General features: G+C 40.9%; 2 protein-coding genes across 2 annotated transcripts in view; both read right to left on the minus strand.

The window, feature by feature from the left end:
• Positions 1-6,015: 6,015 nt before the first annotated feature.
• Positions 6,016-54,108, minus strand: LOC106568953 (CREB-regulated transcription coactivator 1-like). Its single transcript, XM_045693921.1, is given in 14 exon segments — positions 6,016-20,404; positions 23,095-23,263; positions 23,618-23,701; positions 29,067-29,255; positions 29,517-29,608; positions 29,863-29,998; positions 30,000-30,117; positions 33,621-33,655; positions 35,389-35,474; positions 47,394-47,482; positions 47,609-47,670; positions 47,947-48,075; positions 49,504-49,620; positions 53,867-54,108. Coding segments are annotated over 14 exon segments (1,641 nt in total). The 5' UTR covers positions 53,993-54,108; the 3' UTR covers positions 6,016-20,195.
• A 17,413-nt stretch (positions 54,109-71,521) lies between these two features.
• Positions 71,522-72,089, minus strand: part of gdf15 (Growth differentiation factor-15) — a 3,976-nt gene continuing 3,408 nt past the window's right edge. Inside the window, exon 2 of the mRNA XM_014139936.2 lies at positions 71,522-72,089. This exon is cut by the window's right edge and continues 902 nt beyond it. The gene's annotated coding sequence lies outside the window, so the exon portion shown is untranslated.

Here is a 72,089-nt window from a genome sequence, read left to right on the forward strand (position 1 = left end):
AAAAAGGGATAACTTTAATGTTTCACTATTTTAATTTTCCTTAGGAGCCTCCACTGTCATTTGACGTCTATGTTTTGTCCGGTCTGGACCAGCCTTGATTTGGCCCAAACATAGACGTCTATAAACAACTCCCTTGTGTCCTCCTCCCAGAGTGCTAAGAACCTTGGCGTGATCCTGGACAACACCCTGTCGTTCTCCACTAACATCAAGGCGGTGACCCGATCCTGTAGGTTCATGCTCTACAACATTCGCAGAGTACGACCCTGCCTCACACAGGAAGCGGCGCAGGTCCTAATCCAGGCACTTGTCATCTCCCGTCTGGATTACTGCAACTCGCTGTTGGCTGGGCTCCCTGCCTGTGCCATTAAACCCCTACAACTCATCCAGAACGCCGCAGCCCGTCTGGTGTTCAACCTTCCCAAGTTCTCTCACGTCACCCCGCTCCTCCGCTCTCTCCACTGGCTTCCAGTATCCGCTACAAGACCATGGTGATTGCCTACGGAGCTGTGAAGGGAACGGCACCTCCATACCTTCAGGCTCTGATCAGGCCCTACACCCAAACAAGGGCACTGCGTTCATCCACCTCTGGCCTGCTGGCCCCCCTACCTCTGAGGAAGCACAGTTCCCGCTCAGCCCAGTCAAAACTGTTCGCTGCTCTGGCACCCCAATGGTGGAACAAGCTCCCTCACCTCCATACCGAGCTTTCGCTTGCCTTCAGCACACAGGCACTGTTAGGGCGAGTGACTCTGAACTTACAATGGCTAGCCCGAAGTTGTTAATTTTTTTTCCTTGTACATTTTGCCTCGTGACTCCTGCATGATTTGTTGACTATGAACTTTCTTGTTTACTCTAGCGTGGGACAGACTGTTTGTTCCCACACTTGGGACTCTGACTCTCTATTGGTTACACTGACTTTTGGCCCCCCATCCTATTCTAACCACCTCTCGCCGGCTTTGTATTCCTGTTACCTGACAAAATTGCTGTAAAATATGATCCTGTTGCCACCTAATGCACATTCAAATGTCATAAATCAACACTGCAGAGCTCTCCCTGTCCCTGTCCAATCCAGATGTGTTAGTCATTACTGAGATGTAGTTCAGAAAGAGTATTTTGAATACTGATGTTAACCTTTCTGGCTATTACCTTTTTCGGCAAGACAGAACTTCCAAAGTTGGGGGAGTGGCAATCTTTACCAAGGGTCACCTTCAGTGCTCGGTTGTCGCCACCAAGTCTGTCCCCAAACAATTTGATTCGCTGTTTTTTTAAGCATTAAACTTTCAAATAGCTCTTTGTTGACTGTTGTGGGGTGCTATTGTCCTCCATCAGCACCGGCCTGTACCCTACCTGCCCTAAGCTCTCTTCTGGCCCCTTACACTAAGTCTGAATTTGTCCTGCTAGGTGACCTAAACTGGGACATGCTTAAACCACCTGACCAAGTCCTAAAGCAATGGGAATCCCTAAATCTTTCTCAGATTATTACCAATCCCGCAAGGTATGACTCCAAACACCCAGAAAAAAGGCTACTCTTCTCGATGTTATCCTCACAAATAATCCTGATGGGTACCAGTCTGGTGTTTTCTGTAATGACCTTAGTGATCACTGTTTTACAGTCTGTGTTCGTAATGGCTGCTCAGTGACACGTCCTGTCCTGATTTGTCATAGATGCTTGCTAAAAAACTTTAATGGCAAGCCTTCCTTCATGACCTGGCCTCTGTAAATTGGTATAGAATCAGCTTGATCCCTTCTGTCGAAGAAGCTTGGACCTTCTTTTTTGATATTGTTAACAAACACGCCCCCATCAAGAAAATGAGAATTTAAAACAGGTTCAGCCCCTGGTTCGACCATGATTTGCAGAGTTACTCCACCTCAATAATCCCTGCCCCGCTACAAAGTTTCTCCCTGCAGGCAGTTACTGAGTCCGAGGTGCTAAATGAGCTCCTTAAACTTGACCCCAAAAATCCATCTGGCTCAGATGGTGTAGACCGTTTCTTCTTTAAGGTTGCTGCCCCTATAATCGCCAAGTCTATCTCTGACCTTTTAAACTGTCTCTCCTCTCTGGGGAGGTTCCCATTACTTGGAAGGCAGCTACGGTTGGTTTTTTATTTAAAGGGGGAGATCAAGCTGATCCTAACTGTTATAGGCCTATTTCTATTTTGCCCTGTTTATCAAAAGTGTTGGAAAAACTGACTGGCTTTCTTGATGTCTATAGTATTCTCTCTGGTATGCAATCTGGTTTCCGCTCAGGTTATGGATGTGTCACTGCAACCTTAAAGGTCCTAAATGATGTCACCATTGCCCTTGATTCTACCCAATGTTGCGCTGCTATTTTTATGGACTTGGCCAAAGCTTTTGATACGGTAGACCATTCCATTCTTGTGGGCCAGCTAAGGAGTATTGGTGTCTCTGAGGGGTCTTTGGCCTGGTTTGCTAATTACCTCTCTCAAAGAGTGCAGTGTATAAAGTCAGAACATCTGCTGTCTCAGCTACTGTCTGTCACCAAGGTTGTACCCCAAGGCTTGATCCTAGGCCCCATGCTCTTCTCAATTTATATCAACAACATAGCTCAGGCAGTAGGAAGCTCTCTCATCCATTTATATGCAGATGATACAGTCTTATACTCAACTGGCCCCTCCCCGGATTTTGTGTTAAACGCTCTAGAACAAAGCTTTCTTAGTGTCCAACAAGCTTTCTCTGCCCTTAACCTTGTTCTGAACACCTCCAAAACAAAGGTCATGTGGTTTGGTAAGAAGAATGCCCCTCTCCCCACAGGTGTGATTACTACCTCTGAGGGTTTAGAGTTTGAGGTAGTCCCTTCCTACAAGTACTTGGGAGTATGGCTAGATGGTGCACTGTCCTTCTCTCAGCACATATCAAAGCTGCAGGCTAAATTTAAATCTAGACTTGTTTTCCTCTATCATAATCGTTCCTCTTTTACTCCAGCTGCCAAACTAACCCTTATTCAGATGACCATCCTACCCATGCTAGATTATGTAGACGTAATTTATAGATCGGCAGGTAAGGGTGCTCTGGAGTGGCTAGATGTTCTTTACCATTCAGCCATCAGATTTGCCACCAATGCTCCTTATAGGACACATCACTGCACTCTATACTCCTCTGTAAACTTGTCATCTCTGTATACTTGTCGCAAGACCCACTGGTTGTTGCTTATTTATAAAACCCTCTTACTTACCCCCTATCTGAGATATCTACTGCAGCCCTCATCCTCCACATACAACACCCGTTCTGCCAGTCACATTCTGTTAAAGGTCCCCAAAGCACACACATCCCTGTGTCGCTCGTCTTTTCAGTTCAAACTGGACTGTTATCTCAATCTCTTCATTCAAAGACTCAATCATGGACACTCTTACTGATAGTTGTGGCTGCTTTGCGTGATGTATTGTTGTCACTACCTTCTTGCCCTTTGTGCTTTTGTCTGTGCCCAACAATGTTTGTACCCTGTTTTGTGCTGCTACCATGTTGTTGTCATGTTGTGTTGCTTCCATGCTGTGTTGTCATGTGCTGCTGACATATGTTGTCGTCTTAAGTCTCTCTTTATGTAGTGTCTCTCTTGTCGTGATGTGTGTTTTGTCCTATATTTTTTTTACATTTATTTTTAATCCCAGCCCCCATCCCACGCAGGAGGCCTTTTGCCTTTTGGTAGGCCGTCATTGTAAATAAGAATTTGTTCTTAACTGACTTGCCTAGTTAAATAAAGATGAAATAAATAGAAATAATGTGTAACAAAATGCTGTAAAAATAAACATGCACTCTCAAAAGATATGTGGTTAGGTCTATGCAGGGAACTTGCTGACATGGAGAGAATTACATTGACAGCATAGGTACGAATGTTTGTTCTTTTTCTGTGGCTTTATCCAATTGTATTCTTATTCACTCTTGAAATATTTTCTCTATACAGCCATGTACCCTTGACAAAAAACGAGCTCCGATTGGGAAAATGTTATTTCAATGGTCATTCAACTCTTTCTAGAGCGCCGACTTTCTGACCTGAAGATCACTGACCGAATGATTCAACCTCGTTCCCCCCGAGTTCCCAGTTGCCTTCATGATGCGTTCAAGACAACTGGGAATTCAGAAAAACACGAGGTAAAATATTGACGTTAGTGGTCTTCAGGTCAGAGCTCTAGAAAGGAGGCCGGAGTTGGATGATTGTTCAAAAAAATTATAATTCTGGTCGGAGCTCATTTTTTCCCCTGAGTTCCCAGTTGTCTTGAAAACACTGAAGTCGTAAGTCTGAGTTTTGAAGCGCCATATAGCCCCAACACAAATAGAAAAATTGTTTGGCATTTCCAGTCACCACCAAATATGGTGATGAGGAAGCCCAGTGTTGAGCAGTGGGAGAAGCTGGAGAAAGAGGGATTTTGGTAGACATTCTGCACATTTTCTCATCAATTAAACATTTGATCTCAATACAGTTCTGTTTCAAAAAACTAGAATATGTTACAAACAGGGTGGACTAATGTGTAGACTTTACAAGTTTTTTAAAATTACGTTGTTTAAGAGTGCATAGCCACAGGAAGTAGGCATGCAGCACCCCCTTAAAAATCATTAAAAAAATAACAAATACAAAAATTGTGAAAATAGATTTTCTTCACAAAAGTAGTACACTGGTGGGGCCTCCCGAGTGGCGCAGTGGTCTAGCTGTCCCATCGCGCATTAGCGACTTATGGTAGGCCCGGGCGCAATGCACGAGCTTCATAATGGGCTTGTTCAACATTGCAGGCGACTGCAATGTTGTAGATCAGCCGACTGACTGATCTACAAAGAACCTTGTATCATAAATAACTATTCATTATTGTTTGTAGATCAGTCAGTCACAATTTATCCATGATGCATTGCGGTTTTGACATGGCCAGTACCTTAGTTAGCTACACCGAAGATGATCTATTATATTGAGAAGATAGTTGAGTGACCGATCTAACAATGGAAATACATGTCCTCTAAGATGGAAGGCAGGCTGGCAGAGGCGAGATCAGGCGGGACCATTCTAGCCAATGAGAGGGCAGGTACGTGCATGAACAACAGGCACAACAAAGTCGTTTTTCTCAATGTCGCCGTAACATTTGTAATGAAATGTATATTCATCAAATATGCTTCACGTAATTCGACTCTCTCTCCAGTGGCGGTTCTAGACCATTTCAACTGGGTGGGCCAAGCTGGGGCCAGTTGTACTGTTAGAGGGGCCAGTTACATTAGACGTTATTGTTGTCATATCGTTTTCTTCACTGCATTGCAGTCATTAGCAGGCAAAAGACCATGTTCATCATCATTCGTGTTCCGCATTGCCACTGGCTAATAACGGATGTAAAAAAAAAACGATAGCAAAAATTTGTAAAAATTATTTCCTACTCCACAGTTAGGGGGGCCACAAGGGGGTCTAAAATTGTCACAGGGGCACTGCCCCCCCCTGGCCCCCTCCCAGAACCGCCCCTGTCTCTCTCATAGACCTCCATACAAAAAGAGGGCTTATCTCACATGGACAGATTTTGGGTGGAGTAAATCCTCTCGCTTCGCCTCTTCCTCACTGGCTACACACACCTGGGTGGAAGGCACCAACAATGTTTTCAATCAAATTTGCTTACAATAACCTACAGACCCTGGCTCGATTCCAGGCTGCATCACAACAGATTGGGAGTCCAATATGGTGGCGCACAATTGGCCCAGCGTCGTTAGGGTTTGGCCGGGGTAGGCCGTCATTGTAAATAATGGTTTGTTCTTAACTGACTTGCCTAATAAACAAAAATACCAGGAGAATAAGGTTCTTTCCAGTGACACCTGGGAAACTCCCAACACTGCAGATAAGAGACAAATGACTAAATGCAGTCTTTCTACAAAAAGTTGATAAGTGGTTATCGTATAAGACCTGAATGTGACTGTTTCAGTAACCATTTCTATACATCTTACTGTGTGTGAACATGTTTCACAGCTTCTATACCTATTATGCCCAGCAGATGGAGACATTATACAACAATGAAACAACGAGCCAACAACATTCAATGGGTCTGTCACATTGATATGCTTCAATTTTTTATTTAATGTCATTTCATTTACAAATAGTAATGCAAAGATACTAAGACAGAAGCCTTCACACAAGAAAAATACATTAGGTACGATTTGAGTAGAAGCTTAACATCCGTTATCAGTTACTTATCACATAATATAGCCAACTTGGATTTTTTGGTCTGCTTTCTCCCTTTTTATATAAAAGCACAATTTAGAGAACAAGAGTTGATCCATTCATTTCAAAGGGCCAGCTCAACAAAAGTACAGGATTGCCAAACTGCTGCTGAATGCTAGGATTTGCATATTTGATGAGCATAACTGTGTCCTGTTGCTGCGAGTACAGAAGGTGTAGTATCCAGACATTGCAGTGCAACGTTCAAGTAATCGTACTCGAAAGGAAAAATACATTATATTACAATTTAGCTGCCGTTGTATGAAGAAAGGACCACTAGAGTGGGTCATCTCCCATTAAATGCACATAGAGGATTTGAAGTTGTCTTTTTGTGGGAACTATTGAATGATCAAACAATTACGGTCTGTCTGATTCGTTTACCCTTTTCACATGTAGTGCCTCTAACCAATTAAACATTTATATTCTGATATAGATCTGCATTTTATCCTACTGGAGATGAAGGAAAAAGGAAACCGCACACTCCTCTTGATAGCATCACTGATCTTTAATAAGCTTACGTATCGGCCTTCGTCAGAGCTTACTGGAGATGCTTTTGGTGAGCAGGTTTTAGTCACACGGTCAAATTATATATTATATATATATATATATTTTTAACCTTTATTTAACTAGGCAAGTCAGTTGAGAACAAATTCTTATTTACAATGAAGGCCTACCCCGGCCAAACCCGGACGACGCTGGGCCAATTGTGCGCCGCCCTGTGGGACTCACGGCTGGATGTGATACAACCTGGATTCAAACCAGGGACTGTAGTGACACCTCTTGCACTGAGATGCAGTGCCTTAGATTGCTGCTCCACTCGAGAGCCCAAGGTAACCTATTCAGAGCGAAATACTTGCTTAAAGCAAAACATATCACATTAAGCCTTTTTGAGTCATTAGTGGTTATTTTGTCATTCATTACCATGGAGAAAGAGTTACTAAGTGCTTCCGCTAGGATTATTTTCAGCAGCAGTGGCAACATGATCAGGGGAGGTTGGTGGGATTTATTTTTTTAAGGCCCTATACTTGGCCACAGAGATAAAATTGCCACTTTAAAGCTAATTTACTGCAATTCTACACATTTTACCATGACTTATGCCATGTTCTTATGTTTGAGTCACTCAGATAGTATAACAAAATGAATGGGGACCCCATGCCATGCCATTTTTGGAATTTTAGATTCTTCCTGACTGTCTAGCTTTTATTTTGGTGTTAGTTCTCAAAGATGATCTCATTTAAAAATATATAGCTTCATGACCTTTTCTATATACTTTATATCTGGTTTTGGTCATTTAAGTTTACACTGAAAACATTTTAACATCCCGAAAAAAGTAAAAAATGTTGGCGTGGCGGCAACGATTTAGCAGCAGCGGCCAGCCACTGTTATTTGAATGTAGGATAAACACTGAGTTACCTCAAGGTATCAAGCAGGAAATGTCAGTCACATGTCAATCTTTATGTGGTAGGTTATGCAGCAAGAAACAAACTGTTAAGATAAAGCAAATTGTGGTTTCCTCATAAATATTCTCATTTTCTAAATGTAAACAATTCATAGACAAGTGCACTGTTTTAAGTTGATGTAATTCTCAAATCTAACAAAACTAAAACAAAAATTTGGAGATAAAGTGGGAAACTGGAGTATTTTAACTCTAAACCTTTGACAGAAACACATTTTAGTAAACAGATAAACAAAGTGCTCTAAATAAGTGCATTACTTGAACATTAAACAAGAGTTAAAGGGATGATTTATGAACTTCGGTTTCCTTAACGGTTCACCCTTTGCTAGAACTTTGCATGTAAAAAAACAACAATAGTATGATAACTAATCTGACAACAAGGAATGAAGGTAAAATAGCAACTCACACATCTAATGGCTTATAGCAGCATTTCCCCAAATCAGTCCTGGGGACCCCAAAGTGTGCACGTTTCTTTTTTTTGTCGTAGCACTACACAGCTGATTCAAATAATTAAAGCTTGATGATTAGTTAATTTGAATCAGCTGTGTAGTGCTAGGGCAAAAACCAAAACGTGCACGCCTTTGGGGTCCCGAGGACCGAGTTTGGGAAACGCTGGTTCATAGCCTGTGAGAGAAAGCAACGGCTGACTTTTCCATTCACTCAAAACAACTTAGCACATAGCCATCACTTACACACTCACTCTCTGTAAAAGGGAACATACAAATCACATTTCTAAATGTTAAAATTATTGGAAGTATATACAACTTTATATATCTTGTAAAAACTGGTAAATACAGTTGTTATTTGCTCTATCTTTTGCAACTATTTTGCCTGGATCTCTGTCGGTTTCAGAATTGGACAGCTCCATTGTCACAGTCATGACGTAAGGGAAGCTGTCAATAGCCAGGCAGTTAAAACTTTGAGATGGCCATGTTTGGCTATGTAATACCTGTCTGGTGTCAAAAGGGAAGCTAATGGGTTTACAGTATCTTGTGTGGGTGGCAAGGGTCCAGTTTATATTCCCCAAAATTCATCCTTATTTATATCAATTACATGAACGTACACACAAAAGAAACATCAAAACTTGCTCCATTATTTGTAAACGGTTGCTTCTGTAAACGTTTGAGTGTAAACCATTAGAATAGCAGAATATTAGTGCAAAAATGGTGGCAGTAATAATAGACGTATCAAATCAGTCAGATTTACTACATAAACACAGAAAACATTGTTTTAAAGAAAAGACAACTTATTGTAAAAACACAGGGAGCAATTTGGAGTTTGGATCAGTCTGAAAAACTTTCGATTAACCGATACTTCTAAGTCAGAAAGACAGAACAGAAGTACAGAGCCACAATGACAGTGCAGCACATTACTCTCAGTGCATATAACAACAATTTTCACTTTTGACATCATATCACAAAAACATTAATACTGAAAAGCAATATAAACAGCCAGTCTAAGCACTCGGCAAAAATAATAAACTTCAGTGGGCATCATCTCTAGCTCATAAGCACATATAAGATCAAATGTATAAGTACGTACCAACAAATTGCATCTACATATGCATAAAAGGCTGATAACAAAAATCTGTTGCTTTTGGATTGACAATTCAGTTTGTGTGTGAGGCCTTGCCACTGTTCGAATCAAAAACAAAGACAATTGACCAAACAAGGAAAACATAACATTAAACCACATTTAAACAAAGGTCTATTCCACTTTTCTTCCTTAGTCAACAATTAATATTTTGCATGAAAAAAGAAAACATAAAACCATGCCTAACTAGAAAAGTACATTTCCTGAAGAAAATGTGGTGTGCATGCTATTTTATGCAATTGTATATAGTTATAGTTGATCTAAGTTCTAAAGAATTGTAATTTATATACATTTGCATAAAATAAAATCACCAACAGTAACTCTTAAACCATGTGAAAGTTGATTTAGTACCTCTAGCTTTAATGATTGAGTTACTGTTGGCGATTTATTTTATGCAAATGTGTGCAAATGTATATAATTCAAGTATAAATAATATCACAAATATTTTTAAAAGCTATATAAGTCTTCACATTTGGAAATTGGTTTCGTCTTAATAGCTTAAGTTGTTTAAGTACTAGAGTGAGCGGAAGAAATCAAATAATGATGAGTATGTAAAAGAAAGAAAAAAAAAAAGTGTCACAAAACAGAACAAAACAAAAGTAAAAACCAAGTGCTAAACATCAGAAGACTACATTGAATTCAGAACCACTCCGGCAGTCAAAACAGTTCTCATTTTCAGATCTATAACCAATAATGTTTTGCATGCTTGACACTGAACTCCCTTGTATCTATGGTAAATGGTGATGCTGCATGTATTAACTGTGAACATAGCGAAATATGCTGGAACAAGGGGATTCACTAACATATGAGACAAGCATTTAGTTAAACCTTTCAAATAACACAAACTCCAAGATAGCACAAAGGCACCATAATTTGTGTACACTCACAATGCATTATGCTTTCTGCTACTGTATGAGCTGCACATTAAAGAAGCGTTAAAAAAGTTTAGTATAATTTCAGCCAGTAGTTTAGAAAGTAGTGCTCACAAGCCAAAACGGGTCACCGAAAATTGTGCACAATGATATGTTACGTCCTGCAAAAAGAAAAGAAAACCAAAACCAGGGTTTGAAAGGATTCCCTAATTTCTCCACAGGTCACCCCATTTTGGTATAATCACACCACTAGTGGTATTTCTTTCAGGTGAATTTACACACCTGGTTCTGTAGCTAGCAAATTACAGTTAAATAGTGTATATTCTATGATAATAATGGGGGTTGTTTATATACTCTTTGCACAACAAGATGACTGTTCTTACTCCTGTCCATGACAAATTGTAATATTAAAGTGTGATTTACCACAGCACTCCTTAATGCATCAATTGTGGTACATCCAATGGCTTCCCTATTTCATGCTTACTTCTCCCTGCATGAATTATACTCATAGCTATGTAGCTTGAAACATGTCCAGCTGTATCTGTTGTGCAGTGAGAAATCTAACTTCTATCCAAAAATACAAAGTTTATAAAAATCACCTCTTTCATATAGACAATACACATATGCTTTTAAAAAATATGTTCGTTTTTTTTTTTTTAACAAGAAGGCAAGTTTGACCGAATACAGGGGGAAACAAGTCCAGTGCACATAACAGTCGCTCAGAGGGGTGAAACAAATACCAGGGTTCAATGCTCTAAAAATTGTAAGTAAAGTGCAAAAAAAAAAAATTACAAAAAAAAAATCTGGATAATGTCATGGCTACATCCAAGGGAATTACTCACAAGAAAAGCTCACTTGACATTGACTACTAACAGGTAATCTGTATAGCCGACATCTACAACAACACTGAAATTCTGACACTATACATCCAGAAAAGCTGGTGGGCAAACTGATGGACTTTTCCAATGACAATGAGTGGAAAACAATTGACACGTACACACACACACACACAAATATTCAATATGAGAGACATTAACAGTACTGAACCAAACTCCAAATCGCATGCCACGTCCCTTGGATTTTGAAGTGAAACACCTAGAGTATGACGTAAGGGTGTCATCAAAAACAATGTGGTCGACGCTGAGGTTTATATGAAGATGTTGAGATTATGATAGTACTCTATGGCGATGTGATGAAATACATTCTGGTGGCAGAAAGGCTGTTCTAATAGAGGCAGTTGAATCATAAAATCACACTTCAGCAGTAAAAATAATCAACCTCAGACACATCCATGGGAGTCACATATAGGGGTTAATGTTCTTATATATGCAGCGTAATCCTCAAGTTTCTTTTGTCATGCTTTTTTGTTACAGTTTCTGCCAAAGCCAACGTGCAGAATATATCATTTGCATTCTCATCTGTGAAGTGTAAGAACCAAACAAAAATGTTCAACAAAAAGTAGCGAATGAAACATGTCAACATGCTTATTTTCTTTGCTGAAAAAGCTATCAATATGGTACCGTACAATTCAGCATGGTAGGTACTTAGTTTAGTTTAGGTACTTAGTTATGCCTATTAGATTGCTAATAACTCGGCCTTCAATCAATTCATTTGTTCTGCATAGATACCATAAGCAAAATCCAATTTAAAAAAAGACAACTAATTGAAACAAAACATCAATTACCAGGGAGCGAAACATAAGGTTACTTAGCGTAATCACGGTTCTAGGATAAGATGAGTGAGGTCACTCCGTATGTATGGGTACGTCTCCGTTGGTCGTAGTCGATAAGGAACTCCTATCACACAACATCTGTCGTAGACAGACAGGAGCGACAGCCAATAGACCCCGCTCCTTTATAAGGCGCTGTCGCTCCCTCCTGCCTCACTTGTACAAGTATTCGTTCTTCCATACGCAGATTGTGTGAAGGGCAACGAGCTAAGTGACCTCAGTCATTATCATAGAACCAGGGTTAATTAACTTCAAATTCTATTTCAAATAATCGTTCGAACACTCAGTATGGGATTTAGCCAACTCCTGTAAGGCTCGTACACTCTCCAGATAGTCTAGACAGAATCAACTCTCAGATGTGCTGACTCGAAGCACACGTGCCGGTGAGATCGGAATAATATCCCATAAATATCTCTGAACAGAGATACCTTCTTAAACCAGGCCCGTGAAGCAGCCACACCTCTCGTGGAATGAGCTCTGAAGCCCTCTAGAGGTAGTCAACCCTTGCTATTATATGCCTTATAATAGCCTCCACTTATCCAAAGGATAAATCCCTGGTCGAGGAAATGGGTCTCCCTACATTAGGGAAGTCTTCAAGGCTCTCATCCTGTCCATGTAGAAGCACAAAATATGTGGAGCACAAGCAGTGGAAACAATGTTCCTCCACGGAGGAATAAGTGGTGGGTGAAAGCCAACGGCTCTAAAGAGAGGTGATAGAAGCCCTACTAATCTTTAAGCACAAAAAAGGATTTATGTTGAAATAACCGTGGATAACCCCAGGGCAAGGAACAAGCACTAGTGGTGAAACTGACAGTGCGTGCAGCTCACTCACCCGCTTTTGTGGATATAATGGCTAAGTAAAGCGGTATTAAATGAGAGAAACTCATTTCCACGCTTTCCAGCGGCTGTGAAAATTACTCTCAAGCACCCTAGATGTTCTAGGGTGGGACTATCTACTTGGTCACTGGGCGTAGGCGAAGTCCGCTTGCCTACAGCTGCTGTACTGGAAACCAAGTGAGACCGGCAGGGACCAAAACAGGGCCATAGGGCTGGAGATGTTGGGGCGTGTATCGCAATCCCTCCTTAGTGCACACTGCTAGAGGGAGGCTCCCCTCGTCATATTGCCCCAGCACCCATGTATTCCATCTGGTGACAGCCAGGCCTACCAACAGTGAGGAGGCTAGACGTCTGAATCAGTCTCGGTTTCAAGAGTGCAATACAGAGGAACAGAGCAGGACGATCTGCCACCGAGGCATAACCCTTAGGAAACACATGCATGTTGTGTTCCAATGGTGCCTTGGTCACCATCCCATATCTAGCACCAATGTAATGAACTGCAAGACATGGAGGCCAGCCCGGGTCAGTGGTGTGGGATGTGCATGATGCCCAATGGTGCTATGGCTTTAGCTAGCAGCAATGGTGAAGAGTGCCTGCTGTCTCTAACAGTCTGGGAACCAGTCTGCTAGACGAAGATGGCGAACGTGCCCTAGTGGTTGCGAGTCGTCAATGCCGTCAAATCCCTCTATAGTAGGATAGAAATGACGTTGCAGGACAGTTAACTAAGTGGATGGAGAACTTTAGTGACCAGCCCAAGGGGTTTGTACCTGCCTACTATAACCCTCTCTCTCCATCGCTCGCGAGCTCTCTATGAAAGATGCAAGTGTTTGTGTTCTCGGAAGTACAGCAACTAATCAGTCTCCTCTGTTCCAAAAATTACTGAATCGAATCTCGACACTCAGAAATGGGAGTCGACACTCAAGGAGTCATAGAATCAATTATTCTAGAGTCGACTCTCCACCACTACATCATCGTCGCCATCAACAGTTGGAAAAATGTCAGAGAAAGACAAGCGACAGCAACCAAGTCCTGTATGGCAATACCTTGAGAAGATAAATGAGAACGAGTACATGAGTTCAAGGATGAGGCGGTGAGGTGGAATAGCACTGCAGGCTTAAAAGATAGCTGTCCGGGGCCTAGTCCGACAGCACCTGCCCTCCTCCTCCCTTTTCAAGAACCAAGAAGTAAATACACTATGTTCCCTGGCTCTAATAAAGGATGTAGCAATAGAGACGAATTCCCGAAAGCCACCGAAAACCGAAGACATCGGGGCTGATGCCTGCCGTTCCTAAGCAACCCTATACATCACCCGGGGGAGACTGTGCATGTGCAACAACCTTTCCCAGCCAGTAGGGGTGCATGCTATAGGTGCCGAGACCCTCGTTCGCCTGAGGCAAGGATGCCCTCTAGCAGTGCAAACGAGGTGTCACCTCTTTCATTATAATAAATTAGCTCTGTGCCGTTGGCGAGGCACTTGGATGTAACAGAAAAAGGTTATAAAAGAGATATAGTGCACGGGGATGGAGCTTGATGGCAACTGGTGTACTGCCGTCCTGCTCCTGTCTGACCTAAGCAGTACGGCGAGAGAGAAAACACATCGTCTTCTGGCCCTGGCTGGAACAACTTAGCCGGGGGGAGAGCTATGAATGGGGCGGCACTCGGGGGGGCGAGGTGCGGATCCCAAGCCTATCACTGTTAACGAGGCCAAAGATAAGCCCCTGTGTAGTAGATGGGTAGAACAAACATAGTAGCATTTCTCTCATACCACAGGGTGGGGAGAGAAGTCTACACTGAACTGGAGAGAGGGTAGGGCAGGGAGCACCTAGTGTGTCTACACGGGTGCGAACAAAATAGATTCACTGGCCATCCTGGCCACCAGGGGGCTTTAGGAGGGCAGAATTGTGCTGTGACTGCATCGAAGGACTTAACCGCCAGGCTTGCTCTGTTTCTGGGGCTTCGCCTGTGTATGGACAGTCGGCTGCGTAGTCAGGGACCTGAGTTCCTTATGGCTTATCCGTTGTCCCCTTCTAAACATCCCCACGTGGCTTTTTGATGCAGGACCCAGAGGGCTGCCACGTGGGCCGAGTTGGCGGGGGTTACAGAAGTTTGGGGGCCCGCTTTCCTACGGGTACTGCATGTTGAGTAATGAGTGGGCCCCCTCCCTCCTCCCTATGCGTGGGTACGAAACGATGGGTTGCTGCATACAGGATAGGGCTCTAAAAAAGCAGAGAAACCCCTCCTTCGTTATGCAAGAACTCATCTTCTGCCTAAGAGGGGGCAGGGCCGGACATATGTGAGCTGTGCCCCGTTTTTCTCTGCTGCTGGCCTCTAGGCCGTCCCCACTGGCAGCGTTAAAGAGCGTCATTCTTTAAGGACCATAATCACCTTAGACCCACTACAATTTGCATACCACCCCAACAGATCCAATCGCCATTGCACAAGCTCATCACTAAGCTCAAAGTCCTGGGTCTGAAACCCTCCCTGTGCAACTGGGTCCTAGTCTTCCCGACGGGCCGACCCCAGGTGGTGAAGGTAGGCAACAACCCCTCCGCTACACGGGGGCCCCACAGAGGTACGTGCTCACCCATGACTGCGTGTCCACGCACGTCTCCAACTCAATCATTAAGTTTGCTGACAACACAAAAGTGGTAGACCTGATAGACAGCCTACAGGGAGGAGGTGACAACCCTGGCAGAGTGGTGCCAGGAAAATAACCTATCCTTCACTCAATAAAACAAAAGGAGCTGATCATGGACTAAAGGAGACAGCACGCCCCCATCCACATCAACAGGGCCGCAGTGGAGAGGGTCAAAAGCTTCAAGTTCCTCTGTGCGCACATTACTGAGGACCTAAAATGGTCCCTTAACACCGACAGCGTGGTGAAGAAGATGCAACAGAGCCTCTCCAACCTCAGGAGGCGGAATAAATTTGTCTTGGCCCCTGATACCCTCACAAACCTCTACAGATGCACCATCGAGAGCATTCTGTCGGGCTGTATCACCCCATGGTACAACTACACCATCCGCAGTCGAAGGACTCTCCAGAGGGTAGTACGGTCATCCCAACGCATCCTCAGGGGCACACTGCCTGCCCTCCAGGACATCTACAGCACACATTGTCACAGGAAGACCAAGATCATCAAGGACCTCAGCCACCCGAGCCACAGCCTGTTCACTGCGCTACCATCTAGAAGGCCGAGACAGTACAGGTGCATCAAAGCTGGGACAGGCCATCTGACTGTTAAAACAGTCATCACTAGCCTTAGGTCACTAGCCGGCTTCCACCCGCTACTCTACCCGGCACCTTAGAGACTGCTGCTCTATGTACATAGAGTTATTGAACACTATTTTACCACTGTATATGTATCTACTGTATTTGTTATGAATTCCCTGCCGGTGACTTATCAGCACCACAACCCTAAGCTGCACACTCCACTCCCCTTCCCCCACGACCGGAGCCTGAGAGTCTAGGGGTACCATAAACCTGCCTCTCTAACCTGTGTGACCTTTTCCCTGATAGGTTGCTAGGTAGGTTACTAGGGGGCCGGAATTCTGCCTATCCTCTTGACTCTGCAGGTCACACAATACTTGCAGTATCCCTCAAGTGGCAGAGAGGAACAGTCTGGACTCACTCATATCTCTGGACTTGTGGGATGGTGTGCGTGCCCAAAGTGAGTTGTGTGACATTTATATATTGTTCTTAATAGTTAGTTGTTACTATTGTTGTATGCCGTCTTTGTGTATAGCTGTATTGTCAAATATACATTTTCATCCTTCCCTTTAATAGTCTTGTTGCTCTACTTGTGCTATCAGTTATAGTATTGTGTACAGTGTATTCATTACGTCTGTTTCCCAACCACAACCATTCCACTACCTTTCCCACTTTCATCCCCATGTCCATTCCCATCTTCCTGTGAATGATTATTTATATTCTGAACTTTGACATTGCTTGTTCTGATAATGCTCATTCTGTTGTCTTCATTTCTTTTAACTTTTGGATTATGTGTGCATTGTTATTGTATTGCTAGATATTTCTGCATTGTTGGAGCTAGAAACATAAGCATTTCGCTGCACCTGCGATAACATTGCAAAAGTGGGTTCGTGACCAACTTTGATTTGATTTTTAGAAAAAAATAAACTGGCTCTGTGGCATTTTGGCAAGTGGGACAAAGAGCAATATATTTCTGGAGGCGACGTGCTGTAAGCATCGGGTGGGGACAGTGCTTGTTAGTGACTGAATTCTACCAGCCCAGCCTCGGCCTGAACCTGAACCAAGGGGAGAGCTTAGCTTGGAGTGCACTTGTGCCCGGTTACAACTAGCATCAGCTAGCCTGTCTTTGCCGTCTCGTGGACCGGATCATAGAATTGGGACCAGTTCAAACAGTAAGTACAAAGAAACTGGGTGCTAGACTAAGTACGTATGAGGGTTAGGCTAGTAATATCCAGGCGGTAGTTAACTGACTTGTTGGCGTTTGCCAGGATGGCTGGTAGGATAGCTTAAGCTAGCATTGACCGGTTCTCGGTTCATGCCATACAATACTTGCAGGAATCAGGGTGGTCGAGAGCTGCCTGGGCATGATACCCGGGTTAATCGTGTGCTAGACGACGTTAAGCCACTAGCACCATGTTAGCCGAGAAGAGCTGTGTTACTCTTCAGTCTGGAAAGCCTCTTTTGACCGTAGTACTGTGCGGTGTAAATGGTCAGTTTTAGTAATAGCTAGCTAGTAATTCCAGGAATTTGAGCGCTCGGCTTAGTTCGCCCAGTACAAGGAAATACAGTAGCCATAACTCCAGAAGAGATTGTTTTGTCAGCCGGGTTATACATGTTACTCAAAGCCTGCCTGACCATATGGAGTACTTACAGTTCAGCTACCTAGTAGTAGCCCAGTGGGCTAAATGCCTAGCTGTAGTTAGCACTTTGTTAGCTGGAGAGCATGACTCTATAGGCTGAAAATCTCCCACGACTGCAGTAGCGATAGGCAAGACCGGTCAGCGTATCCAGCGAGGGCGCTGGTAAGCTAAACGAGGGGAAGTAATTCTACCCAGTGCAGGTAGCAAGAGCTAGCAGGGGGAGCTAGCTCTGAGCGTGTACTGGCCGACGTTAGCCATGGAGCTAGTCCTGGCTTTAGCTAGCTAGCGTTCGACAGGAAAACCCTGGGCTGTGTGTGTGCTGCTGATGCTTAGCTGTGTAGCTAGAAGTCCTGTGGTAGCCAGCTAGAGTTCACCTTGTGGGTTAGTCGTCTAGCTATTGCAAGCACACTGGAAAGAGAGCCATAACTCTGATGGAGTGAGCTACAAGCCTAGGGTGGCACGCTGAGCGTTGCTCTATAGGCTAGAGAATCTCCCAAGACCGCAGTACCTATAGGCAAGACCGGTCAACCTGATCAGCGAGGCCGCTGGAAAGTTAGGCAGGAGGAAGGGATGCTACCTAAGCCAGGAGATAGCTCTAGTCGTGTGCTCGCCGACGCATAGTTGTGTAGCTAGCTAGTCCTGGCGTAGGAAGCTGGTTTTCACCCAGAGGGTTAGTAACCTAGCTGGTGCTAACACACTGCTAGCTGAAGAGAAGGTACATTCTTTGTGAGCTAGCTGGGTTAAATTCGCCTGAAGAACGACCAAGCGAAGTTTCTTCCTTCCTCCACCTCATTGGGAATAAGCAGCAGGAAGCGGTAGCTAGGTGTGCTGGTAGGGTAGAACTAGCTGTGTGACGCTAGCTAGCCAGAGACAGAGGAAACTTTACTTTCCGGTAAAAAGCTAAACACTCTCGACAAGAAGCTGGATTCCTACACTCAACAGTGAACCACACAGGTTCACCTATCAACAGTTTAGCAGGAAAACAGTAGTCTAAGTCGATGCTGAGGAGAGTATATTAGCAGTATTACGACATCGTAAGGAAGAATGAAAAGTGAGGCAGGAGGGAGCGACAGCGCCTTATAAAGGAGAGGGGTTCCCCCTTATTGGCTGTCGCTGCAATCTATGACAGACGTTGTGTGCTAGGAGCTCCTTGTTGACTACACCCAACGGAGATGTACCCATACTGAGTGATCAAGCGATTATTTGAAATGAAATATCTAATTCACAAGTAGCAACTACAAGGGCATCAGATATGTGATACCTCGGCTCTTTCTGTCCATTTCTATTTGGCTGACAAGTGAAATACAGTACCACGTCAAATATGAAAAGCAAAATGGTAACAAGTGAAAAGCAGTGGATAACAACTTAAGTTGTGATAAACCTCCCCTAGTTGTGTTCAACTTGGTCCTCTTCTCACACTAGTGCCAATTTGATTCAGGCCATCGGAAAAGAAACGGTGATGCTTGATAAAAGTTTACACTTCACTACTTTAGAATCTAAACAAGTTGCACAACAACCTGCGTTTTTTTAATGCAGAGTTGAGATAATAGCTTTCCATATCATGTACTCTTATAAGGCGGAATCTTATCACTCATGGTGATTTGTTCAGATTTCATTTAAAAAAAAATCTTGTTTGCATCTGAAAACCAGCTACCATTGGTGGCATATTACAGCTGAAATGTCATTTCATGCATAAATTGCCAAAGTGACGGTAGGCTAACATCCTTTTTTAAAAATCTACAAACAGGATTCTGAGTGATTTTTCAATGTCTGTTCAACTGGAATTTAGGTTTTTACTTCAGCTGCCCTGGAAAATCATAAGCTAAAGGGGAGGGTTATAACTCCTAGTTGTTCAACTCAGTAAACCACTTAGATGTTGACCATCACTAAAACATGTAGTACAAACCTGAAATGCTGACAAAATTGATGGATTAAAATTAAAATGACAAGTTCGGAAGGGAACCTAAAGTAAAATACTGGTCAACTTCGGGGGAAAAAATCAGATTACCAATAAATACAACTAGTGTGAGTTAGTGTGAGTTAGACAGCGAGATTAAGGGCATTGACGGAAATGTGACTGGCAAGATTTACCATGAGAGGGCGGTTCTGAAAAGCAGATGAGTGATTATATGAGCTAAAACATGCTAATCTAGTATGGCAGGTGAGAGAAAGATAAACAGTTTCCCCTGCAGACATGATTTGAATCAGTTAATGTCTTCAAATGTGAGGCGAGACCAATGTAGTGTTGTAGCCCCTACTGTTTTTCTTCTTTACAAAAACCAAAGCATCCAACAGAAAGGCCGGCAGGATGCATGTGTAAAAAAAAAGTTAAGGGATGAAGAATGGTAACAACAAACTAGTCACAGCAGGACCATAAGCTCAATATCCACCAGACATGACAATGTTGCCATCCATCTTTCCCATTCTGAAGAGAGAAAGCAAACTGTGTCGACCATTTCTTGACAAACTAATTTCCCTACTACCTCACTATCCCATAGCTCTTAGAAAGGGGCTGCTGGTGAAGGGAGGTGGGATAAACACACTTCACAGCTGGGGCCTTGCCTCGGGCTCCCACACCCCAAAAGTAGCCCTCTCCCCTCAGACACAAGCCCTCAACCCCTCAGGCCGGGTTTCACCGACGCAGTCGGTGACTTTGGCAGCAGCTCTACAGCCGGTCCATCCGAAAGGCGTCTTCAGTGGCAGGGTCAGTGAGGACCATGTCAGGGTCATTGAGCATGTGCAGCCCGTCCAGGGTCAGCGGGTCAATCTTCAGCTCGTCTAGGGGAAACTGAGAGTCCGCATCGAAGCTGATGTCAGCTGACAGAGAGCTAGAAGACAACCCTTTGGACAGTCTGGGTGGAGACTCTCCTGTGGCTAAAACAGACATGGGTAGAGAGATGAGGAGAGGTCAGAGTCTTCCAGTTGCATTTACTCCACATAAAGAACAGGATCTCATTAAATATTTCAAGGAATAGCCAATAACAACAAGTGAGTGCCAAGCAAAATCAAATAAATGCAGAAAACCTCTACTTTTAATGAACTTAGTTAAAGTTAGGAATGAAGGTACAGTCATGACTGCAATTATTTGCATCCTTTATAAAGATTAGCAAAAAATGATACAAATACTGAGCTATATTGTATGCTCCGGAAAAAACATTTTGTTTAAAAATATTTTGTTTAACAAATAACACATTTTTCTCAAAAAGAAAGGGGTGATAATTATTGGCACCCCTGTTTCACCCCTTCAGAGGATAACAGCACAGAGCCTTTTTCAAAAATGTTTTGTGAGATTGGAGAACACATTGGGAGGGATCTTAGACTATTCCTTCATACAGAATCTTTCTAGATTCTTGATATTCTTTGTCTGGATGACCTAAAAGACCCAAGGAAGCCAAATAGCCCCATAAAAATCAAAGACTCTGTATTTTACAGTAGGTATGGGGTTCTTTCATCCTTCTTTCGACGACTGGTGTATGTCACCAAAGAGCTCTATTTTCATGTCATCCAACAAATGTAAATGCCTGTAGTTGGCTAAACGGCATTGGCACTTGGATGGAACTGCTGACGGGTGAGCTCAACAAGGCTCCCGCTTGCGGCGAACATGTTACTTAGTAACAATTTCAGTTGAACGATTTAAATGAACAACAAATCTTACGGTGAAGCCACAAACTGCTACTTTTTGTGTGGATTACTGTGGCTTTTTAACAGCAATATTCAAACTGCCAATTACTTTGCTATTCTTACTACATGTAATTGACATAAGATTTCTGAATTATTATTTGTAGCGGCAGTTTAGACCTGAAACAGACATGTTCGCCACACACTACCTTCTCATACTGTTAACTAACGTTCTCAACGAACAGAAAACAAATGGAATGCGTTAGCTAATGATTGCAAACGTTCGCAAACTATTTCACTTGTTGAACACACCTCAGATCACAGATTTTTCTGCCATTGAAATCCTCAGGCAGTATAAACAAATGGAAATACATTTTCTGGATGGAAAAACCCTTTCATTGTAAACTTAAACAACTAAAACCAGATAGTGCCTTCAAAAAGTATTCAGACCCCTTGACCTTCTCCACATTTTGTTACGTTACAGCCTTATTCTAAAATGTATGAAATAAAAACAATTCCTCAGCAATCTACACACAATACTCCATAATGACAAAGCAAAAACGGGTTTAGACATTTTTGCTAATTTATTACAAATAAAAAAACAGATACCTTATGTACATAAATATTCAGACCCTTTGCTATGAGACTCGAAATTGAGCTCAGGTGCATCCTCTTTCCATTGATCATCCTTGAGATGTTTCTACAACTTGATTGGAGTCCGCCTGTGGTATATTCAATTATTGGACATGATTTGGAAAGGCGCACACCTGTCGAAATAAGGTCCCACAGTTGACAGTGCACGTCAGAGCAAAAACCACGCCATGAGGTCGGAGAAATTATCCATAGAGCTCCAAGAAAGGATTGTGTCGCGGCACAGATCTGCGGAAGGGTACCAAAATATTTCTGCAGACTCGATGCTGTAATCGCTCAACAAAGTACTGTGTAAAGGGCCTGAGAACTTGTGTAAAATGTGATTTTTCCGGTTTTTATTTTTAATAAAAATGGGCTATTGTGTGCAGATTGACGGGAGAAAACAATTTAATCAATTTTAGAATAAGGCTGTAAGGTAACAAAATGTGGAAAATGTCAAGGGGTCTGAATACTTTCCGAACGCACAGTATAAAGTATGAAGAAAAGATAATGAAACTATATATTTTTTTTAAAGAACAATCTTTGAGAACTAACAATCACCAAAATGAAAGGTAGAATTAAAAATTCCAAAAACAATGAATTTAGCAGTCTAGATTTTGCTATTATGTTTGAGCAAAATAACACAGCATTAGCCATGGCAAAATCCGTAGAAGAGCAGGAAATTTGCTTTAGAACTGCACAAATGGGTCTCAGCTCAATGGAGGAATTTTTTGAATTGCAGGAAATTTGCTTAAAAATGCAAACATTTCTCTACACCACAAAGATGGGGGTCTGAATTATTACTATTTATTTTTTATTCAGCCGGGTCGATGGGCATACCACGCGCCCCCTGACATGCCCCATACTCAACCCACCACCTTATTTGCCCCAGAAAAAAATCCAACAAATGACCTGAAAGTACAGCTCTTTGGCACACAAATATGTGCAAGTGATCGGCAGGTGATCAGTGAGAAGAGAGTTGCCATGGATTGAGTAGCCCAGCGAGATCATTTGTTTGATAATTTTTTGTTTAGGCGTGCCTTTTTATATTTGTCCCCACAAGAACAAATGGGTTGGGCTGGCCGACTTAGATAGAGCTCGCCCTGTTAAGTACTTTTTCTTCCTAGGTAGATACACTGACAACATCAGTCCACATAAACATTCAGACAGGTTATGGAACAGCTAGGCGTGCCTTGGACCTGTAGACATAAGAGTTAGAGCCTTGTATGGAGAGAATGTTTACATTGACTGAAGTCTATTCCACTGCCTAGCCTTACTGAGGCTTGAGTGAGCCACCTGGTGAGTCAGAATAGTACCTGTGAGAATGATGTTGGGGATGTTGCCATGGCTACTGTAGCCCAGCTGCTGGGAGTCTTGCAGGTTGCCGTGGCTTCCCGTCAAACCCATCATGGCTGCTTGGGAGTAGTTGAGGGTTGAGCCCTGGCCGTACAGACTATTGTTGTCGATCATGTTGAACTGCTCCAGCTGTTTGAGGAACAGAGCAAATAGCACATCAACATACCATGTTAGCCAACACTCAACAACAAGGGTTCATTTCTGTACACAAAATGGTCAATATAAAGATGTAGTACAATGGAGAAAAAAAACTGGAGGCATATTATTCTATTGCGTTTTGATCCCAAATATTGTCAGAATGGATCAATAGATAGCCCATCACATCAAAAGTGTCTTATCTAATATAAACATCCAGTTTAAAGAAAAAACTGGAGACCTGTTGTGTTGTGAGGCAAACATATTAGAAACTATTGCCATATAAAAAAAGTATCTAATATTAGCTTGCATAATTAGTCCTGAGGTAGACTGTTATACTTAACTTACCTGTTGGGAGAGAGCACTGGTCTGTCTGGATGCGAGTTGCTGGTCATAGAAGTCTGCAAATACACTGCCCAATATGGAGTTGTGCTAGAACACAAGCATATCCCCTCTTTTTGTTAAAAACAACACCAGGATATTAATCCACAAGTATAAAATACGGGAGAAGAAGAGCAGACACAGAGAGCATTTGAATCACACCACAACTCTGTAAATTAATGATTTCGCAATTCATAAGACATTCATATCAAACGATTGGGTTTTGCTTTCCATTGAGCTCCAGGCAACAAAGAAAACACTGCACACATCTGCAATCCTGCAAACAAACCATAATCTAGACTGGGCTACAGTAGGTTAAGTGATATAGTACAAGCACAGCAGGATTCATGTTTCACAAACCCATCAATTAATTCACTGTGCATTCAACCTCAATCTCATCCATTAGTTGATTAAGTCATCATAGTAACCGCTTCAGATCTATGCCCATTTCATCTTTCAAGATGACTACAAATCAATTGCATTTGCCTCTTGTTTTTCTGATGTTAATGTAAGTGCCCAACCATCCAATATGTCAACATGCACTGAATACTAGGACCTACTTGAAAGCACTTAATAAATGCCATCAACCCACAACCAATAATGTTGTAGGGAGTTTTTCAAAGGGTTGTGGTTACCATGTAAGCCTTGTACTGAGAATTCTGATTAACTTTAAATAAATAAATACAATGATATGAAATCATATGGAAATCCCTTTTCTGAGTAAAGCTAGAATTGACAAAACATTCAATCATCCAGTAATGCTCTTCCAACTTTTAATTGCATATCCTTATTAAACACGAAAAGAGTACCCTCTTTCATCATTCGCATTAATGTATAAATAATAGGAGCATTTTCACAGGCAGACTCAGTAAGGCAGCCGTCGCCATGCCCCTTTAAGTTCAGAACCACATTATCTGTGCCCTGCCAAAAGAACAGCAGGAAAGAACATGATAATAGCACATGGACTGTCAGCTGCACTGCATATAGCCCACAACACTGTAGGTTTAGCCATCTAGATGAGAGAAAGAATCGATGGGCAAAGCCAACAGAGGCACAAACGAATGAACAAATACAACAAATGTAGCTAGTAACTACTCAATGAAAGATTTCCCCTAACAAGAGATGACTTAGTCGTTCAATGTTGTTAAGTTTAGGCCATTATTATACATTTACATTGAACTTACAATGTACATCTAGCCTACAGGCCCTTGTAGAGGGACACTGCTCCTTCTTGATTTTTCACAATAAACAAGTGATTCAAAACTAGTAAGGATAAAAGGCGGCTCAGGTGGCTAAGTGTTAACGACTAAGTACATTTTCCTTACTCACCTAACTAACTAAAGTGTATCAATTTAGCGACTATGCTACAAGGCCACTTAGGATGCAGACACAGAGAAGCAGCAGAGGGAACGGGGTCAGTGACACTGTGAGACACCACGATGGGGGTGGCAGGGGGTTGATGACACAAGAGCAGCCAGTAGGGGCAGCCAAGGGGCCCAGCTGGCGACGAAAACAGAACTACGAGAGAGGAACAGTGTATACAGTCAGTAGGTTTTGGTCACACGCCCTTACTTGAGGCGAGCCTCCAGGTGAGAAGCCTTGATTGGAGACTGGAGAGGTTGGAGACTGATTGGCTGAAGACCCAGCCCTACTGCGGTACTGTTGGGGGAAAGAGCCCTAATACAGGACATTTTAGTTAGACTGACTGTCCCTTCTGAGAAGGTATGCTGTGTGTGTCCCAGCTTGTCTATGAGGACACATACACACAGAGGATGGGGCTCATGTCTTTGCTAAAGTTTTGCTAAAGATGCCCTGTATTAGTTGACTTGTAACATCATCACGGCCTTGATTTAACCTAACTGCATGAAGAGACCAGAATTAGGCTAACAATCGAATGTTTTAATGGAATCCCTCACACTCGGTGGCTTCAATGATCAAAAGTGATGTTATGTAAGGGTTTGTTCCTCCTTTAGGGTGTGTACTGTGCAAATAGCTGACTCACTAGCTAGCCATTTGGGGTCATTCTTCAACAAGATAACCGAGTAATCAACTGGCATTTACAGTAGTAGCTCTCTCCTCTCTGTTTATCTTCTGCTCAAGACAAGAGCACTGCAATCCACTTCCACAGGATCCAGCACATCACCAGTACAATGGTCAAATTCCATGTTCGCGCAAATAGAAGGTTAGTTGACTGTATATGTTTACTCAAACAGAAGCTGAGTTGACACATGATCACCCAATGTGAGGTGATGAATCACGTCAGTATTGACAGACACTCATATTTTATCTCTCGGTTCACTACTGAGGTGTACAGTATGTGGGTCTTTCTATAAATAAAATGGGGTCAATGTGTGACATGGGGATAAACATTTTAAAATGGTTTGAAACAAAAATATGCTATCCATTCATGTTTTTGTATGTTCTTCTATCTGAGAATTAACCAATGATATCAGGCCATGGTTACAGTGTTCTTTGACACTTTATAAACTAGTGATCCGCAGCGTTTGTCATTATACCCTGATGAAGACAGCTTGTCTGTCGAAACGTTGGTGATTAAATTATTGGATCTGAGCTCCTAGAGTGTACGGCTCTCCTTTTCTTTTCCAAGTGTTCCACTCCGCTAGCCAGCACCTCGCCTAAATAGATGTGCGTTTCTTTCGCCTCTAGATTGAAACAAAAATAAAAAGGATTTTCATGCAGTTCCACATACTTCGAGGAATAATTAATCCATTACTCCATCTATACAACAACAGGCCTATGACTATACATAATTTAAGCAGGGTTCATACAGACATTGGCAAGTCAAATTCAGGGACTTTTTCCAAGCACTTAAATGTAATTGTCAAGGACCTCAACGTTATACAATCGTATAATTTATATTATGAACTGGGTGGTTCCAGCCCTGAATACTGATTGGCTGAATGTTTTGTATAACATGGGTATGACAAAACATGTATTTTCACTGTTCTAATTATGTTAGTAACTAGTTTATAATAGCAATAGCCTCGTGTTGTGTGTACAAGAACAGCCCTTAGCAGTGGTATATTGGCCACAGCCCGTCGTGCATTATTGCTTAATTATACCATGACGTTGTTGAATAATCGTTTCTGACTGGCTTGAAGGGCATTCTAGAGTGTTCATTATGTAAGGGATAATCAACGAGGGGCTCTGCTTTCTATGGTAAATAGTGAACGACGTGGAAGGTGTATTCAACGGAATTGCATTGTTTTCCAGAGAACGCATAGAGCCCGGAGTTGATTATCCGTTTCATACCATGGCTATAATTTAACACATTTGCACGGTAGAATTCAATGGCTAGTTCATTCTTACATGTTCTATGTTTGAGCTGCTTTTGAAAGCAAAAGTAAAATGGAAAACATTATTGGCATTGTTGAATTCGATTCTCATAATAGCAAGCTAGGACAAATAGTTTGGTTAACTAAACTAGCGAGTCCGTTTGTTTGGTTACCATAGCAACTAATGTAGTTCACTAGTAAACTTGCTAGCTACTTAGGTGGATGTTGAACACATTTCTACCAGCAAATGAACACATTTCTTGCGGGCAAATGTGTTAAATTATAGCCATGGTATAATAGGGATAAACAACTCGGGGCTCTATGCGTTCTCTGAAAGATTACTTCCACGACGCACATAGAGCACAACCTCGTTGATGATCATTTACTAATTGAACATATAGGGCCTAACATTGATTTTCCTTTAGCCTACATTATGTGGCCGGCGCAGGCACACAAAATAAATCCATGAATAGCGGTAACATTAATCTCACCATAACTGTTTTTATAATGAGAGAGTACCCAAAAAACAGGTTCATTTTTTTTAATGTTAGGATTTGTATGGAAAGCCAAGTTGAAGCCAACAGATATTGTCGTCCTCATAATAACCGGACATGGTTTTATCGCAACAGAGTAGCAAGACCCTTCAATTGAAGCAGCGGGAAACAAATGAAAGTGGCCACATCTCTCACAAAAACTGGTCAAAAATGAATTCGCAGATAATTATAAAGGAGTAGGAGAACTTATCATTTGGCTACAATCATTACAAGGACTTCTCAAGGCCAAATTGTGGAAATGTCTGATTTTCAAGGTAGGCCTATTCCAGTACTTGCATTTCTGAGCTCCAAATTCAAGTAGGCTTTTTCAAGCCCCTTGTATTGTTCAAAATTGCAGGTGTAACATGGAAAACAAAATGTATTTACGTTATTTCATTGCCAGATCATGTAAAGACGCCCACTAGGCTATGTAATTTGTTGTCATTATATCCAGAATATTTAATAGGAATAGCGTATACTCTGTGTCCAATTCGAGGCCCTGATTCTTTCTCTGTGAAATCTAACAAGACCCTGCTGTAAATCAAGCAGAAAACCACAGATGATTTTTCAATCGCATTTATTATTTTGGATTTGTGTGCCCATGAAAACTGTTTTCACCCCATAACATAAGGAGACTAAATGTTAGGTAGTTACACTGCATTTCTGAGATCTCTATACAAAAAACTGACCGACAACTAGATCCAGGATTCTTACAGGGTTTAAGTTCAATATCTATTTTAACTGTAATGCTTAATATAGATAACGATAACTTAAACTGCCATAAAGTCATGTTTTATCTCACGATTTTGGACAAATCCGTCAAGACACCAACCATGATAAATGGATAAACATAGGTTTTAAATAAACTTGTGAATTGTACTGAATATAGCTATGATCCCCCTTATATCTTAATGTAATGACATGAAAATGACATGAAAAATTGGCAGATTATTATCAATGACTTATCAACAGCTGTAACAAGTTGTCCAGTGTTGGAAATCCTCACTGGTACCCTAACTTATAGAAAGACCCATGTATGGGTTGCTCAGTAAATTGTGCTGTGAATTAAGAAATAAGTGATGCTATATAGCTGAAGCCTCTACTACAGCCATAAAATAAAAGGGTTAGCAATAGCTTCAGACACATCAAGTTTACATAAAAATAGAATAACTTGTCACGATAGAAAACTGCACTCTGCTAAGAGGTAGTATACAGTATATGAACACACTTGCAACAGAAACTGATGCATTCCTATTGTAATACTATTCAATGAACCATCTGCCTACACATGGGCACTAAAATCTCTAAGTTCAGCACGGTTGGGGCGATGCTAAGGAAATGTTTGACACTTAAATTCCAGAGCCTTTCTCTACCGAATACTCCTGCAGCAGAAAAAAAAACGACTTTAAGAAGTAGGCTAGTTCCTCTGACCTCAAGATCAAACCAAAGATAGTTGAAGAGGATTTTTTTTTATTGTGTTCCATAGTGTAGGAACACTAAGTGGGTTTGAGTACTATATTGTCCTACGGACATAGTGTAGGATAGGGAAAAGTTTGAAGAGGGAAGGGTTTGATTAGGTAAGCTTACCGAGTTCATATCCATGGAGTTCTGTGTCTGGATGGAGGAGGTGTTCAGAGGGGATGGGAGCTGGACCAGCCTGGTCAGTCCTTGAGTGGTCTGCTGCTGTTGCTGCTGCTGTTGCTGAGAGGAGGACTGGCTGAAGAACGCATACTGGGACAACTGCGCTTCCAGAGTCATGGCATCTATGGTCTCCGCCTGAGACAGATGGACATAGGGGTTTGAAATTAGTCAGTGGGGAAAAGGGAGAATTAGGTCTACAAACTGTGATAGAAACATCTACTACAATCCTCCATTCTCTTACTTTTTAGTCATTTGGCAGGTGCTCTTATCCAGAGCAACTTTAAGTGCATTCAAATAGGGAGGATACAACTACAATGATTGTCAATACACAAGGAAGGTTCTTTAGAAATATGTAACAATCACAGTGCTAGAAGGGTAAAGTACGGTACGTGCTACCTGGGCGAGGGTGAGCGGTGGCGACAGGGTGGGGGAGAGCTGTAGGGAGTGGTGCTGGTGGGAGTCCTGGTTGACCATGTTGTCCTGCCTACCTTGCTGGGAGGTGGTCTGTCCTGGTGGGACACAAAACAGCAAACATCCCCTTTAGAATTCCACAGTTTCATAGAAAGCGAGAGCAATAGAGTCATAGATAGACACATTTTGGCACCATACGTTGGCACCATAGATACATTTTGGCAAACTGTTTGCCATTTTGGAACCATACATTGTCAACCTCTCCTCACACTTTTGATGCATCTTTTGTTGACACATGAAAAATCTGAATTTCAAACCCGGTTGGCAAAACTCTGTATATCTACTGTTCTGGAAGGTGGAGGACAGAGGTCACCTTGGCTGGTGGAACTGAAACTGTGTGAGTGACTGGGGGCCAGGTTTCCCGTGCTGTTGGAGGCGCTGAGGGTGGAGTCTTCGGGGTCCAGGGGGGGTGGGCAGCGGAGGGGGGAACTGGATGTTGGTCAGGTCAGGCAGGGAGCCACCGCCCGTGTCGTGGGCTGATGGCATTAGTGTCGCGGTCAGATCCTGATCCGGAGACGGGAATATACTGAAAACAGAAAAAGAGTTGATCGGTATCCCCATAATGATAGTTGATGTAGTATCAGTGATGTTTATCAACCCTGGATTTCTGATGCTATGTATTGGCCAATGAGAGGCTTTGACTCCACTGGTCAGCCATATTGGTACTCCTCAGAAGAAGCAGTCCTTCCATAGCAATGAATGGAATTCTACAGTATTTCAAATAAAAGGACACAATTACATGTATTTACAGTGCCTTCAGAAAGTATTCATACCCCTTGACTTATTCCACATTTTGTTATGTTACAGACTGAATTCAAATAGATTTTCTCTCACCCATCTACACACAATACCCCATAATGACAGTGAAAACATGTTTTTTGAAAATGTTGTTAATTTATAGAAAATTAAATACAGAAATGTCTCATTTATATAAGTATTCACACCCCTGAGTCAATACTTTGTAGAAGCACCGTTGGCAGTGATTACGACTAGGGTGACAGAAGTCTTTGAAATTTTTTTAGGGCCTTCCTCTGACACTGCCTGGTATAAAGTATAACATGACAAGCATACCCATAACATGATGCAGACACCACTATGCTTGAAAATATAGAGTGTGTTATTCAGTAATGTGTTGTATTTTCACCAAACATAAGGCTTTGTATTCAGGACAAAAATGAATTGCTTTAACAATTTAGTTTGCAGTATTACTTTAATGCCTTGTTGCAAACAGGATGCATGTTTTGGAATATTTTTAACCTGTACAGACTTCCTACTTTTCACCCTGTCAATTAGATTAGTATTGCGGAGTAACTACAATGTTGTGGATCCATCCTCAGTTTTCTCCTATCACAGCTATTAAACTCTGTAACCGTTTTAAAGTCACCATTGGCCTCATGGTGAAATCCCTGAGCGGTTTCCTTCCTTTCTGGCGACTGAGGAAGGATGCCTATATCTTTGATACACCATCCATGGTGTAATTAATAACTTCACCATGCTCAAAGGGATATTAAATGTCAGCTTTTTTTTTACCCATCTACCAATAGGTGCCCTTCTTTGCAAGGCATTGGAAAACTTCCCTGGTCTTTGTGGTTGAATATGTGTTTGAAATTCACTGCTTGACTGAGTGACCTTACAGATACTTGTGTGGGGAACAGAGATGAGGTAGTCATTCAAAAATCATGTTAAACACTATAATTGCACACAGAGTGAGTCCATGCAACTTATTATGTGACTTGTTAAGGACATTTTTACTCCTGAACTTATTTAGGTTTGCCATAACAAAGGGATTGAATACTTATTGAATCAAGACATTTCAGCTTTTCAATTTTTATTAATTTGTAAAATGTAGAAAAACAATTCCACTTTTACATAAAATTCAGGCTGTAACAACAAAATGTGGAAAAAGTCAAGGGGTGTGAATACTTTCTGAAGGCACTAAGTATTATTTTGTTGTAGTGGGGACAGTAACATTCGTGCTCTATAAAAATGATAATTTAAGGAAAATGTGTTTAGTTTAAAAGTATTAAGGTGTCTAATAGAATAAACGTGGCAAAAAATAATGTAGATCCAAACACCTCAAACTTAGATTTGTCTGTCCACAACATTTTTTCCCAATCTTCCTCTGTCCAGTGTCTGTGTTCTTTAGCCCATCTTAATATTTTCATTGGCCAGTATGAGATATGGCTTTTTCTTTGCAACTCTGCCTAGAAGGCCAGCATCCCGGAGTCGCCTCTTCACTGCTGACATTGAGACTGGTGTTTTACGGGTACTATTTAATGAAGCTGCCAGTTGAGGACTTGAGGCGTATGTTTCGAAAACTAAACACTAATGTACTTGTCCTTTTGCACCGGGGCCTTTCCACTCCTCTTTCTATTTTGGTTAGAGACACTTTGCGCTGTTCTGTGAAGGGAGTAGTACACAGCGTTGTATGAGATCTTCAGTTTCTTGGCAATTTCTCGCATGGAATAGTCTTAATTTCTCAGAACAAGAATAGGCTGATGAGTTGCATAAGAAAGTTATTTGTTTCTGGCTATTTTAAGCCTGTCATCAAACCTACAAATGCTGATGCTCCAGATACTCAACTAGTCTTAAAGCCAGTTTTATTGCTTCTTTAATCAGAACAGTTTTCAGTTGTGCTAACATAATTGCAAAATGGTTTTCAAATGATCAATTAGCGTTTTAAAATGAGAAACTTGGATTAGCTAACACAACGTGCTATTGGAACACAGGAGTGATGGTTGCTGATAATGGGCCTCTGTACGCCTATGTAGATATTCCATTTTTTTTTTAAATCAGCCGTTTCCAGTTACAATAATCATTTACAACATTAACAATGTCTACACTGTATTTCTGATCAATTTGATGTTATATTAATGGACAAAAAAAAAGTAGCTTTTCTTTCAAAATTACGGAAATTTATTTTGAACGGTAGTGTACATGGTCCTTCAAGCCGGATAGGAAGTTGAGCATCATGTTGTGCTGAGCGATTAGTGCTTTTTGAGGTCGGTTCAGTTCGAATATTCAAAAATAATATATATATATATATATTTTTTTTTTACAATAAATGCACTATGCATTATGTGGGCTGAATGCTGTAACACAGAATAAAAATTAATAAAAAAAGTTTTCAAAAACTATTAAAATGGTAGTGACTACCCATTACTGCTTATTACTTATTAACCATCATTTATTCACATTACTTTATTTTAATAAAATATTTGTTTTGTTTTAGTAGTTCTTTGAAGTAAATAAGGCATACTTTTATGACTGCTGAATACTAACTATCAATCACTTAAAACGTGTATTTTCTGGTAGCAATACCTTGTGAAGCAACTGCTTTTATCCCTCTCAATCATGCAGTCGGTCTTCCCTCAGTCTGTGTCTGCTCCACACCGTTCTTATTACAGCTCAGTGCTCCACACAGACCGGACAACTAGGCGGGCGCGCAATGGATTATGGTCATTGTAGTTAATTACCACGTTTTCTGAGCTAAACTATGTTGAATATTTTTCTGTTGGAAACTACAACTCCCTACTACATTGCACACTTCAGGCTTGATCTGATTAATCTCTACAGAAACTACACATTCAGCTCACAGAAAAAAAAAGAAAAAAAAGAAAAAAGAAATGGAATTCAAACAATGGAACCAACATCGGTCAATTAGTTATTTTAAAAGCAAAAAATTAATTGCATACAAGCCCAAGGGAAGGCTAATTGTCTCCAATTGTTTTCCCTCTTATAAGATCAGGACAGTATCTGCTGACATCCCTGCAAGGGACTCTGTTCACATTCTAAAAATAACAATAATATAAAATCATACACAGCCAGAAATGGCTGGGTCCACAACATTTCTGAAAGATCTCAAACTATTCCAAAATATCAGTTGGAAAAACATCAACTGAACACTAAGCATCACATCTCATCACATAATCTGTCAGCTGTCGCAGGCTTTCGTAATCAGCCATTCAAAGCTCACATGAAGTCAGGATTTTTTAAATGTTACAGTCTGTGGGTCTCTGAAGTACTCACTTGATTCCTGGGACCTTGGACCTTGATGAAGCATTCTAAGTGAAAAATAAAAATTACAACTCAGAATACAATACAACTCAGTTAGGGCTGTATAACAAAACAGTGGAGATACAGTTGAAGTCAGAAGTATACATACACTTAGGTAGGAGTCATTAAAACTCATTTTTCAACCACTCCACAAATGTATTGTTAACAAACTATAGTTTTGGCAAGTCGGTAAGGACATCTACTTTGTGCATGACACAAGTAATGCTTCCCAAAATTATTTAAAGACAAGTGAAATAATCTAAAATTCACTTTATCAAAATTCCAGTGGGTCAGAAGTTTACATGCACTAAGTTGACTGTGCCTTTAAACAGCTGGGAAATTCCAGAAAATGCTGTCATGGCTTTAGAAGCTTCTGATAGGCTAATTGATATAATTTGAGTCAATTGGAGGTGTACCTGTGGATGTATTTCAAGGCCTACCTTCAAACTCAGTGCCTCTTTGCTTGACATCATGGGAAAATCAAAAGAAATCAGCAAAGAAAAATCAGGAAAAATACATTTTAGACCACCGGTTCATCCTTGGGAGCAATTTCGAAATGCCTGAAGGTACCACATTCATCTGTACAAATAATAGTACGCAAGTATAAACAACATGGGACCACGCAGCCGTCATACCGCTCAGGAAGGACACATGTTCTGTCTCCTAGAGATGAACGTACTTTGGTGCAAAAAGTGCAAATTAATCCCAGAACAGCAAAGGACCTTGTGAAGATGCTGGAGGAAACAGGTACAAAAGCATCTATATCCACAGTAAAACGAGTCCTATATCGACATAACCTGAAAAGCCGCTCAGCAAGGAAGAAGCCACTGCTCCAAAACCGCCATAAAAAAGCCAGACCACGGTTTGCAACTGCACATGGGGACAAAGACCATACTTTTTGGAGAAATGTCCTCTGGTCTGATGAAACAAAAATAGAACTGTTTGGCCATAATGACCATCATTATGTTTGGAGGAAAAAGGGGGAGGCTTGCAAGCCGAAGAACACCATCCCAACCGTGAAGCACGGGGGTGGCATCATCATGTTGTGGGGGTGCTTTGCTGCAGGAGGCACTGGTGCGCTTCACAAAATAGATGGTATCATGAGGTAGGAAAATTATGTGGACATATTGAAGCAACATCTCAAGACATCAGTCAGGAAGCTAAAGTTTGGTTGTAAATGGGTCTTCCAAATGGACACTGACCCCAAGCATACTTCCAAAGTTGTGGCAAAATGGCGTAAGGACAACAAAGTCAAGGTATTGGAGTGGCCATCACAAAGCCCTGACCTCAATCCTATAGAAAAGTTGTGGGCTGAACTGGAAAAGCATCTGCGAGCAAGGAAGCCTACAAACCTCACTCAGTTACACCAGCTCTGTCAGGAGGAATGGGCTAAAAATTCACCCAACTTATTGTGGGAAGCTTGTGGAAGGCTACCCAAAACGTTTGACCCAAGTTTAAATTGTTTAAGGCAATACACTCAATTAGTATTTGGTAGCATGTAAACTTCTGACTCACTGGGAATGTGATGAAAGAAATAAAAGCTGAAATAAATAATTCTCTCTATTATTCTGAAATTTCGCATTCTTAAAATAAAGTGGTGATCCTAACTGACATAAGACAGGGAATTCTTAATAGGATTAAATGTCAGGAATTGTGAAAAACTGAGTTTAAATGTATTTGGCTAAGGTGTATGTAAACTTCCGACTTCAATTGTATATCACCAGATCTGGGTGCATTTCACCTTTTTCCCATCCCAGTTCTGTTTCTGTTCGTCTTTGTCCATATCTGATTCTGTGTCTTCTGGCCTTGGTACATGAAGCAGAAGCACTGGGGAGATTGAGGAGAAGAAAGAGGGAGAGTTGGATTTATCTAATTGTCACTTATCAAGAATAAAAAAAAGCTACAAAAATATAGTACCAGTCAAAAATATTATTTTCGGGCTATGCTGGAGTTGGTATTTCAATATATACAGTACATTTACATTACATTTAAGTCATTTAGCAGACGCTCTTATCCAGAGCGACTTACAAATTGGTGCATTCACCTTATGATATCCAGTGGAACAACCACTTTACAATAGTGCATCTAAATCTTTTAAGGGGGGGGGTTAGAAGGATTACTTTATCCTATCCCAGGTATTCCTTGAAGAGGTGGGGTTTCAGGTGTCTCCGGAAGGTGGTGATTGACTCCGCTGTCCTGGCGTCGTGAGGGAGCTTGTTCCACCATTGGGGTGCCAGAGCAGCGAACAGTTTTGACTGGGCTGAGCGGGAACTGTGCTTCCTCAGAGGTAGGGGGGCCAGCAGGCCAGAGGTGGATGAACGCAGTGCCCTTGTTTGGGTGTAGGGCCTGATCAGAGCCTGAAGGTATGGAGGTGCCGTTCCCTTCACAGCTCAGTACCAGTCAAAAGTTTGGACACCTACTCATTCCAGGGTTTTTCTTTATTTTGACTATTTTCTAGATTGTAGAATAATAGTGAAGACATCAAAACTATGAAATAACACATATGGAATCATGTAGTAACCAGAAACAAATCAAAATATATTTTATATTGTTCAAAGTAGCCACCCTTTGCCTTGATGACAGCTTTGCACTATCTTGGCATTCTCTCAACCAGCTTCATGAGGTAGTCACCTGGAATGCATTTCAACTAACAGATGTGCCTTGTTAAAAGTTAGTTTGTGGAATTTATTTCCTTCTTAATGCCTTTGAGCCAATCAGTTGTGTTGTGACAAGGTAGGGGTGGTATACAGAACATAGCCCTATTTGGTAAAAGTCCATATTATGGCAAGAACAGCTCAAATAAGCAAAGAGAAACGACAGTCCATCATTACTTTAAGACATGAAGATCAGTCAATACGGAACATTTCAAGAACTGTGAAAGTTTCTTCCAGTGCAGTCACAAAAACCATCAAGCGCTATGATGAAACTGGCTCTCATGAGGACCGCCACAGGAAAGGAAGACCCAGAGGATTTTTTTATTTATTTTATTTGATTATTTCACCTTTATTTAACCAGGTAGGCCAGTTGAGAACAAGTTCTCATTTACAACTGTGACCTGGCCAAGATAAAGCAAAGCAGTGCGACACAAACAACAGAGTTACACATGGAATAAACAAACGTACAGTCAATAATACAATAGAAAAGTCTATATACAGTGTGTGCAAATGAAGTAAGATTAGGGAGGTAAGGCAATAAATAGGCCTTAGTGGCGAAATAATTACAATTTAGCAATTAAACACCGGAGTGATAGATGAGCAGAAGATGAATGTGCAAGTAGAGATACTGGGGTACAAAGGAGCAAAACAATAAATAATATGGGGATGAGGTAGTTGGGTGGGCTATTTACAGATGGGCTATGTACAGGTGCAATAATCTGTAAGCTGCTCTGACAGCTGATGCTTAAAGATGGTGAGGGAGATATGAGTCTCCAGCTTCAGTGATTTTTTAATTCGTTCCAGTCATTGGCAGCAGAGAACTTGAAGGAATGGCAGCCAAAGTAGGATTGGGCTTTGGGTGACTAGTGAAATATACCTGCTGGAGCGCGTGATTCGGGTGGGTGCTGCTATGGTGGCCAGTGAGCTGAGATAAGGTGTTTCTTTACCAAGCAAAGACATAGATGACCTGGAGCCAGTGGGTTTGGCGACAAATATGAAGTGAGGGCCAGCCAACGAGAGCATACAGGTCGCAGTGGTGGGTAGTATATGGGGCTTTGGTGACAAAACAGATAGCAAATTGGATGTAGTCTATCACAGTGCCGAGTAGAGTGTAGGAGGCTATTTTGTAAATGACATCGCCGAAGGATCGGTAGGATAGTCAGTTTTACGAGGGTATGTTTAGCAGCATGAGTGAAGGATACTTCGTTGCGAAATAGGAAGCCGATTGTAGATTTAATTTTGGATTGGAGATGCTTAATGTGAGTCTGAAAGGAGAGTTTACAGTCTAACCAGACACCTAGGTATTTGTAGTTGTCCACATATTCTAACTCAGAACCATCCAGAGTAGTGATGCTAGACGGGCAGGCAGGTGCGGACAAGTGCGGGCAGCGATCGGTTGAAGAGCATGCATTTAGTTTTACTTGCATTTAAGAGCAGTTGGAGGCCACGGAAGGAGAGTTGTATGGCATTGAAGCTCGTCTGGAGTTAAGTGTCCAAAGAAGGGCCAGAAGTATACAGAATGGTGTCGTCTGCGTAGAGGTAGATCAGAGGATAATTTCATTAGGGTTACAAGCCTCAGAAATTGCAGCCCAAATAAAATGCTTACACAGAGTTCTAGTAACAGACATCTCAACAACTGTTCAGACGAGACTGCGTGAATCAGGACTTCGTGGTCGAATTGCTGCAAAGAAACCACTACTAAAAAGGACACCGATAAGAAGAAGAGACTTGCTTGTGCCAAGAAACACGAGCAATGGACATCAGACTGGTGGAAATCTGTCCTTTGGTCTGATGAGTCCAAATCTGAGATTTTTGGTTCCAAACGCTGTGTCTTTGTGAGACACACGGATGATCTCGGATGGATGATCTCTGCATGTGTGGTTCCCACCGTGAAGCATGGATGTGTGATGGTGCCTTGCCAGTGACACTGTCAGTGATTTATTTAGAATTTAAAAAAAGGCACACTTAACCAGCATCGCTACCACAGCAGCGATATGCAATCCCATCTGGTTTGCGCTTAGTGTGACTAGGATTTGTTTTTCAACAGGACAATGACCCAGCACACCTCCAGGCTGTGTAAGGGCTATTTGACCAAGAAGAAGAGTGATGTAGTGCTGCATCAGATGATCTGGCCTCCACCCATTTGAGATGGGTTGGGATGAGTTGGACCGCAGAGTGTTGGAAAAGCAGCCAACAAGTGCTCAGCATATGTGGGAACGCCTTCAAGACTGTTGGAAAAGCATTCCAGGTGAAGCTGGTTGAGAGAATGCCAAGAGGGTGCAAAGCTGTCAACACAACTGATTGGCTCAAATGCATTAAGAAGGAAAGAAATTCCACAAACTAACTTAACAAGTCACACCTGTTAATTGAAATGCATTACAGGTGACTACCTAATGAAGCTGTTTGAGAGAATGCCAAGAGTGTGCAAACCTGTCATCAAGGCAAAGGGTGCCAACTTTGAAGAATATAAAATATATTTTGATTTGTTTATTACATGATTCCATACGTGTTATTTCATAGTTTTGAGGTCTTCACTATTATTCTACATTGTAGAAAATAGTAAAAATAAAGTAAAACCCTTGAATGAGTAGGTGTCCAAACTTTTGACTGGTACTGTATATATTGAAATACCAACTCCAGCATAACCCGAAAATATTTGTGTTATCTCAGATTGTTCTGGCAATTCTCACATAGTAACTTCATTGGGAGAAAGGATGTTTGACATGCGTTTAACATTTGTATCACAAACCATTTTTGAGAAAATCATGATGAAAGTGGCCATTTTAGGCCCTTGTTAGACCTATAAATGTCTTCTGTAAGACTCTATGAACTGTGAACCGTATGATACAGACAACATCTTGGTGTCATACTCCTCAGTGTTCTTTAAAATATGGATTATTATGTCCAGATTCTGAAATACAACTTTTCACATTCATTTATTCAACATAAAAAATATTAATATTGCTCTCTCAAAAGTACCCTTTTTGCTTTATTTTAACCCTTTGACACATACAATCACATATTTCTGATCATTGTTGAGTGGTCCCTGCAGCGTACCGTCGCAAATATGTGAATGGAACAGTAGCAACAGAACGTATGATGCAACAAACGTGTCTGAAAAGCATCTAAACAATGTTTTGTTCTGATGGGAAATAAAGGTCTTCACGAATTTATTCCTCAATTTCACCTTTTATTGTAAAATATAAAATGTGAACGTCATCATCCAAACATCACACGGAACACATCCACAGCCAAACTCATTCCATAAACTAGTCTAAAAAACAGGTTGCGCTGACCTGCCCCAAAAAACATAAGTTAGCGACCTAACAGCTAGATTTGTTTACAATGTACCACATCTCTGGTGGCCACAAGGAGAGATGTAATATTGTTTAGAAAAGAGATGCGTGTCAGTTAAGCTAACAGCAGCTAAATTCTTTATGATGGCAACCATGTTTGTTTTTGTTTGAAAAGCAAAAACTCCTAATTCCTGAATGCCAATCACTATAAGATGCAAATAAACTAAGTAAAAAAATATATAAACATTTACTTACTTTGGCCACTTTTCAGCATATTACAAATCTTCGATGTACGTGTTACAGTGTATACAAGAACCGGAGCATATGACTTGTAACACGGAACCCAAACTCGCTGTGCGCGTGCGCCATCGTGCATAAATGTATTTTGTCTCCCCACACCAAATGCAATCACGATACGCAGGTTAAAATATCAAAACAAAATCTGAACCAATTACATTAATTTGGGGACAGGTCGAAAAGCATTAAAAATGTATGGCAATTTAGCTAACTAGTAAAAATAAAACCCCTTGAAAACAGGTCTGAGCTGGCAACCCTGAAGTACCATAGTACCAATCTGATGCCGCGTTAAAGACAACTGGGAACTCCAAAAAAAGAGGAGCTCCAACTGGGAAAAGTCATTTTGAACGGTGATCCAACTCGGGAACTCGGGCCTCCCAACCTGAAGATCACTGATGTCTTGATTTTACCTTGTATTTTTCAGAGCTCCCAGTTGTCTTGAAAGCACCATAAGTCAGTCGAGTGAACTATCCCTTGTTATAACATCTTCGGTCTGACAGACACTTACATTACAACCAGAATGCATTGTATGACGTCAACAAACATGGAGACACCCACAGCTGGCAAATAGCTTAGCATTAGCTCATCATAATCAGTAAAACCCTCAAAAAAGTATGTTACACACATCATGTGTGTCCATTATAATCTATGCAAGAATCAGAATGCATGATTTGTAACCAGTACTTGAAAACATGTGAATAAAACAGTAAATACATTATGATCCATATATACTGTATGCTCCCGGGGGGCTCCCGAATGGCGCAGCGGTCAAATGCACTGCATCTCAGTGCTAGAGGCGTCACAACAGACCCTGGTTCGATTCCAGGCTGTATTACAACCGTCCGTGATTGGGAGTCTCATAGGGCGGCGCACAATTGGCCCAGCGTTGTCCGGGTTAGGCGGGGGTAGCCGGTCAATGTAAATAAGAATTTGTTCTTCACTAAATTGCCTAGTTAAATAAAAGGTGAAATAAAACATTTAAAACTTCAATAATAATAAAAAATAAATGCTACTGTAGAAACGACAACACCATATACAGAAAATAAGGCACTTACTTTGATAAGAATGCACACGTCGAAAGTCCAATTTGTAAGGAAAACAACAATACAGGCAATGTGGGCGCCAGTCAGAAAATGTGCCAGGGGAAAAAGTTAGTGCAAGGACTGTTCTGACTAGAGATGTGCAATGTCTTCATACTTAATCTGGTGTAACACTGGGGAAGTGCTTGGGCTCTCATTGAAGAGAGAAGTTTGTCTGGCTCAGTAAAGCCTCAAAGATAAATTATCCGCAACAGTGAAATGGGCTACATCTTATGTGAATTAATGAGGAGATGGAACACACCTCAATTAAAACTATTGTTAGAAACTACAAATTGTTCGAAAATCATTTGAAATTGACAAGTTGAAATGTATACTATAGATAATTAGCAGGCAGATTGCCTTGGTTTGAGGGCAGCTCGGGTTAACTGGAACAGTGAGTGAAAATATTATCTAGAATAAAGTAAAATGGACAACATACCAACAATTCCCTCTGGGCAAGTCTGTGGAATAACCAAGCAACATTTGGTGAATGCAGATGATTCTGAAGCAGATAAAAATTTGCTGGCGTGTGGGAAGAGTCTGACTGTCGAGAAATGGCAGTTAAAGTCAAGTACACTGAATTTAGACTACCTAACGCCTATTTAGACCATATCACCATCTCTTCAAAGTAAGTCACTAAAAATATAGTCCCATTTGTAAAATCCTCTATGAAATGGGCTTTTAAATTATGTGTAATTTAATGTAATGAGCTTTGCAAGTTAATGATGTTCATTTTAAAAGTGGTTAATTAAAATTCATGAACATTTTGATAACAGTAGCATAAAGAAAAGTTTACATTTTTATGTTTACAACAAGTCTCCAAAAATTTAATTTCAGCCTGTGGTGCCTGGCCTAAGACATTGTTTGCAACAATATACTCCTTAAAATAGTGATTTTGGTCCACCAGCTTTAAAAAGCTGTAAAAACTATATTTTGGTTTATTGAAAAGATATTTCACAGCGATTTAGATGGTACAATGATTCCCTACACTGTTCAGTGCTTCTTTTCTCACAAACTGAAATGTTTAGCAACCAGGAAATGACAGAGCTATTTACACTAGATAACACAGCCACAAAATCATAACAGCTTTCACATTTTTACAACAGCTGAAATCAATAGGTGAATATCACAGCCAATCACAACACTGGCGTGTAAGTAATACTGTGAAACACTGTCATTCCACTATTACTGCAGATATATTATGGACATTTTTTGAAATTACTTTAAAAAAAATATATATATATATATCCTATGTCTGGCACAGGGATTTTCAACCTTTTCTAGCATGAGAGCCACTTTTCAAAAAGAAACATGTTGCAAGCTTTTTTTGTTGCTATCAAATAGGCACGTCTCTTCTCCTCTGCAACTCTTCCCCGGGGCCTTTGTCTACAAGAGAAAGTAGTGCACTGTTTTCTGTCAATATACCTGGTAATATAATTAATAAACAACTCTAAGGGGGCCCTATAAAATCTGAGATTTTTTATCTAAAAAAATCTGGTTTATATTTTCCCATTTTTGGGGGTTTTTCACTCTCAAAATTACAATTGTTCATCGAGAAACAACGAAATGAGATGTTCTGAGTCAATGTCAATGCTTTAGTCTGGAAGGGAAGAAAATAAAATCTATTTTAGTGTATTTCCTCTTTAATTGCGCATCTGGCCCTTTAATTGCGCACCTAGTGTGCCGGTCTAGTGATGGTTCTGTATTGCTGCTGCTCATTTCATGGCAAAGTTGGAAAATAACAAGTAATAGATACAAATTATATACAGTCGTGGCCAAAAGTTGAGAATGACACAAATATTCATTTTTACAAGTCTGCTGCCTCAGTTTGTATGATGGCAATTTGCATATACTCCAGAATGTTATGAAGAGTGATCAGATGAATTGCAATTAATTGCAAATTCCCTCTTTGCCATGCGAATGAACTGAATCCCAAGAAAAACATTTCCACTGCATTTCAGCCCTGCCACAAAAGGACCAGCTGACATGTCAGTGATTCTCTCGTTAACACAGGTGTGAGTGTTGACGAGGACAAGGCTGGAGATCACTCTGTCATGCTGATTGAGTTTGAATAACAGACTGGAAGTGGCAAAAGGAGGGTGGTGCTTGGAATCATTGTTCTTCCTCTGTCAACCATGGTTACCTGCAAGGAAACACATGCCGTCATCATTGCTTTGCACAAAAAGGGCTTCACAGGCAAGGATATTGCTGCCAGTAAGATTGCACCTAAATCAACCATTTATCGGATCATCAAGAACTTCAAGGAGAGCGGTTCAATTGTTGTGAAGAAGGCTTCAGGGTGCCCAAGAAAGTCCAGCAAGCGCTAGGGCCTTCTCCTAAAGTTGATTGAGCTGCAGGATCCGGGCACCACCAGTACAGAGCTTGCTCAGGAATAGCAGCAAGCAGGTGTGAGTGCATATGCACACACAGTGAGGCGAAGACTTTTTCAGGATGGCATGGTGTCAATAAGGGCAGCAAAAAAGCCATTTCTCTCCAGGAAAAACATCAGGGACTGACTGATATTCTGCAAAAGGTACAGGGATTGGACTGCTGAGGACTGGGGTAAAGTCATTTTCTCTGATGAGTCACCTTTCCGATTGTTTGGGGCATCCGGAAAAAAGCATGTCCGGAGAAGACAAGGTGAGCGCTACCATCAGTCCTGTGTCATGCCAACAGTAAAGCATCCTGAGACCATTCATGTGTGGGGTTGCTTCTCAGCCAAGGGAGTGGGCTCACTCACAATTTTGCCTAAGAACACAGCCATGAATAAAGAATGGTACCAACACATCCTCCGAGAGCAACTTCTCCCAACCATCCTGAAACAGTTTGGTGACGAACCATGCCTTTTCCAGCATGATGGAGCACCTTGCCATAAGGCAAAAGTGATAACTAAGTGGCTCGGGGAACAAAACACCGATATTTTGGGTCCATGGCCAGGAAACTCCCCAGACCTTAATCCCATTGAGAACTTGTGGCCAATCCTCAAGAGGCAGGTGGACAAACAAAAACCCACACATTTTGACAAACTCAAAGCATTGATTATGCAAGAACGGGCTGCCATCAGTCAGGATGTGGCCCAGAAGTTAATTGACAGCATGCCAGGGCGGATTGCAGAGGTCTTGAAAAAGAAGGGTCAACACTGCAAATATTGACTCTTTGCATCAACTTCATGTAATTGTCAATAAAAGCTTGTAATGAAATGCTTGTAATTATACTTCAGTATTCCATAGTAACATCTGACAAAAATATCTAAAGACACTGAAGCAGCAAACTTTGTGGAAATGAATGTGTGTCATTATCAACTTTTGGCCACGACTGCACAGTTGAAGTCGGAAGTTTACATACACCTTTGCCAAATATATTTAAACTCAGTTTCACAATTCCTGACATTCAATCCCAGTAAAACTTCCCTGTCTTAGGTCAGTTAGGATCCCCACTTTATTTTAAGAATGTGAAATGTCAGAATAATATTAGACATCATTTCATGTTTTTTTTTTCTTTCATCACATTCCCAGTGGGTCAGAAGTTTACATACACTCAATTAGTATTTGGTAGCATTGCCTTTAAATTGTTTAACTTCGGTCAAACGTTTCGGGTAGCCTTCCACAAGCTTCTCACAATAAGTTGGGTGAATTTTAGCCCATTCCTCCTGACAGAGCTGGTGTAACTGAGTCAGGTTTGTAGGCCTCCTTGCTCGCACACAATTTTTCAGTTCTGCCCATACATTTTCTATAGGATTGAGGTCAGGGCTTTGTGATGGCCACTCCAATACCTTGACTTTGGTTGTCGTTAAGCCATTTTGCCACAACTTTGGAACTATGGTTGGGGTCAGTGTCCATTTGTGACCAAGCTATAACATCCTGACTGATGTCTTGAGATGTTGCTTCAATATATCCACCTAATTTTCCTACCTCATGATGCAATCTATTTTGTGAAGCGCACCAGTCCCTCTTGCAGCAAAGCACCCCCACAACATGATGCTGCCACCCCTGTGCTTCACGGTTGGGATGGTGTTGTTTGGCTTGCAAGCCTACCCCTTTTTCCTCCAAACATTACGATGGTCATTATGGCCAAACAGTTCTATTTTTGTTTCATCAGACCAGATGATATTTCTCCAAAAAGTACAATCTTTGTCCCCATGTGCAGTTGCAAACCGTAGTCTGGCTTTTTTATGGTGGTTTTGGACCAATGGCTTCTTCCTTGCTGAGCGGCCTTTCAGGTTATGTCGATATATAGGACTCGTTTTACTGTGGATATAGATGCTTTTGTACCCGTTTCCTCCAGCATCTTCACAAGGGCCTTTGCTGTTGTTCTGGGATTGATTTGCACTTTTCGCATCAAAGTATGTTCATCTCTAGGAGACAGAACGCTTCTCCTTCCTGAGTGGTATGACGCCCGCGTGGTCCCATAGTGTTTATACTTGTGTACTATTGTTTGTACAGATGAACGTGGTACCTTTAGGCGTTTGGAAATTGCTCCCAAGGATGAACCAGACTTGTGGAGGTCAACAATTGTTGTTCTGAGGTCTTGGCTGATTTCGTTTGATTTTCCCATGATGTCAAGCAAAGAGGCACTGAGTTTGAAGGTAGGCCTTGAAATACATCCACAGGTACACCTCCAATTAACTCAAATGATGTCAATTAGCCTATCAGAAGCTTCTAAAGCCATGACATCATTTTCTGGAATTTTCCAAAATGTTCAAAGGCACAGTCAACTTAGTGTATGTATGTAAACTTCTGACCCACTGGAATTGTGATACAGGTTATTTCACTGTCTGTAAACAATTGTTGGAAGAATGACTTGTGTCATGCACAAAGAAGATGTCCTAACCGACTTGCCAAAACTAGTTTGTTAACAAGAAATTTGTGGAGTGGTTGAAAAACAAGTTTCAATGACTCCAACCTAAGTGTATGTAAACTTCTGACTTCAACTGTACTTACTCATCACATACTTCTGCCAGGTAAGTCTACTTTGCAGTTAACATTTAATTGAGTATGTTTTGGGGAAAGTATTTCTTCCAACCCACAAGACTGTTATGACATCAACTGGATACACATGGACTGATAGACAAACAACCACCACAGACAGAAAGGGGCAATATTGCTGGAAATCAATTGGCAGATATATTGTATTAGGTTTGGATAGTGGCTAACCAGCAATGGGATAATGTCAGCGCTGCGTTGGTTAGATAGTATCTGGGGAGCTTGCGGTGTCTGACACTTCTGAGATTTATTCATGACAGTTTGCGGTGGAACACATTGTTGGAGACCCCTGGTGTAGCATCTTTAACCAATCACAGACCATTAGGATTGCACATTCAGCAAATCACCAGCAAATTCCTTTTGAATCCATTTCCCCATTCACTGTTAGGAGAGAGCCCACTCTGGAAATGTGATGTACTTGTAGAGTATATTGTTCCAAACAACATCTTAAAATGAACAAAATCAAAAAAAGCTACTTTTGACATATTCATATTTTTTTATGTTGAATAAATTAATGTGAACAATTAATGTCAAGACATACTCCATATTTTAGTGCACACTACAAGGAGTACAATGACACCAATATGTTGTCTGTATCGTGTACGGTTCACATGTCATACGGTCTTACAGGAGGCATGTATAGGTCTAACAATGGCCACTTTAATCATTATTTTCTCAAAAATGGTTTCTGATACAAATGAAAAAAAGCATGTCAAACATCTTTCCTCCCAACAAAGTTTCTGTGAGAAATGCAAGAACAATCTGAGATACCTAAAATATTTTGGGGCTGCGCTGGCGATTCCCGAAAACGGCAGGGGCGGCAGGTAGCCTTGTGGTTAGAGCGTTGGGCCAGTAACCGAAAGGTTGCTAGATCAAATCCCCGAGCTGACAAGGTAAAAATCTGTCGTTCTGCCCCCGAACAAGGCAGTTAACCCACTGTTCCTAGGCCGTCATTGTAAATAAGAATTTCTTCTTAGCCGACTTGCCTAGTTAAATATAATTTAAAAAAAATTTTAAAGACACCATTAGCATGTAACATTGAAAACCACTCAGAGATTCCTATTCGTCCCATGAGTAATGTCTATAGCCTTCGAAGACATAGTCTAAAACCTTTTATCAGGTACACTAGACACTATTCAACAGTACAATAAAGAGTAGCCAGCAAAGCCATTACAATATATTTCATTGTCAATACATTGAATACCACCTCCCTCATAACAACTTGGCTAATAATTCAGTGCTGGAATAAAAAAAAAATCATTATTAAGCCTACCAACTGGAAACAGAGCATTGTACCCTACAACGGCTATTCATTCCTCTCATGGGGTCATTATAGGGCCAAGACATTTTGTTAACCGGTTCTGTCCAAAATAATTCAATGTCTAATGATGAACTAATGTAAAGTTTATAAAACTTGTACCGTTCAAATCCAACACACCTCGTTTAGGCTGCATGTCCTGTGAGCCTCCCGCGTAAATGTCCTGTGGGTTCAAAGTGCTCTGATGCAACGCAGAGTCCGAGTTAGTCCTATAGCACAGGGAAAGAGACGTACACCACTTAGGGGGTGACCAACTGTATCTGCTGTGGAAAGTCAAGGGAGCGTTTCACAACGAAATCCCAACAGTTTCACATCACATAGTTGGGTTATCTTACCTCCTCCAACTGGTGTCAGGTGGGGGTGACAGATACACTGAGCCATATGGACAGCTATCAATGTGATACCCCTGGTTAAGGGCAACACAAATCTGTAGCGTTTCACAACTGACGTCAATGGATGTAAAACACCATTATGCAATAAAGTACAGCATATGCTTTTGAAGTACAATGGTTAAAGATGTTACATAGTGGTGCTTGCTTTAATGAAAAGGCAAATTGTTACTGTAAAATTACTATGTAATTACCATGTCATTCATAATCAAATATCCGTTGCATAGCGGACCGTAAAATAAAAAGTGTTATCAACTGTAGCATAAACCGAAAGTAAAAGATATTTGGCGTCCATGTTTGTCGAGGGGCCTTCCGTGTGGGGATGTGATGCGATTTCTGTCCCGGTAAACTCTGTCAACCAATCCATGATGCCGTGTTGTCCTGCTAGTGTCACCTGAACCTTGAAAGGGAGTCTGCAGACACCAAAGAAAACCAGTTACAAGCTCCATAGATAAGACAGAAAAATGTCAAAAGAGTAAACAAATTTCCATTCAGGGTAAGACCACACATACAGCGCCTTCATAAAGTAATCACACCCCTTGACTTGATTGTCTTTTTTTTTTTTTTGTGATTTTTTTGTCACTGGCCTACACATAATACCACAATGTCAAAGTGGAATTATGTTTTTCGAAGTTTCTACAAATTAATAAAAAATTAAAAGCTGAAATGCATTTCAGTATTCAAGCCTAAATAAGTTAAGGAGTAAAAATGTACTTAATAAGTCACATAATAAGTTGCATGGACTCTTTATGCAATAAGTGTTTAACATGATTTTTGAATGACTACCTCATCTCTGTAACCCACACATACAATTATCTGTAAGGTCAGTCAGTCAAGCAGTGAATTTCAAATACAGATTCAACCACAAAGACAAGGGAGGTTTTCCAATGCCTCGCAAAGGGCACCTATTGGTAGATGAGTAAAAATTAAAAAAACAGACATTGAATATCCCTTTGAGCATGGTGAAGTTATTAATTACAATTTGGACGGTGTATCAACACACCCAGTCACTACGAAGATACAGGCGTCCTTCCCTACTCAGTTTCCGGAGAGGAAGGAAACCATGAGGGATTTCACCATGAGGCAAATGGTGACTTTAAAACAGTTACAGAGTTTAATGGCTGTGATAGGAGAAAACTGAGGATGGATCGACAACTATGTTGTTACTCCACAATAGTAACCTAATTGACAAATTGAAAAGGAAGCATGTACAGAATATGTTTGCAACAAGGCACTAAAGTAATCCAGAAAAAAGTGTTGCAAAGCAATTGTCTTTTTGTCCTGAATACAAAGTGCTATTTTTGGGATAAATCCAATATAACCGAGTACCACTCTCCATATTTTCAAGCATAGTGGTGGCTGCATCATGTTATGGGTATGCTTGTAATCGTTAAGGACTGGGGAGTTTTTCAGGATAAAAAAAAGAAACCGAATGGAGCTAAGCACAGGCTAAATCCTTCAGGAAATTCTGGTTCAGTCTGCTTTCCACCAGACAATGGGAGATTAATTCACCTTTCAGCAGAACAATAACCTACAACACAAGGCCAACTCTACACTGGAGTTGCTTACCAAGAAGACAGTGAATGTTCTTGAGTGGCCGAGTTACAAATACTCGCAGCTGTAATCACTGTCAAAGTTGCTTCTACAAAGTATTGACTTAGGGGTGTGAATACTTAATGTAAATGACATTTCTTTAATTAATTTTAAATACATTTGCTAACATTTATATGGGGTATTGTGTAGGTGAGAGAAGAAAAATGTAATCCATTTTGAATTCAGGCTATAACAACAAATTGTGGAATACGTCAAGAGGTATGAATAGTCCTACAAACACACATTACCTGAAAAGGCATGTCAATGGTGCCATTTCCAATCTGATTGACATTTGGCAATGATCCACCATAGTACTGCCCACGGTTTTGTCCCAGCTGTAAATACTGGGTCTTCTGTAACTGTAACTGTATAAGGAGTGACGAAACAAAACAAAAAGCAAACATGGCATCAGATAATGTTCAGTATTAAATATGCAACAATAATTAAAAAACAAAATGAGTGTGACAGAGCACACAAATTTTGACCGACGAAAAAAACAAACACATTCCTTGTTTCACATTGATTTTATAGATTACAAATCACTCCATCCATCTCAGTTAGAACCAAGGGGATAAGACTTGTCTGGCCGAAGCGATCACCTATTGTTGTGTGAAAATGACATTTACTCACCTTTAACCTCAATTTACCTAATAAACTTCATAGAGAAAAATCAATTTTTTCAGCAATTACAGATCACCCATGACTAAATTATGTTTTCATTATTTACAATCTTGCCACACCGCCTCACCTTGACATTGAATGGCACCACATACAGGCCTAGCTGGGATAACTATCACCTATATGAATGTCTTTCCATCCTTACAAAAACTCAAGGTCACACCCTTATAGGTTCAACAGTTCACCTGCAATAGTATGCAAATAGTTTATCTCAAATCAATCACATTTTATTGGTCACATACACATGGTTAGCAGATGTTAATGCGAGTGTAGCGAAATGCTTGTGCTTCTAGTTCCGACCGTGCAGTAATATCTAACAATTATCTATGATTGGCTGTGATTTCAGGTGGTGGCAGCCAACGACATAAACTCAGCAAATAAAGAAACGTCCTCTCACTGTCAACTGCATTTATTTTCAGCAAACTTAACATGTGTAAATATTTGTATGAACATAACAAGATTCAACAACAGACATAAACTGAACAAGTTCCACAGACATGTGACTAACAGAAATGGAATAATGTGTCCCTGAACAAAGGGTGTGGGGGGGGGGGAAATGGCCCTAGCCCTCACCCTCTGATCCAACAGGTCCCAGACATGCTCAATGGGATTGAGATCTGGGCTCTTCGCTGTCCATGGCAGAACACTGACATTCCTGTCTTGCAGGAAGTCACGCACAGAAGGAACAGTATGGCTGGTGGCATTGTCATGCTGGAGGGTCATGTCAGGATGAGCCTGCGGGAAGGGTACCATATGAGGGAGGAGGATGTCTTCCCTGTAACGCACAGCGTTGAGATTGCCTGCAATGACAACAAACTCAGCCCGGTGATGCTATGACACACCGCCCCAGACCATGACAGACCCTCCACCTCCAAATTGATCCCGCTCCAGAGTACAGGCCTCGGTGTAACGCTCATTCCTTTGACGATAAACGCAAATCCGACCATCACCCCTGGTGAGACAAAACCGTGACTCGTCAGTGAAGAGCACTTTTAGCCAGTCCTGTCTGGTCCAGCGACGGTGGGTTTGTGCCCATAGGCTACGTTGTTGCCGGTGACGTCTGGTGAGGACCTTCCTTACAACAGGCCTACAGGCCCTCAGTCCAGCCTCTCTCACCCTATTGCAGACAGTCTGAGCACTGATGGAGGGATTGTGCGTTCCTGGTGTAACTCGGGCAGTTGTTGTTGCCATCCTGTACCTGTCCCGCAGGTGTGATGTTCGGATGTACTGATCCTGTGCAGGTGTTTTTACACGTGGTCTGCCACTGCAAGGACAATCAGCTGTCTGTCCTGTCTCCCTGTCTTCGGCATCTCACAGTACAGACATTGCAATTTATTGCCCTGGCCACATCTGCAGTCCTTATGCCTCCTTGCAGCATGCCTAAGGCACGTTCACGCAGATGAGCAGGCACCCTGTCAGTAGAAAGGCCTCTTTAGTGTCCTAAGTTTAAGTGTGACCTTAATTGCTTAGCGTCTTTAAGCTGTTAGTGTCTTAACGACCGTTCCACAGGTGCATGTTCATTAATTGTTTATGGTTCATTGAACAAGCATGGGAAACAGTGTTTAAACCCTTTACAATGAAGATCTGTGAAGTTATTTTGGATTTTTACAAATTATCTTTGAAAGACAGGGTCCTGAAAATAAGATGTTTCTTTTTTTGCTGAGTTTACGTTTCAGAACGTTCTATTATGTACTAGAGATACTGAGTAATATCACGAGACAATCATTCTGTTATGTTGTTTAGAAAAGCTGGTAATCAAAGTTGTTTAATCCTATACGTAGACAGTACCCAAACTGTTCATGTCTGTCACGCACACGCACTATTGATTAAAGCAGGGAAATCATTTAATAACAATCTCTAAAGCCTATTTCTCCAGAGTATTTTGAAAATAGAGTAATCTCCCAATAGTGAGTCAAGTTTGAATACATCTTGTTATTTTGTTGACCGAAGATTACATGCATTTTGGGATCAGTGTTTCACAAATCCAACCACATATGAATCTAGTCAATAGGGTAAATGTGACTACTTGAGTGAACTTGTAGGCTCGCTGTCTACTGCACGGTCCAAAATTATTATCAAATACTGAGTATTAGACTTGCCCTTCCTATTATTGTATGCATACTGTATGTTACAAAGTAAGTATTATGTTTTTAGCCTCATACTATACTCGGGCTGGGAATTGCCTGAGACCTCATGATACAATATTATCACGATACTTAGGTGTCGATACGATATGTATTACGATTCTCACGATTCTATATGTATTGCAATTCGATACTGTGATTTTATTGCGATTCGATGTTCCAAACCTATATCGCTCGCCATATGTCTGCTGCAGAGTGTCAAGAGAGACAGTTTTTATCCATCATGGAAATAAAAGTGTTGTAAAAAAGCGCAGGTATACAGGCAACTAGCACAAAAATAATATTGCGTTATTGCCAAAATGATACGATACAATATATTGTCCAAAATAATATCCCAATATGTAGCTGTATCGACTTTGTCCCCTATCACTATAAGGCCAAAAGCAATATGTTAAAGAGATTCTCCAGTACTTTTGTATACTTTTTAGCTAGTAGATCTGAATGTAGTGCTCATGAGCCAAAAGTGGTCCCTGAAAATTGCAGATATGTGCACCTTGTCATTGCTCTCTCTCGCTCGCTCTGTGTGCATCTTGCTAGCTCTCACGCAAATGGTGAGGGGCTAAAACTCATTGGCTAGAACTGGATTTGCTAGGGGGCTGTCCCATGTGAGGTTAAATGTAGGGAAAAAGGTGCATCTTTCCCAGAAAAACAATCGCTTTCAAACTAGGGATTTCATGGCTGACTGAGGTAACATTAATTCTGCTCATAGATGCATGTCTGAACTACACATTGACACATCCACCCCAAAGTTCCAGAGCATGTCTTCAAATAGTGAAACCTACTCTTCCCAAATGTGTTTGTTGAAATTGCACCCAGGTATGATTTCCAAAAGGTTCCAGCCTAACACAACAAATCCCCCACTTCAGGAAATATAATAGAAGTCACCTCAATACTGAATGAATCAATTGAAATCAATAGAAAATGTGTTATTTTCTGTGAATTAAAAACAAAACTACACTGATGATTGTCCAATGTATTCAATGGATAGTACCATCCAAATAAGGATGCAGTAATTTAACCAGTCAGTGAGCTATGCCAATGTTGCTACAGTATCTCAGAACCCGCCCATTTGAAACTATTTCAAATGCGCTGGTTCTGCTGGCAACGTTTCTCAAATGCACCAATGTTATTTCGTATACATTTTGTAGAAAAATGTACTGCCAAAAGCACTGAAATGACATTGATTAAGAGCGCAATATGTTGCTGGCATTAGAGGCCTGCGGCATGCGGTTTGTCGTCAACATAATCTGTGCGGGTTTGTCCTCATCTTTAATATGCCACTGTCAATCATATTACTGTACTTGTCTGCCCAGTTTCACAGCACGACTGCTTTTCCCACCTGATTATTAGCCCGTGTGTCTTTGGTGATCTTTAACCTGAAAACACTGCTTCCCAAAATGCTTCAATACATAGAAATCGTTGTTCATCTGAAGCTTCTTCCTCGCCTAGAGTGCGATCAGAAAAACCAACGAACGTTTTATTTTGATGTGGCTTTCAAACACGCATGCACGCCCCACATTACTTGGCTACTGCCTTGCACTGGAGCTCTATTGTGCAACTTTTGAAGACGGAGGGACTTGAGTCGGGATACCTCTCCATTTGAGAATAACTACACGAAGACGATAATAAGACTGCTGGTTGCCATTCATGCCAAGAATATTAGCTGGCACGTAGGGGCTGTTTGTTATTGTTTACCTCCCTGGCTAAGCTACGTGACCATCGCGAATATTACTGAATTTGACAGCTCACCAGTAATAACAGCAAATGGGTTAAAAACAGACAAGCTTACCCTCGCTGCTCGGGTAATACTCAAATCTTTCATCACTTCCTCGAATGCTGCGGTCTCCTCTGCCTGCTTCTGATTGTGTAAAGCGATTTTCTCGCTGAATTTCCGCGGATTGTTTGATGTCGCCATGTTTCGCTCTTCTGCTCCGCTTTCCCTCAATGACGTTGCATGCACACGTCCTTGCGCGTGGGCGTAGGTTACGCGCACATCTGGAACGCCTGCATTCCCCACCTTTTTCACCAGGGATGGGTAAAATACAAAAAAAGTTATATTAAGTTAATCATTTTAGCCTCATTGTTGCTTGTCTGAACATGTTATCAACGGTCCACTTGTCAGACGTATGCGGATAATAACAAAATTAAGATGATGCTCCAAAGAACGTGTTTGTCAGGTTCTTCTTGTTTGCCTGCCTTTTGTAGCCACTTAGCCTGCACGACATAACAATACTCTATCCTGTGCCTCTTATTTTCCTCTGATGAAGGCTATAGCCGATAAATGTGGTTGTGTGTGTCTGTTCCTTTCCAATTCTTGTAGGCCTTGTGTCTTTAATAACTAGCCCCAGACCAGATGTCCCCACTCAAAGGAGAGTGCTTACTGGCAATATAATTCTCACTGGGAATTAAATGCATAAACCACTGTAAATCACACAATTCACTACTAATATGCTGAAAGTACCAACACTGTCAAAAATGTATTTTTTTTCGACAGACACTAAGGCCAAAGATGAGGTTTTGAGCGACAGGCCAAGCACAATGAAACAATATGCTGTTTCACCCACCATTGAGAGTAGTGGAAATAAATTGGCTGTAAAGTAACCAAGGAAACCATTGAAATTGTATTCCAGGGCACTGGGTGTGTGGGATTATGCTGTTATTGCAAACTAAACCCTGGAAAAAACCTTGGAGTTGAGCCTCTGTGAAAAGGCTAGCTAAAATGGAGAAAATGTCATGTCTTAGTAGATTCCTGTATTCTGCTCCTCAGATACTTCATCTGGTTACATAAACGGCAAGCATTTCCAAAGCATGAGACAGCATGCTTCCCTGTACATTCAGTGCCTTCGGAAAGTATTCACACCCCTTGACTTTTTCCACATTTTGTTACGTTACAGCCTTACTCTAAAATGTATTAAATGTCTTTTATAAAGAATCCTCAATCTACACACAATACCCCATAATGACGAAGCAAAAACATATCGATATGTAAAGCTTATTAAAGAGCAGTGATACTATCAAGAGAAATATGCAGGTTTCTTTTTATCAGAACAAGACCCAGATGCAGACAGCTAGAGTAACAGATGTTTATTGACCCAAACAGGGGGCAGGCCAAAGTCAGGTCAAAGGTAGGCAGAAGTCTGTAATCCAGGGCAGAGTCAATAAGGTAAAGAACAGCAGGCACTCTGGGTCAGGGCATGCAGAATGGTCAGAACCATGTAAACCTAATTTAAGCCTGCAGGGCACCACACAAACACACTGGCAAGACCTGACGAGACAAGCTGGCAACAGACAAACAGAGAACGCAGGTATAAATACTGGGGATAATGAGGAAGATGGAGGGGGGTGGAGACAAGCACAAAGACAGGTGAAACAGATCAGGGTGTGACGCTATTGTTAGAAATCTTGTCTTCCAGATTGATATTTCTGTCATTTCGGTTTTGTGTATGACAGACACCTGCTAAGATACTGTATTTGCATTTCACACAGCCTTACCAGAAATGTGTTTCTGAAAACTGCTGTGACAGTCTTTGTGGTGTATACTTCCCTTGCATTACCATTTGACCATGTCAGCAATTAATGTGCATGTATATAAATACTAAAATGGAGATTTCACTTCACTTCCCTCAGAAATAAGGTTTTTGTGTTTGTGATAAACAACATTTTTCAAAACCCACTGTATATACAGTAATCTCTCTACCAATACACATTATACACTGAGTGTACAAAATATTAAGAACACCTTCCTAATATATATATATATATATTCTTTAACCTGTCTCCTCCCCTTCATCTGCACTGATTGAGGTAGATAGATGATGTGACATCAATAAGGGCTCATAGCTTTCACCTGGTCAGTCTATGTCATGGAAAGAGCAGCTGTTATTAATTTGTACACTCAGTGTACGTAGGTTCATTCGAAGAACCTGCCAGACATTTCTTGAATCTATTAAAATGTGGTAGCCTTACAAAAGAGAAATGAAGATGTGTCACATGAAATGGAAGTAGGCGTAACAGCTAGAATATCAGTTAGCAGAAATAATTTGCCGGTGGAAATGACATCTAATTGTGTAGGCTATGGACAATAAACTATTGTCAAGTGTGTTCTGGGTTGTCACACTTCAATAAGCATTCCTGGATAGCAATGATTCATAAAACATAATTGCACACAGTCTCACTGCTTATTAGTTCATATGAGTGAATTAAACTATACTTTAAAACAATTGTTGTTTGAATAGTGAACAATACAGCAATAATGTAGAGTACACCCTTCAAGGTGAGGTACAGACTAATGGAGAAATCTACATAAAAAATAAAGTCCCAAACTTGTCTCTTCATTGCAGTGTGATATATTTTCTAGATTGACAATGAGGCATTTACAGTCAATCATCAAATCAAATCAAATTTGATTTGTCACATGCGCCGAATACAACAGGTAACCTTACCGTGAAACGCTTACATACAAGCCCTTAACCAACAACGCAGTTTTAAGAAAATACCTACAAAAAAGTAACAAATAAAAGTAACAAATAATTAAAGAGCAGCAATAAAATAGCAATAGCGAGACTATATACAGGGGGTACTGGTACAGAGTCAATGTGCGGGGGCAGCGGTTAGTCGAGGTAATTGAGGTAATATGTACATTAGGTAGAGTTATTAAAGTGACTATGCATAGATAATAACAGAGAGTAGCAGCCGTATAGAAGGAAGGGGGCGCAATGCAAATAGTTTGGGTAGCCATTTGATTAGATGTTCAGGAGTCTTATGGCTTGGGGGTAGAAGCTGTTAAGAAGCCTCTTGGACCTAGACTTGGACCTCTGGTACCGCTTGCCGTGCAGTAGCAGAGAGAAAAGTGTATGATTAGGGTGATTGGAATTGACAATTTTTAGGGCCTTCATCTGACACAGCCTGGTGTAGAGGTCCTGGATGGCAGGAAGCTTGGCCCCGGTGATGTAATGGGCCATACTCACTACCCTCTGTAGTGCCTTGTGGTCAGAGGCCGAGCAGTTGCCATACTAGGCAGTGATGCAACCCGTCAGGATGCTCTTGATGGTGCAGCTGTAGAACCATTTGAGGATCTGAGGACCCATGCCAAATCTTTTTAGTCTCCTGAGGGGGAATAGGTTTTGCCGTGCCCTCTTCACGACTGTCTTAAGACAACAATCTTAAAGCAGCAAACAGCAGTTGAAACAATAACAGCCCACTACCGTTTCGGGATAACATGGGGGAATGGGGCTGGAGAAATGTAACCACTCAAATTCAAAGGCAGAGCTGTGGATGCAAGGACCGACCATCCCATGATATCAAAATGACAGTTTTAACTGTGTTTATTATGCTATACAATGTGTGTCTACATTTACTTTGTTTACAAACATTGGAGTAAAGTAAGCTTATTTTGGCTTCTGATACGTTTGGACTAAGCTCATGAGGAATTTAGAAGTAATATTCATCAAGAATCAATGGGTACATATAATTCATTTATACGTCTAAAAATGGATGTAGCATCTGCTGATTGCCCCTTTAAGCGATTACTTATTTGCCAAGTTCCACTATTTTACTATGGAAATAATGGACCTTTAATGTTCCGCCAACATCTTCATTGTCTCTTACTCATAGACCAAGTTGACCACACTGCTGTTCTCACCCTGGCCTGGTAAGACACATTTTTATTGGTTCTGACCTACTGATCTTTTGTATCTCATGGTTGCTATCCAGGGGCTATTCAAACAAGCCTGGAAACTGAAAAATGTATATGCATTGTATTCATTTATTTTTCATGAATTCGTTTTTATTGATTTCAATTGAATAAATCCTTTATTTAGCCCATATATTATTGAGATTATTTTACAATGATGACCTGGGGTGGGTTAGTTTGGTAGTTATCATTAATATGACACAATTCATTGAATGCTTTAAATACCAGACTTTCTATGTATAGTAGCAGTGGTGGAAAAAGTACTCAATTGTCAAACTTTAGTAAAAGTAAAGATACCTTAATAGAAAATGACTTAAAAGTGAAAGTCACCAAGTAAAATACTACTTGAGTAAAAGTCTAAAAGTATTTGGTTTTAAATATACTTAAGTATCAAAAGTAAATGGAATTGCTAAAATGCACTTAAGTATCGAAAGTAAAAGTATTAAAAAATTATAATTCCTTAAACTGGATGACACAATTTTCTTGCTTTTTTATTGACAGAGCCAGGGGCACACTCCAACGCTCAGACATAATTTACAAACAAAGCATTTGTGTTTAGTGATTCCGCCAGATCAGAGGCAGTAGGGATGAGCAGGGATGTTGTCTTGTGTGAAGTGTGTGAATTGGATCATTTTCCTGTCAAAATGTAACATGTGCTTTTGGGGGTTAGGGAAAATGTATGGAGTAAAAAGTATATTATTTTCTTTCAGAATGTAGTGAAGTTTGTCGTCGAAAGGAGTAGACCAAAGTGCAGCAGGTCAAGTGCTCATGATAAATACTTTATTTTAACTCAGAACACTATACAACGGAACCACGAACGTCACATTCTGCAGGCTACTAAGCTATGCAAAAACAAGATCCCACAAACCCAAGTGGGGGAAGAAAAAAAAAAACTACTTAAGTATGATCTCCAATTAGAGACAATGAGGACCAGCTGCCTCTAATTGGAGATCATCCCAAACAAACCCAACATAGAAATAGAAAACTAGAACCTAAACATAGAAATACAACACATAGAAAAACACCCCCTGTCACGCCCTGACCACTCTACCATAGAAAATAACTTACCATGGTCAGGACGTGACAGAAGTAAAAGTACAGATACCCCAAAAAACTACTTAAGTAGTACTTTAAAGTATTTTCACTTAAGTACTTTACACCACTGTATAGTAGGCCACCCTTCATTTCAACTCCCCAAACTGTTGTCATCCAATCATCAATTTTGTAATTTACAGGTAATGATGTCTAATAGGACTTGTCTCCCTGGAAACTCTACCACAGAATGCTTCGATCCAATCTCTCTTAGTTCTTCTGTGGGACCTGCTGTGGGTCTGCCTCTGTTCTTCATAGTGCTGGGAGTAGTGATTGCACTGGTGTTCACCCAGCGCAGTAAATTGAGGAGCATGTCACAGTTAAATCAATTGAAGAGCACAGAGGTCAAACCATGTCAGTCTGAGCGTTCCCAATACACAGCCATGGTCAGACCACCACCTGCTGATCATAGCTCTATCTACGAGAACGTCACTGACTCCAACAAGACAGCCAGAAACATAAACAGGTCAGGTAGGCTACAGGATGATACGTTTGGGTTGATTTGTATTGAAATGTTCAAACAAAATGGACTGTAAATGGAAGTTGATTAGGTTTCATTTGCCTTTTGTAAACTCTTCATTTTCTAGATCTCCTGTATCTCTTTAATTTCACATTTTATTTGTTTTAATCCTGCTGTGTATCAATTGAGGAAAATGTTGACCACATGAAATTGAGCACACATATGCCATGTTTGTTGTGGTGCAACTGTGCAGGGAAAGCACATTCTGATGTTGGCTCACCTGTCTACTCATCTCTACAGGTCACCTATGGAACCCGAGGATGTATACCTGCAGTGTGATTCATCCGATGACGCAATTTACAGCAACGACCTGCCGTGTAGCTTGGCCGTGCTGCCTGCTGACATTGAGGAGGACGACCTTTATATAATGCCAGATGCTTTATAGGTACAGGCACAAACATGACCCTATCAAGTCCAGACTGAGTCATCTTTTCATAGGACAGGAAGGGGAATCAAAAGAAAAGATGCAATATGCTTGTCTTTTATGTTTTAGCCACCTTTGAAGTAAAATTTGGCCACATGACAAAATAGGCAAATTTGTCTTCATTCGATTGTTTTGCTTTGTTTAAAGGCCAAGCACAGTAAAAATTCTGTTTGCCTGTGTTTTACATCATACTGTACAACAGCTGATAAAACTAACACTGTAAATGAGTGAAAAAGCTATTTTCCCCCATTTTAATTGCAATCTAATGGCAATCTACAGTAACATTCTTTATTGTTACTCAGAAATGATTTGATATTGATATAAAAAAAGAGCTGCATTCGGCCTTTAACAGACTGAAAAGTATGTTATTCTGTTATTGTACATTGTAAATATTTTAAGAGGCACCTGCTAGGTTAAGAACAACACCTTTTTTGGGCAAATTGAATCACAAGTAGCAGTGAAGCCCTAAATATATACAGTTGAAGTCGGAAGTTTACATACACCTTAGCCAAATACATTTATAGTCAGTTTTTCACAATTCCTGACATTTAATCCTTGTAAAAATTCCCTGTCTTAGGTCAGATCACCACGTTATTTTAAGAATGTGAAATGTCAGAAAAATAGTAGAGAGAATGATTTATTTCAGCTTTTATTTATTTTTATTTCAGCTTTCATCGCATTCCCAGTGGATCAGAAGATTACATACACTCAATTAGTATTTGGTAGCATTGCCTTTAAATTGTTTAACTTGGGTCAAACGTTTCGGGTAGCCTTCCACAAGCTTCCCACAATAAGTTGGGTGAATTTTGGCCCATTCCTCAAATCAAATCAAATTTGATTGGTCACAAACACATGGTTAGCAGATGTTAATGTGAGTGTAGCGAAATGCTTGTGCTTCTAGTTCCGTAATATCTAACAATTTCACAACAACTACCTTATACACACAAGTGTAAAGGAATGAATAAGAATATGTACATATAAGTATATGGATAAGCGATGGCCATGCGGCATAGGTAAGATGCAGTAGATGGTATAGAGTACAGTAGATACAAATGAGATGAGTAATGTAGGGTATGTAAACATTACATAAAGTGGCATTGTTTAAAGTGACTAGTGAAACATTTATCACATCCAATTTTTAATTATTAATGTGGCTAGAGATATGAGTCAGTATGTTGGCAGCAGCCACTCAATGTTAGAGATGGCTGTTTAACAGTCTGATGGCCTTGAGATAGAAGCTGTTTTTCAGTCTCTCGGTCCCAACTTTGATGCACCTGTACTGACCTCGTCTTCTGAATGATAGCGGGGTGAACAGGCAGTGGCTCGGGTAGTTGTTGTCCTTGATGATCTTTTTGGCCTTTCTGTGACATAGGGTGGTGTAGGTGTCCTGGAGGACAGGTAGTTTGCCCCCGGTGATGTGTTGTGCAGACCTCACTACCCTCTGGAGAGCCTTACGGTTGTGGGCGGAGCAGTTGCCGTACTAGGCGGTGATACAGCCCGACAGTATGCTCTCGATTGTGCATCTGTAAAAGTTTGTGAGTGTTTTTGGTGACAAGCCAAATATATTCAGCCTCCTGAGGTTGAAGAGGCGCTGTTGCGCCTTCTTCACCACGCTGTCTGTGTGGGTGGACCATTTCAGCTTGTCTGTGATGTGTACACTGAGGAACTTAAAACTTTCCACCTTCTCCACTACTGTCTCGTCGATTGGATAAGGGGGTGCTGCTCCCTCTACTGTTTCCTGAAGTCCACGATCATCTCCTTTGTTTTGTTGACGTTGAGTGTGAGGTTATCTTCCTGACACCACACTCCGAGGGCCCACACCTCCTCCCTGTAGGCAGTCTCATCGTTGTTGGTAATCAAGCCTACCACTGTAATGTCGTCTGCAAACTTGATGATTAAGTTGGAGGCGTGCATGGCCACGCAGTCATGGGTGAACAGGGAGTACAGGAGAGGGCTGAGAACGCACCCTTGTGGGGCCTCTTTGTTGAGGATCAGCGGGGTGGAGATGTTGTTTCCTACCCTCACCACCTGGGGCGGCCCGTCAGAAAGTCCAGGACCCAGTTGAATAGTGTGGGGTCGAGACCCAGGATCTCAAGCCTAATGACGAGTTTGGAGGGTACTATGGTGTTAAATGCTGAGCTATAATCGATGAACAGCATTCTTACATAGGTATTCTTCTTGTCCAGATGGGTTAGGGCAGTGTGCAGTGTGATTGAGTCGTCTGTGGACCTATTGGGGCGGTAAGCAAATTTGAGTGGGTCTAGGGTGTCAGGTAGGGTGGAGGTGATATGATCCTTGACAAGTCTCTCAAAGCACTTCATGATGATGGAAATGAGTGCTACGGGGCAATAGGCGTTTAGCTCAGTTACCTTAGCTTTCTTGGGAACAGGAACAATGGTGGCCCTCTTGAAGCATGTGGGAACAGCAGACTGGGATAGGGATTGATTGAATATGTCCGTAAACACACCAGCCAGCTGGTCTGTACATGCTCTGTGGACGTGGCTAGGGATGGCGTCTGGGCCGGCAGCCTTGCGAGGGTTAACACGTTTAAATGTTTTACTCACGTTGGCTGTGGTGAAGGAGAGCCCGCAGGTTTTGGTAGCGGGACGTGTTAGTGGCACTGTATTGTCCTCAAAGCGAGCAAAGAAGTTGTTTAGTTTGTCTGGGAGCAAGACGTCGGTGTCCGCGACGGGGTTGGTTTTCTTTTTGTAATCCGTGATTGACTGTAGACTCTGCCACATATGTCTCGTGTCAGAGCTGTTGAATTGCGACTCTACTTTGTCTCTATACTGACGCTTAGCTTGTTTGATTGCCTTGCGGAGGGAACACCTACACTGTTTCGATCATGTTTCCGGTCGCCTTGCAATGATTAAAAGTAGTGGTTCGAGCTTTCAGTTTTGCGCGAATGCTAGCATCAATCCACGTTTTTTGTTGGGGAAGGTTTTAATAGTCACCGTGGGTACAACATCACCGATTCACTTGCTAATAAACTCTCTCACCGAATCGGCGTATAGATCAATGTTGTCTGAGGCTATCTGGAACATATCCCAGTCCACGTGATTGACGCAATCTTGAAGCGTGGAATCAGATTGGTCGGACCAACGTTGAACAGACCTGAGCATGGGCGTTTCCTGTTTTAGTTTCTGTCTATCGGCTGGGAGTCGTGGTCAGATTTGCCCGAAAGGAGGGCGAGGGAGGGCTTTGTATGCGTCGCGGAAGTTAGAGTAGCAATGATCCTGAATGCTGCCAACCCGGTCGCGCATTCGATATGCTGATAAAATTTTGGAAGCCTTGTTTTCAGATTAGCTTTGTTAAAATCCACAGCTACAATAAATGCAGCCTCAGGATATGTGGTTTCCAGTTTACATAGAGTCCAATTAAGTTCTTTCAGGGCCGTCGAGGTGTCTGCTTGGGGGGGATATACACGGCTGTGATTATAATCGGAGAGAATTCTCTTGGTAGATAATGTGGTCGGCATTTGATTGTAAGGAATTCTAGGTCAGTTGAACAAAAGGACTTGAGTTCCTGTATGTTGTTATGATCACACCGCGACTCGTTAATCATAAGGCATTCGCCCCCACCCTTCTTCTTACCAGAGAGATGTTTGTTTCTGTCGGTGCGATGCGTGAAGAAACCGGGTGGCTGTACTGACTCAAACGTATCCCAAGTGAGCCATGTTTCCGTGAAACAGAGAATGTTACAATCTCTGATGTCTCTCTGGAAGGCAACCCTTGCTCGAATTTCGTACCTTGTTGTCAAGAGACTAGACATTGGTGAGTAGTATACTCGGGACCGGTGAGCGATTTGCCCGTCTACAGAGCCTGACCAGAAGACCGCTCCATCTGCCCCTTCTGCGGCGTCGTTGTTTTGGGTCGCCTACTGGGATCCGATCCATTGTCCTGGGTGGTGGTAAAAACAGAGTATCCGCTTCGGGAAAGTCGTATTCCTGGTCATAATGTTGGTAAGTTGACGTTGCTCTTATATCCAATAGTTCTTCCTGGCTGTATGTAATAAGACTTAAGATGTCCTGGGGTAACAGTGTAAGAAACAATACATAAAAAAACGAAATACTGCATAGTTTCCTAAGAACGCAAAGCGAGGCGACCATCTCTGTCAGCGCCATGTTGCTCTGTCCTCCTGACAGAGCTGGTGTAACTGAGTCAGGTTTGTAGGCCTCCTTGCTCGCACACACTTTTTCAGTTCTGCCCACACAAATATTCTATAGGTTTGAGGTCAGGGCTTTGTGATTGCCACTCCAATACCTTGACTTTGTTGTCCTTAAGCCATTTTGCCACAACTTTGGAAGTATGCTTGGGGCCAGTGTCAATTTGGAAGACCCATTTGCGACCAAGCTTTAATTTCCTGACTGATGTCTTGAGATGTTGCTTCAATATATCCACATAATTTTCTTTCCTCATGATGCCATCTATTTTGTGAAGTGCACCAGTCCATCCTGCACCCCCAGAACATGATGCTGCCACCCCCGTGCTTCACGGTTGGGATGGTGTTCTTTGGCTTGCAAGCCTCCCCCTTTTTCCTACAAACATAACGATGGTCATTATGGCCAAACAGTTATATTTTTGTTTCATCAGACCAGAGGACATTTCTCCAAAAAGTACGATCTTTGTCCCCATGTGCAGTTGCAAACCATAGTCTGGCTTTTTTATGGCGGTTTTGTAGCAGTGGCTTCTTCTTTGCTGAGCGACCTTTCAGGTTATGTCGATATAGGACTATTTTTACTGTGGATATGATACTTTTGTACCTGTTTCCTCAGGCATCTTCACAAGGTCCTTTGCTGTTGTTCTGGGATTGATTTGCACTTCTTGCACCAAAGTACATGCATCTCTAGGAGACAGAACGCGTCTCCTTCCTGAGCGGTATGACGGCTGCATGGTCCCATGGTGTTTATACTTGCGTACTATTGTTTGTACAGATGAACGTGGTACCTTCAAGCATTTGGAAATTGCTCCCAAGGATGAACCAGACTTGTGGAGATCTACAATTTGTTTTCTGAGGTCTTTGCTGATTTCATTTGATTTTCCCATGATGTCAAGCAAAGAGGCACTGAGTTTCAAGGTAGGCCTTAAAATACATCCACAGGTACACCTCCAATTAACTCAAATTATGTCACTTAGTCTATCAGAAGCTTCTAAAGCCATGACATCATTTTCTGGAATTTTCCAAGCTGTTTAAAGGCACAGTCAACTTAGTGCATGTAAACTTCTGACCCACTGGAATTGTGATACAGTGAATTATAAGTGAAATAATCTGTCTGTAAACAATTGTTGGAAAAATTACTTGTGTCATGCACAAAGTAGATGTCCTAACTGACTTGCCTAAACTATAGATTGTTAAATTTGTGGAGTGGTTGAAAAACAAGTTTTAATGACTCCAACCTAAGTGTATGTAAACTTCCGACTTAAGCTGTATATATCTACTGTGTGTATATATATATTTTTTTTTACTTTGACCTTTTTTCACTCTTTGGTTATAGAGTTGCTGATGGCTTTTGATTTTAGCTTCTCCTTTCTCATAAAAAATGTAAAGTAACTGTCAGTACAAAAAGAAAGGGGATTGTCACGTCCTGACCAGCAGAGGGAGTAATTGTATTAGTTTTGGTCAGGACATGGCAGAGGTTTTGTGTTGTGTGTAGGTTGGGTGCTGGACTCTCAATTGGAGGCAGGTGTTTCTAGTTGCCTCTGATTGGGAGTCCTATAAACAGGTGTGTGTTTTTCTTTGTGGTTGTGGGTCGTTGTTTGTGAGCACTGCTTTGTTTAGCCTGCCACACTGTTCGTGGCGTGTTTATTGTTTTTGTCCTGTGGATGCTTTACTCATGTTTTATTAAAAAACGATGAGTATCCACATTCCCGCTGCGTATTGGTCCTCCCTTCAACACAACGACATTATTTGTGACAGGGATGCCCTTTTTGAATTCGACCATAGGTTATCAAATAGTGTGAAGTCATACATTGAGCGGATTCTGTTATGTAAGTTCAATATCCCTAATCAATCAAACTGGTGATTGTGTGTATGGGGTTGATATAGAAATAACATTCCTCCTGCACTGAGAGAATGCATATTTGCCTGCTTGATTAATGAAATGACGTTTGGTCATTAGGGACAAAGAGAAGCTAGTCAGTGTGATTGTTCAAACATGCTCTTGCATGTTATTTGTTTTACCCCTGGACCCAGTAACTAGTTCTGTACGTGATACGGCCCAGCTAAGTCTAATGCTCAGCTGACTGCTGGGAAAATAAAAACAAAGTTCAGGAAAGTTGAAGAGGGACTAAGCTGATAAGGGCTGAATTATTAAAATGACCTGCTTATGATCTCAGGATAGAGAAGACAGGAACAGCCAAAAAAAGAAATAGCAATAAAAGTAAATATTTGCTCTCTGTCCCTTGTTGTTTTTCTTTTGCATGCACATAAATCACAGTATCATCAGCATACTGTGTCAAGAAAAAGTATGTAACCCTTTGGAATTACCTGTATTTTTGCATAAATTAGTCAGAACATTTGATCTGATCTTCATCTTAGTCACAACAATAGACAAATACGGTGTGCTTAAACTAATAACACACAAATTATTGTATTTTTCTTGTCTATATTGAATACATCATTTAAACATTCACAGTGTAGGTTGGAAAAAGTATCTGAACCCCTAGGCTAATGACTTTTCCAAAAGTTAATATGAGTCAGGAGTCAGCTAACCTGGAGTCCAATCAATGAGACGAGATTGGAGATATTGGTTAGAGTTGCCTTGCCCTATAAAAAAAACAATCACAAAATTTGAGTTTGCTATTCATAAGAAGCATTGCCTGATGTGAACCATGCCTCGAACAAAAGCGATCTCAGAAGTCGTAAGATTAAGAATTGTTGACTTGTATAAAGCTGGAAAGGGTTACAAAAGTATCTCTAAAAGCCTTGATGTTCATCAGTCCACGGTAAGACAAATTGTCTATAAATAGAGAAAGTTCAGCACTGTTGCTACTCTCCCTAGGAGTGGCCATCCTGCAAAGATGACTGCAAGAGCACAGTGCAGAATGCTCAATGAGGTTAAGAAGACTCCTAGAGTGTCAGCTAAACACTTACAGAAATCTCTGGAACATGTGTTGACGAGTCTACGATACGTAAAACACTAAACAAGAATGGTGCTCATAGGAGGACACCACGGAAGAAGCCATTACTGTAAAAAAAAAAACATTTCTGCAAGTCTGAAGTTCGCAAAAGAGCACCTGGATGTTCCTCAGCGCTTCTGGCAAAATATTCTGTGGACAGATTAAACTAAAGTTGAGTTGTTTGGAAGGAACACACAACACTATGTGTGGAGAAAAAAAGGCACAGCACACCAACATAAAAAAACTCATCCCAACTGTAAAGTATGGTGGAGGGAGCATCATGGTTTGGGGCTGCTTTGCTGCCTCAGGGCCTGGACAGCTCGCTATCATCGATGGAAAAATGAATTACCAAGTTTATCAAGACATTTTGCAGGAGAATGTAAAGCTATTTGTCCGCCAATTGAAGCTCAACACAAGTTGGGTGACGCAACAGGACAACGACCCAAAACACAGAAGTAAATCAACAACGGAATGGCTTCAACAGACAAAAATATGCCTTCTGGGGTGGCCCAGTCAGAGTCCTGACCTCAACCCGATTGAGATGCTGTGACATGACCTCGAGAGCGGTTCACACCAGACATCCTAAGAATATTTCTGAACTGAAACAGTTTTGTAAAGATGAATGGTCCAAAATTCCACCAGACCGTTGTGCAGGTCTGATCCACAACTACAGAAAACGTTTGGTTGAGATTATTGCTGCCAAAGGAGGGTCAAACAGTTATTAAATCCAAGGGTTCAAATACTTTTCCCACCCTGCACTGTGAATGTTTACACGGTGTGTTCAATAAAGACATGAAAACGTATAATTGTTTGTTTGTTATTAGTTTAAGCAGACTGTGATTGTCTATTGTAGTGACTTCGATGAAGATCAGATCAAATTTTATGACCAATTTATGCAGAAATCCAGGTAATTCCAAAGAGTTAACAGACTTTTTCTTGCACTGTACATCTGTTTTTCAACACCAGTGCACGCAACAGGCTCGTCATTAATGTAGAGACTAAACAAGAGCGGGCCTAGGATACTCCTAGGGGACACCAAAAGCATGTTTTGGATTCCCAAACATTGTCTTAATTTGTAATACAACAACGTTTCAACCATGATATAATTTAATGTGGACCGAAAAACTTAAGGTAGATAAATGCAGTTCATGTCCAGCGTGGTCAAATGCTGAAAAATAGTAAAAACAATGAAAAGATATAAAGAGGAAGCGATGCTCAAAGTCAAATGGCCAAAGAAACATTAATTATGGTTGAACCAATGAGTCTCCCTGTGCGATGGAAAGGTTCCAACACTGAACTTTGTGGGAGTAGTAGTAGTAGTGTTTCATTAGGGTTTTAAGGAGACACATAGAGAGGAAGCAAATATCCCTGTGACCTAGTTGCACACTCTTGTGGTGGGATACCTTTCAGATTTATCACGCCACAGTGAGTACATCTGAAAGAGAGAGACTCTTAAAAACAGCTTAATACCGAAGCCCGTTATAATACTGCCTCCTGAATAACCACACTCAACATCACACGCCACCCACCCAAGTTTGCACAATGATGAAGACTGATTCAGATTTTTGACTCCCTGCAAATTGTATACATTGGGTGGTAACAAGACCTTTCAAAACGTAAGATTGAGGATGTTAATATCAGGTCTTGGCTGTGGAGAATTAGAGGATGGACTTCTTGTAAGTATGAACAAAGAACTTGGCGAGTTACCTAGTGTACATTCTCTGTACTTTTACTATATGAAGACGGCTATATTTGTAAATATTTGTGTATGTCTGGAGATTGATTACTTACTTATATTCAACTTTCCGGACACTTGATACGTCACACCCCTCATCAATCTACTCAAGCAATGGACAAGTAACCTGTGTACATAGCACTGTAGGCTTCCCTAAATGTATTAATGCTTTAGAATACACAATTTGAAATTATATCAGTATATAAAATATTTAAATGAACATACACAAATATACACTGAGTGTACAAAACATTAGGAACACCTGCTCTTTCCATGATATTGACTGACCAGGTGAATCCAGGTGAAAGCTATGATCCCATATTGATGTCACCTGTTAAAACCACTTCAAATCAGTGTAGTTCAGGGGTTCCCAAACTTTTTTGGCCCACAACCCAATTTTGATATCTGAAAATTCTCGCGCCCACTCTCTTGTGAAAACAATTATGTAATTAACAGCCAATGTTTACTTTTTTTTATTTGGGGCTATGGCAGTCAATTGAAAAACATTCTAACAGTATTTCTGATTGTCTTCTCAACTCACAATCACATTCTTTCAATGTGGGGCAGTCAACTGGAACTTACATAATGTCTCTTATCTCACCACCACTAATAGATGGGGGTGCTTGAGGCATGTTGCGTCGGAGATTTTCAAAATCAGAGGGCGTGGTCGACAGTATGTGCCTCATCTCTGCTGTCATATCCAAGCTGGATCGATATCTGGTTTTAATGCAGACGAGAGCACTGTTCTGCCGAAGGGTAGTCTCTGCAATAGTGTGTGGTTTCATAGCGTAGCGGGCCTAGAATGATTCAAATGGAACGGTAAAGTGCGGCCTTTTCCCATGATCTTGAATTATATCTTTCAGATTTGAATAATTTTCATGAATATTTTTAAGGTTAACCGCATAACAATGATTTTGAGATACAAAGACGATATTACAATATATATACGTATATATATTTTTGGTGGAATTTTGTATATTTTTGGGGGGGATTTGGGGAATTCTCCTGTGACCCCATTTTCATATCAGGAACCGCTGGTATAGGTGAAGGGGAGGAGACATGTTAAAGAAGGATTTTTAAGCCTTGAGACAATTGAGACATGGATTGTGTATGTGTACCATTCAGAGGGTGAATGGGCAAGACAAAAGATTTAAGTGCCTTTAAACAGGGTAAAAATGGGGTGCAACTCAATATTAGGAAGGTGTTACTAATGTTATGTACACTCGGTGTAAATATATACTGTATTTGGAAATGTTTACATATATATATATATATTAGTATGTGTATACAGTACATAAACTGACAAATGTATTTTATATTGAAATGGGCTATCCTCTCTGACTTTCATATCAAAATCTCTCTCACAATTTACAAAATAAGTCTTCTACTGTACACACCAAAAAGTAGTGTTGGGTTATGTCTCAAAACTGTTGTGTTATATGTTGGGTTGTTGTGTGAATAATTGTTCGTTTTGAAGTTGTTTGATAGAAAACCAATGGGTTTGGTTGCCTGCTACCTGTTTATTTTTTGTTATCTTTGTCATAGATAAAAAGTAAGATATGATGCTAATAGTTCTCACACAGTATCTTTAGCATTATTTGTTTTTTATTTATTTATCCAAACTTATCGCAAGGTATTGAATTGTGGTTATCAAAATACAGTATTGCCTTTCATATTCCTTTATCATTACGTTACACTAAAATACATGTTATTTATTGTTTAAAGATATGATATCTGTTCATGGGGCTGAGTTTACAATGCATTGCATCATGTGTGCAGTGTGCTATTCTTACTGTCATGCAAAATGAAACACTACTCATTTGTCCCGTAGGTCATTCACTCCTTGGTCAAGGCTACACTCTTAGAATAAAGGGTTCCAAAATGGTTCTTCGGCTGTCCCCATAGAACCATCTGTGGAAAAGGTCCTACATGGAACCAAAAAGGGTTCTACCTGGAACCAAAAATGGATATTCAAAGGGTTCTCCTATACTCCCAGTCGGTATTAGATAGAATGTCGGAGCCTCGCCCCACCTGTGGGGAAAACAACCTGTGGTTACCTAGGTTACCCTATTGGCTCACAGAAAAATCAGGACCTTTTCAAACACCATTTTCTTGTCTGCTTGTTTTAGTCAGTTACAAACTGACATTTAAGAAAAGTACGACATGTTTAAAGATTACTTTTCAACATTGCCTGCTCCCGAGCGTTCTCACTACTTAGAAAAATGGACTGTTGTAGGGCTTCCCTCATGCCCTTTTCATGATGGTGCTAGCAGCCACGTGAGTGAGTGCTACTGTAGCTAGCTACCGACCGGAACATTAAGCTAGCCAAGACCAACAACACAAACAAACAGACTATACAGCTACAAGTAGTGAGTGGCGTTACGAACTAACTATATTAAACAAGATGCCTTACCTCTGATTAAACTTTTTCCACACAGATAACTAGCTACGTGCAGCTTCTTGGACACCAGCTCCCCACAATTTCCTACTCTTCCACATCGAATAGCCTGAAGCCACAGGGCTCTTCTCGCAGGCTCTATTTCCCAACTTGGAAGCATTGTGAACCGTAGGTTGGGATTTTTGACCTGGTTACATGTTCATTGAACAACACAGCAGCTTTTCAGCATGTTTTCTTCATTCTTTTAGGTTCTAAATACCATCTTTTTTTCTAAGAGTGCACAGTATGAATGGTTTCAAGGCTACAGCTGCAAGATATTGGCTATCATATATGTATTTCACGGCACACCCTAACCTTGAAATATTATCTGACTAGATGGCTTTCCGAAGCACAATAACACATATCTTGTCAGAATTTCAAGTTCTGTTACTGTTGCTAAGGAATGAAACACATAGGGTAAAAACATAATTTGTATCTAAAAATATTTATTGTAAAGTTTGTGTACAGATGCATTCAGGCACAACAACCCAACACAAACAGTAGCAATATCCATACTACCATTATTGAAATGTTAAAGAATAGTATATTTTCTCTGGACAAACTTCCAAAATGTTTGGAATAATACTGTACATAGCATTAAATTCAATTGAATATATATTTAAAGTACAGCGATGTAAGGATCATACTAAATATTGTAACATTGAAAACTACAAACAATACAAATACGTTTTAGACCCTGTTAAATAAATTACAATAAATAATGTAATTTTGTACATAGTCTTGGAAGAATATGACATTACGGGCCACATGAGACTAACATAAGTTTAATCTTCCAAATAAAATAGTAAATATCGGAATCATCACTCCACAGTAACTTGAATTGTTTACAATGAACCTATTTTTGCTCTCAGAATCCATGGATAATGGATGACGTTGGGTATTTTGTTTGTTTAACCATTGAAAAGGACGCTAGGAACGTCACTAATTGAGCATGACAAATGTTATTTTCTTACTTCCTTAGAAAACATTGTCC

This window comes from Salmo salar, chromosome ssa14 (assembly GCF_905237065.1).
Source record: "Salmo salar chromosome ssa14, Ssal_v3.1, whole genome shotgun sequence".
Lineage (NCBI taxonomy): Eukaryota > Metazoa > Chordata > Actinopteri > Salmoniformes > Salmonidae > Salmo > Salmo salar.